The sequence below is a fragment of the Crinia signifera genome, chromosome 4 (genome assembly GCF_055691185.1).
Source record: "Crinia signifera chromosome 4, ASM5569118v1, whole genome shotgun sequence".
Classification (NCBI taxonomy): domain Eukaryota; kingdom Metazoa; phylum Chordata; class Amphibia; order Anura; family Myobatrachidae; genus Crinia; species Crinia signifera.
Window position 1 is genome coordinate 207,206,167 of NC_139220.1, and position 66,895 is coordinate 207,273,061.

General features: G+C 45.1%; 1 protein-coding gene across 2 annotated transcripts; it reads right to left on the minus strand.

Moving 5' to 3' along the window:
- Positions 1-27,608: 27,608 nt before the first annotated feature.
- SEMA7A (semaphorin 7A (JohnMiltonHagen blood group)) lies at positions 27,609-60,695 on the minus strand. 2 transcript variants are annotated; one of them, XR_014473475.1, is made up of 15 exons: positions 60,549-60,695; positions 53,590-53,726; positions 53,395-53,427; positions 50,737-50,832; positions 43,831-43,921; positions 41,876-41,998; positions 40,026-40,162; positions 38,884-39,056; positions 38,446-38,554; positions 36,910-37,102; positions 36,595-36,710; positions 34,669-34,823; positions 32,462-32,514; positions 29,252-32,039; positions 27,609-29,212 (listed from the first exon to the last, which is right to left on the minus strand). XR_014473475.1 is itself a non-coding variant. In XM_083183595.1 (14 exons), the coding sequence occupies exons 1-14, from the start codon at positions 60,691-60,693 to the stop codon at positions 31,696-31,698; spliced, it is 1,905 nt and encodes a 634-aa protein (XP_083039721.1). In that variant the 5' UTR covers positions 60,694-60,695; the 3' UTR covers positions 27,609-31,695. The 2 variants fall into 2 exon arrangements, 1 of the variants encoding a protein (XP_083039721.1); XM_083183595.1 differs by having other exon boundaries at positions 27,609-32,039.
- Positions 60,696-66,895: the final 6,200 nt, after the last annotated feature.

Sequence of the window (66,895 nt, forward strand, 5' to 3'; positions counted from 1 at the left end):
TAAAAATTAACTTTTATTGGGTATGAGCTAAAATAGTTACTAGACAGACAAACATTTAACACAAAACATTTAAACAAATTAGGGTAACACCCAACTATCTGTGCCCAAGGGGCACTTTGTCCTCCTGTAATACCTCCACTGAGGTCGACTTTTAACAGTGTCTCGTGTGGAATAAAGATCCCCTCTGACGTGGGTGGCGTATTGGAGTCTCTGTCACTTGTCAATATTGGCTAAATCTCTAATTGGGAGGTCCCCCGTTTCCAAGGGGCACTTGATAGTAATAACAAGGTCACAAGTTTGGTGGGTACATTTGAAAAATAAATCAACAACAATCACTTAGCATGCTATTTGTCTGGCAAAAGGAGGTCAAAACATGCCAGCATAAATCATGAATCACACCATTTGATCCCTGAAAGGAAATACAGTGCAGATATTTCTAAGTTAAATCACACTGTTACATTTGTCTCAAAAATCAATGTTACAAAAAGGATTGACCTTTATGCAGAAATTTGCTATAATGTATGCAGTTGTTTGCAATTCACTACGTGCACCAATACACCATTCTAAAACAGGGAGAATTGTTATTGACTCCATGCGCCATACAGTTACTTATAAAGGTCTCGTGTTACTCATACAAGAGGACAGAAATTCCTGGCCTGCTGTGGCCTGGTTACCAACATATCCTTGGAAAGGTGAATATTTGGTTATTTGGCCTCCCCAACAGACATACAATTTAGTCTCACTAAATCACGTGAGACCCGCACAGTAAAAAGATTCATGAAGTGAAACTACACTGAATTTACAAGTGATATCTGTGAAGAAAATAACGCTTTGAATTTCAACAGCAGTACATCTCTGTGGCATGAAAAAGGTAGCAGTATAAATTCACTTAGTAATTCTCCCGCCAGGGAATAGCAATGGGATTGAAGGGAGGGGGGGGGGGGGGGGAAAAGAAGGAGGGTGGGTGCAGGAAAAAGGGCAGATGGGGATGAAGGTGGGGTATGGGTTAGAAAAGGGTCCCGGTCAGCCCAATAGGTATGGGTGGTCCCACCGACTTTATATACCCATAACAGAAGGGAGAGTCTGGTTCGGGTAGGAAAGTCTCCTTTTCCCCTCTAGCAGGTGATCTGCTCCAACTGTCAGCTACCACTTGGTGAAAGTGGGCTTTTTAGGGTATTGTGGGGGATGTTGCCACCCTTGTAGGGTACCGGGACAGAAGTAAACAATGAAGACTGCTCTTAGGTGATCCTCTATCGTAAGCGGCTGCTGCCCGGCCTTGTATACCTATGGGCTCAGGGTGGAATACTGTTCTATGGGAGAGGTCCCCCTTCTCTCACAGGACCTTCATACGCTCTGGGCCGGTTACCGTCAGTTTATCGGCGGACCTCAAAGGTATGGCGGGTGAGCGGGCTTACTTAGGCGCAGTAGGAGGAGTGTAACAGCGGAGCGGTCAAGTGGGGAAACTGCTATCAGGGCAGACCCCAGGATTCCCCAGCCTGGATAGTTTCCAATGCAGGGTGAGTCGTGGGTACCGTACCCAGATGAGTATTCCCAGAACAGGGAGTAATGCCCTGATTAATATATAGTTAGTGCTGTGACAAGTGTGCTTTAATCCTCCAAAATGTGAAACGTCACTGTTGAGGGGGTTTTTGGCAACACCTATCAATAAGCCAGCTAATGAGAAGCAGTTTAAGTCAGATAGACAAGAGATTAAGTGGAAATGAAGCAGGGGACAGGGGGAGAGAAAAGAAAGGAAGAGGGGGAACACAAGGATGGATGAAGCAGACTGGGGATGGGTAGCGGGGGAGAGTGATACCTGCCTGTGTACAGCGTACACACTTGTGGCAATAGGGACGTCCTCTGTACGGGCTGGAGGCTGCACGAGGTAGCGTCCTATGTTTAAACCTGTTCCATAGAGTAGCTGTGCGGGCTGCGTTGTGGGAAGCAGGAGGATACTGAAGAATCCCTCTTCAGCGTGGTTTCAGGTAAATCGCTGCCCGATACTGCCGGGCTTTCAAGCAGACTTGGGTAGCTGCTGCGGGGGACACGCAGTGTCAGTGCTGCTCCCCCAAGGTTGCCAGGCGGTCAGATCCACGGGCGGTATAGTAATCAGCGTCAGCGCTGCTGCTGCGGGAAGCGCTGAATGCCGGCAACCATACCTGAGTCTCTCGCGTCAATGCGGCTGCTAAGGGAGGCGCTTGGTAGTAGCGTCACTCCCTCTTGCTACCAACGATCGTTTCACCTGTAGGCTTCATCAGGGTGTGTCAGCCGCATTGACGCGAGAGACTCAGGTATGGTTGCCGGCATTCAGCGCTTCCCGCAGCAGCAGCGCTGACGCTGATTACTATACCGCCCGTGGATCTGACCGCCTGGCAACCTTGGGGGAGCAGCACTGACACTGCGTGTCCCCCGCAGCAGCTACCCAAGTCTGCTTGAAAGCCCGGCAGTATCGGGCAGCGATTTACCTGAAACCACGCTGAAGAGGGATTCTTCAGTATCCTCCTGCTTCCCACAACGCAGCCCGCACAGCTACTCTATGGAACAGGTTTAAACATAGGACGCTACCTCGTGCAGCCTCCAGCCCGTACAGAGGACGTCCCTATTGCCACAAGTGTGTACGCTGTACACAGGCAGGTATCACTCTCCCCCGCTACCCATCCCCAGTCTGCTTCATCCATCCTTGTGTTCCCCCTCTTCCTTTCTTTTCTCTCCCCCTGTCCCCTGCTTCATTTCCACTTAATCTCTTGTCTATCTGACTTAAACTGCTTCTCATTAGCTGGCTTATTGATAGGTGTTGCCAAAAACCCCCTCAACAGTGACGTTTCACATTTTGGAGGATTAAAGCACACTTGTCACAGCACTAACTATATATTAATCAGGGCATTACTCCCTGTTCTGGGAATACTCATCTGGGTACGGTACCCACGACTCACCCTGCATTGGAAACTATCCAGGCTGGGGAATCCTGGGGTCTGCCCTGATAGCAGTTTCCCCACTTGACCGCTCCGCTGTTACACTCCTCCTACTGCGCCTAAGTAAGCCCGCTCACCCGCCATACCTTTGAGGTCCGCCGATAAACTGACGGTAACCGGCCCAGAGCGTATGAAGGTCCTGTGAGAGAAGGGGGACCTCTCCCATAGAACAGTATTCCACCCTGAGCCCATAGGTATACAAGGCCGGGCAGCAGCCGCTTACGATAGAGGATCACCTAAGAGCAGTCTTCATTGTTTACTTCTGTCCCGGTACCCTACAAGGGTGGCAACATCCCCCACAATACCCTAAAAAGCCCACTTTCACCAAGTGGTAGCTGACAGTTGGAGCAGATCACCTGCTAGAGGGGAAAAGGAGACTTTCCTACCCGAACCAGACTCTCCCTTCTGTTATGGGTATATAAAGTCGGTGGGACCACCCATACCTATTGGGCTGACCGGGACCCTTTTCTAACCCATACCCCACCTTCATCCCCATCTGCCCTTTTTCCTGCACCCACCCTCCTTCTTTCCCCCCCCCCCCCCCCCCTCCCTTCAATCCCATTGCTATTCCCTGGCGGGAGAATTACTAAGTGAATTTATACTGCTACCTTTTTCATGCCACAGAGATGTACTGCTGTTGAAATTCAAAGCGTTATTTTCTTCACAGATATCACTTGTAAATTCAGTGTAGTTTCACTTCATGAATCTTTTTACTGTGCGGGTCTCACGTGAATTTAGTGAGACTAAATTGTATGTCTGTTGGGGAGGCCAAATAACCAAATATTCACCTTTCCAAGGATATGTTGGTAACCAGGCCACAGCAGGCCAGGAATTTCTGTCCTCTTGTATGAGTAACACGAGACCTTTATAAGTAACTGTATGGCGCATGGAGTCAATAACAATTCTCCCTGTTTTAGAATGGTGTATTGGTGCACGTAGTGAATTGCAAACAACTGCATACATTATAGCAAATTTCTGCATAAAGGTCAATCCTTTCTGTAACATTGATTTTTGAGACAAATGTAACAGTGTGATTTAACTTAGAAATATCTGCACTGTATTTCCTTTCAGGGATCAAATGGTGTGATTCATGATTTATGCTGGCATGTTTTGACCTCCTTTTGCCAGACAAATAGCATGCTAAGTGATTGTTGTTGATTTATTTTTCAAATGTACCCACCAAACTTGTGACCTTGTTATTACTATCAAGTGCCCCTTGGAAACGGGGGACCTCCCAATTAGAGATTTAGCCAATATTGACAAGTGACAGAGACTCCAATACGCCACCCACGTCAGAGGGGATCTTTATTCCACACGAGACACTGTTAAAAGTCGACCTCAGTGGAGGTATTACAGGAGGACAAAGTGCCCCTTGGGCACAGATAGTTGGGTGTTACCCTAATTTGTTTAAATGTTTTGTGTTAAATGTTTGTCTGTCTAGTAACTATTTTAGCTCATACCCAATAAAAGTTAATTTTTAAAAACAAGCTCAGAACTCACCTTGGGGTGGAACAGTCCACCCACAAACACATTGTGCGGCTAGCATTTATCCACTGTATTCCCCATCCTTGAGCTAGTACCCTCAATCCCCTCTATATATCCATTTCATATAGTCTAGTAACTATAATTGTATAGGCTACTAGTCATAATCATTTATTAAGAGTGCCCCAACAAAAAAGAGAGTCGTTCCTTCTCCTCCTTTTGCATTTATCTTACTCTCTAGGGTGCACCTCCACACGCGCGATTCTCTAGGGAACCTTCTGTTCTCTGAATTTACTTTTATTGTGGATAGCTGTATTATTTGCTCACGCATCAACATATTATCTTCTAACCTGTGCACTGGTCCATCTCCCTCTCCCCTTTTCCCCTAAACGTCACATAATTCCAGGGGTGCCAACACATGTGCCATATAATTCCAGGTGTGCTACCATTATGTGCCGTATCAGTCCTGGGTGCCGCCATGTGTGCCGTATCAGTCCAGGGGTGCTGCCATGTGTGCCGTATAATTTCAGCGGTGCCGCCATCTGTGCCATATAATTCCAGCGTTCCACCAAGCATCTTGTATAATTCCAGGGGTGCCACCACATGTGCTGTATAATTCCAGAGGTACTGCCATGTGTGCTTTATAAGTCTACCATTTAAGTCCAGCGATGCTGCCCTGTACTGCCGTATAAGTATAAGTCATATAAATGCAGCAGTGTGGCCCTGTGCTGTCATATAAGTCGATCCAGGGGGACCACCTGTCTCTGATGGGTTTATTAAACTGATAAATGATGGGTTTCTGATAAATGATGGGTTTATTAAACTGGGCATGTCCTGATTAAACAACATAAGGGTGGTTGGGAGGGTCCAATAACAACTCCATCGTGCATCCAATGTTCTTTGGAGCATTATGTGCTTTTTGGAGCATTGCCAGCTTGTTTTGTGGTGGCCCAAACAAACCAACAACGCTACGACACTCTGACCTAATCTCATACCTGCTCATATCATACTCCAGTGTGTCTTCATCAGCTCAGCCTTCTATGAGCCTCCATTTTTCTTCCTGAGCTCCTCATCATCATCTTTGCCAGCTCCTACAAAGATGCAGTGACATTATCTCCTGCCTAGCGCCTACAATCTCCACCACCAACATCTTTTATTCAGAAGGACAATTCCATATAGCACCTCTTTTCTTTGCAATATGTGCTCTTTGGAGCATTGGTAGCTTGTTTTGTGGGGCCCAAACAAAACAATAATTTCAGCCACAGTCATGTGGCAGACCATGTCGCTGAAATTAATGGTTTGTTAAAGTGTGCATGTGGGCGGGAGGGCCCAAGGACAATTCCATCTTGCACCTCTTTTATTTGCATTATGTGCTCTTTCGGGCCTAGCTTTTAAAACTGCCATTCTGTCTGCCACTGCAGTGCCACTCCTAGATGTGGCACAGGTTTGTGTTGCTTAGCTTAGTTATCTAGCTACCTCAATGCAACCTTTTGGCCTAAAAACAATATTGTGAGCTGTTCAGAATAGACTGCAAATGGGTGGACATAAATGTTATTGAAAAGAGTGGGATATCGACACAATGGCGCAAAATAAATACTTGAAGACGTTCTTTTAAACTTCTATTTTCATGTGGTTAGCTTGGTCTCAAGAAGGTTAGCTTGATAAAGGTCAGCTAGACCGAAACGCGTAGATCCTGTCAGAAGGAAGTGAGCAGCCACACTCCTGGATGTATGTATGTTTTTTTAGCTATGTTTTAAAGTTTTTGGATCGTATTGGACAATTTTGGGTTTTGTTTTATTTTTGTCTCGTTTATATGTCCGCATGATTTGTTTATGGGACATACTCTTTTATATGGATTAAAACGTTGTGAAAGATTTTTATCAAAATTGAATCTCTGGCTCTATTCCTGTTAAACTCCAACGAGTGCCTACCAATAGGAAAATAAACTGCTATGGGCTTTTGCCCCCCTCTATAAGGGGTAAGTAAGGTACGCCATTACTGGTTGGCAAAATAGATCTATTACACAACACAAAGTTTTGACACCCAATCACCCCTAAAAAAACTTTTATGTTTTATGTACCCCGTAATATTGGAGCTACCGGGCTAACAGATACACATCCGGCTTTATTAACACCCCACCTATCAACACAAAGAAACCTTTATAGGATTGAAAACTACTAAACACACCGTGAGTAGGGGTACGCCTTCACGTAATTCAATATAAAGAAACCTTTATGTGTGTATAACATTTGATTAAAATGTAAGTGAGGTACGCTGTCAAGACATTATTTTTGTACAGCTCCCACTTACCTAACCCAAAACAAGTCACTTTGTTTCTGAGACACTACTTTCTCTTTTTTTGAGCACTTGGGAAAACAGTCATAAATGAGAATATACCCATTGATGCTGAAAGGCTGAGCTCCCCGAGACTGTGACTAAAGAAACCTTTATAAGAAGGATAACATCTAGAACCAACGTGAGTCTTAGTACGCCTTGCGGAACTCAGCTTGTCTCAGCATTTGTGATACCACTCACTAGAGTGTTTATAATAAGACACACACATGGATTTTTAATCAATGTTCATTTTATTTTCCTTGTTTTTTCACGAATCAACACTGCTTGACCACCTTCTTGAGACCAAGCTAACCACATGAAAATAGAAGTTTAAAAGAACGTCTTCAAGTATTTATTTTGCGCCATTGTGTCGATATCCCACTCTTTTTTTACATTTGTATTTTGAAGTAAAGGTGTACCTTCAGGGATTGTGATTCAAGGCAGCACTGCGCCACGTACCTACTGTCACCTGCTTTTGTATTGTATAAATGTTATTGAGGTTAATAATACTGTAGGAAAAAAAATATTGTCATTTTAGCAGTTTTAAGGATTTTTTTCCTAAAAAAAATACATATTCAAAACCAAAACCCAGAAGTGTGGTTTTGTCAAATCACGAACTGAGATCCAGATAAAAAAAACGAAAAGTGTGCTGTGCACATTTATAATACATACCTCCCAATACAACCCTCACCAGGAAGGACAGAATGCTCTGTTCCTGGATTTCGCTCTTAATATATTATTGCTATAACCTGTGGTGAAACACCGTTCTTATCAATTAACCCATTCAACACAGGTGATGGCAATCCTACATGGGATGTCCAGGAGCAGAGTAATGTGTCCCTCCTGAAATGGGTCATGTTGGGAGGTATGACATACCTTCCCAACATGATCCTCTCCAGGAGGGACCGAATGCTCTATTCCTGGACTCCCCTCTTAATTAATGATTACCATCACCTGTGGTGAAAGACCTTTCTTATCAATTAACCTGTTCAAAACAGGTAATGGTAATCATAAATTAAGCGATAAGTCCAGGAGCAGAGCATTGTGCCCCTCCTGGAAATGGGTCATGTTAGTAGGTATGCCAATGGTATATTGCATACCTCCAAACATGAGGACATCCTTCTTTATATGTGATTGCCCACACCTGTTTTAAACAGCTTAATTGCTCAGAATGGTGTTTCAACACAGGTTACGGTAAACCTAAATTAAGAGGAAAGTCCAGAAACAGGGCATTGTGTCCTTCCTGGAGATGGTCACGTTGGGAGGTATGTACTTGCCTGCCTGACCCCCTCAATGAGGGAGAAATGCTTGGTTCCTGGACTTCCCTGGTAATGTATGATCACCATCACCTGTGGTGAAACACCTTTCTATACGATTAACTGGATTCAGTATGAAATCCCGGCGGTCGAGATCCCGGCGTTCAAAATCCCGACTGCCGAAATCCCGACAAGGGGGGGACGTGGATCGCCCCCCCTTGCGGGCTCGCTGCGCTCGCCACGCAGCGGGCACACTAATTTATTCTCCCTCCAGGGGTGTCGTGGACACCCACGGAGGGAGAAAGTGTCGGGATTTCGGCGGTCGGGATTCCAGTGTCGGGATTCTGAACGCCGGGATCCGACTGCCGGGATTTTAACTGCATCCCGATTAACTAGCTCACCACAAGTGATGGCAATCATACATTACCAGGAAGTAGTCCAGGAACAGAGCATTTTCTCCCTCATGGAGAGTCAGGTAGGCAAGTATGGTATATTGTTTTTAAAGATCTTAATCTACCAATCTGCATACATGACAACATTGTGGTTTTCCCCTTCAGGAGGGGGCAGCATGAGCAGCATAATGGGGGGAATGGTGCAGCATGATAGGGCATAGCGGGGGCCTAGTAGGGGACATGAGGCTGATTAGGGGCAATACCAGGGGTGTGACACATCATCGAGGCTCTGTCCCCGCTACACTATGCCAAGATTACAGGCATTGTGAGACAGCAGGGATGGGTCCATGATGACGCAATTTGCGTTGTCACGACTCACGCCTCCATTCTGCCTTACGCCTCTCAGGCTTGTACTTTTTGACAAGCATGCCAAGCAGACATTAAAAAAGTTTGGAGTAGATGTTTTATTAATTGCAATACATAAATTATCACATTTTATTATGGCAATTCTAAAGGGCTTTTCACCCAAATGTGTGCAGTGAATTAAAACTCAGTCATCTGTCTAAATGCTAACTGACCTATTAAAATGTAACTAAACCTTAATTGTTCCGATCATATTTTTATACTGTAAAAGCCATTAGTCTATCTTTCGGAAGCAGTACATTTCTTCTGTTAGATCAACAATAGCTGCATAGAAAAGGAAAATTAAAGACATGCTGTGAAAACACAAAGTCCAAGTTCCACAATGAATATTAGAAAAATGCAGACTGCTTTCTTCATATTATCAATATCATGTGCTCTGAACACAGGGGTGTATTAATACCCCTTCCTCTGAGGTATATCCCTTCATCCCCTCTACATCTTACTTTGTGCCAACATCTGGGCCCCTCCTTTTCCATACCACCATCACCCTACTGATATTGGAGAATATGGTGCATATAAGGTAAGAGATAAAGGAGGGGGCCATAGATATTTTAGTTATTTTGTTTCTGTGCAGGGTATTATTATTATTCTTTATTTATATGGCGCCACAAGGGTTCCACATCATCCAATTACAGAGTACACATAATCAAAACAGGATAACAGTGATTTACAGTTGAAGACAATACAGGACAAGTACAGGGTAAATGATTATAGGAACATCAGCCGATTGCGGCAACATAAGTATCCAGGTGGCAGCAAACAGCATGCTTTGGTGCAGTCGAATACTGCTGAAGTAAGAAAGGATAAGCACATGAGTCTCATGTGCTTATCCTTTCTTACTTCACTAGTCTTCGTCATGAGGTAAGAGGCATAGGCGCCGAAACCGTGGGTGCTTCGGGTCCCGAGCACCCACGGAAAGTGAGGAGCACCCACGGGCAACGGTAGCGGGGCCCCAGCAGCGGATATGCTATCAGCAGCGGGGGTCCCTGCGGAAGATGGGAACTAGTAGTGGTATTAATACTGCTGCTAGTTCACATATTCCGCAGGGACCCTGCTGACGGCATATCTGCAGCTGGGACCCCGCTGCGGTGCTGCTGCTGCCAGGATCCACGACAACGAGCAGCCGGTGAGTCCTGGGGGGGCTGGAGGGTAGTCGGGGGGGGGGGGGGGGTGGAGTCTGTGGGAGCACCCACCGCAGAAAAAGTAAATCGGCGCCCCTGGTAAGAGATCCCTGCTCGTGAGAGCTTACATTCTAGAGAGGAGGGGGTGACAGACAGGTGTGACACAGGAGGGGTAGGCCAGGGCGAGGAACAGAAGGTTAGGAGGACAGTTTGCTGGGTTTGGTGAAGAAGTGAGTCTTAAGAGCCCGTTTGAAGTTCTGGAGAGAAGTGAAGAGTCTGAGGGGGAGAGGTAGAGAATTCCAGAGTAAGGGAGCAGCACGTGAAAAATCTTGGAGGTAGGAGTGGGAGAAGGTAATGGGGCAGGGACTGATGTGAATGTTCAAATATTGTCTTTAAAGCGCTGCAGAATATGTGTGCACTATAAGGGGATTTTTGTAAGAACTTACCGTTCGAATCCCTTTCTCTGATATGGTCCTGGTGACACAGCTCAACATTGGGATGTAGGAGGGTCCGTAGGAGCCAGGCACCTATCCTAAAGCTTTTAGAGGGTAGGCTCCTCCCTTCTGCATCCCAGACTCCTCAGTTCAATCTTTCAAAGCCACTGGAATACATTAACTCAGTACAAACACCTGCACATATTATATGCTCAATTTCAAAAATAACTTTTAACCATATATAACATGAAACATCATGAACACTGGCATACTTACTGAGCGTAAGGGAGGGATCGCTGTGTCACCAGGACCATATCAGAGAAAGGGATTCGAACGGTAAGTTCTTACAAAAATCCCCTTTTCTCTTTCAATGGTCCTGGTGACACAGCTCAACATTGGGACGTTCCAGAGCCGGTCCTTTGGGTGGGTACGCTCAGGTCTGCAGCTCTCATCACTGCTCGCCCGAATGATGCGTCCTCCGACGCAAACTCATGGAACCTATAGAATTTGGCAAAAGTGTGAACAGATGACCAAGTGGCGGCCCTGCAAACCTGCTCAGCCGTGGCCCCATGTCGAACCGCCCAAGAGGTGGCGACCGACCTGGTGGTATGCGCATTAATCGTGGCTGGCACAGGCCTACCAACCTTAGTATATGCAAAGGCAATGACAGAACGCAACCACCTAGCAATGGTGTGCTTAGAGGCAGGCCAGCCAATCTTGTGCACATCATACAAGACTAGCAAAGTGTCAGTCTTCCTGACCCCCTTCACCCTGTCCACATAAATGCACAACATCCAAATTCCTCAATTTGTCCCTTTTTCTTGAACCCTCTGGGGGTTGAAACACAGGCAGAACTATCTCCTGATTCAGATGAAAAGCAGAGACTACTTTTGGCAAAAATTGGGGTACTGTTCGAAGAACAGCCCTGTCATCATGAAAAATAAGAAAAGGAGACTTGCATGACAACGCTCCCAACTCTTATACTCTCTTAGCTGACGCAACAGCCAACAAAAATACAAGCTTCCATGTAAGTAACTTAAGGTCAGCCGACCTCAGCGGCTCAAAGGGCGCCTTTTGAAGACACTCCAGTACCAGCGATAAATCCCATGGAGCCACTGGTTGCTTGTAGGGAGGTTTCAATCGTGAAACCCCTTGCAGGAAAGTTTGCACCTCCGGAAGCAAAGCTATCCTTTTGTGGAAATAAATCGACAAGGCCGATATCTGTACCTTGAGTGATCGAAGGCTTAACCCAGACGAAAAACCATCCTGCAAAAACTCCAACAATTTTGAAAGTCGAAACCGCGATGTATGCGACTTCTGCCTTTCACACCACCTAATATAGGTCTTCCAGACCCTATAATAGTTTGCTGAAGACACTGACTTCCTAGCTTTTACCATGGTGTTAACCACAGCCTCCGAGAAACCCTTGTTCTTCAAGATGGCGGTTTTAATAGCCAAGCCGTCAAATTTAGCCGAGCTGAATCCATGTGTAAGAACGGCCCTTGGTTTAACAGATCTGACCTCAGAGGTAGACGCCACGAGTCCACAGACAATCTCTGAAGCCTCGAGTACCAGGACCTCCTTGGCCAATCCGGGGCTACTAGAATCACCGGAATTCCTTGGGACTGGATTCTTTTCAATACTCTCGCCAGCATTGGAAACGGCGGAAAGGCATAAAGCAGATTCCCCTCCCAGGGAATAGTCATTGCATCCACTGCTTCGGCCTGTGGATCTCTTGTCCTGGCATAGAACCTGGGCACCTGATGATTTAACCTCGATGCCATCAGGTCCACCTCCGGAGTTCCCCACTTCAGTGTAATCTGATGAAACACCTGTGGGTTCAGGCTCCATTCCCCTTCTAGCAGCTCCTCCCTGCTCAGGAAATCGGCCTCGATATTCTCCACCCCCGGGATGAATATCGCTGACAACGCTGGAACATTCTGTTCCGCCCACAAGAAGATCTGGGAAACCTCCCACATGGCCAGCTTGCTGCGTGTGCCTCCCTGATGATTCAGGTACGCCACAGCCGTGGCGTTGTCGGTCTTAATCCTTAAAGGAAGAGCAACGGAGGAAAATGTCAGTCGCACAAGACCAAATCATACAGTAGGACCCCCAGATATATTACAATATTTGATGTAACCATTCCATGTACGGAGGTGTGCTACCCCAGGACAATAGGCAATATCGAGAAAACGAGAAGAAAAGAATGTCCTTTCATGTGGGTGCACCTAGTGCTAATAAAAAGTAACTTTCAATAAGCAATTGTAAAAATAAAACTGCGAAATATATTAAAAATATAGCAAAGACAAACAACAATGATAGTAGGAAATCACACGTAGTTAAAATAAAGGTAATCTGAGTCAATGGGTGTGTTTATACGTTGGTTGGGCAAATGATTATTGTATATAGAACCTTGGATAGGTTTATCACTGGTGGTGATGCCCCTTATCAGGTACACATAATTCGCTACAGACGATACTACTTAGTGGCTGACTAATTCCCGTTATCCAAATGTTTATGGGATGTATATAGGGGTCAGTGCTAAGTATCGTCTCAGCGTGGCTGGTATTGAATCCACTGCGGGCCCACAAATGGACAGTCACCTTAGCCTACACACCGGCTCACCGTCACTCACCGTTGGTGTAAGTGTTACACCAGCGGTATAATGCCAGTTGGAACCCGGGTATGGTGTAATACACGGCAGAGGTACTGTCAGTACCAGGATCCTCAGACAACTGTGGTTTTTCAGTGCCTGTAGATCGTGTTCTGGCTGCCGAACAATACTCTTAAGCCGGCTACTCCTGGCAGAGTTACCTTGGACGGCCGCCAGTCCTTCTCATGTGCTGTCAAATCAGGCTCAGTGGCTAAGCACAGTAGTGGACGGCGGTGCCGGTATCGGTACCTGATGCTGACCACTACCCTCAAAAGGGCTGTGGCACAACGTAGGAAACACAATCAAAATACATCCTAATATGAAAAATAATAAAGTAGGAGAGAGCTAAATCTGCTTGCGCACCGCTAGCCGGCACGCGCTTCGCAGGTCAGCTTCTTCAGGGCCAACCAGACACCAGCTATGACAGGAGTTTTATACCCCTCTGTGGTAATTTCGCAGTTTTATTTTTACAATTGCTTATTAAAAGTTACTTTTTATTAGCACTAGGTGCACCCACCTAGTGCTAAAGGACATTCTTTTCTTCTCTTTTTCTCCTTAAAGGAAGATCCTGCAATCTTTCTCCCGCCAGAGATATCACTTTCCACACAGCCCGCAGTTCCAGGATATTGATCGGCAAGGCAGACTCCTCCGAGGTCCATAAGCCCTGGAGGCGCAGGTCCAAAACCACTGCCCCCCAGCCCCTGAGACTGGCGTCGGTAGTGACTACCAGCCAGTCCCAGGACTGCAGAGACCGACCCCACTGAAGGGAATCCACCTCCATCCACCAATGCAGGGAAGACCGTGTCTCTGGAGACAACACTATGTGCTCTGACTTCATGGTCTGAGTATTCCCTGACCAAGATGTCAGGATGTTCCACTGGAACACTCGAGAGTGGAACCTGGCGAACTGTAGCGTCTCGAAAGTCGCCACCATTTTCCCCAACAGTTTGAGACACCTCCAAACCGATGGGCTCTGAGATGCCAGGATCTCCCGCACCAAGGAGGCCAGGTCCCTGGCCTTTGTCTCTGGTAGGAATACCCGATGTAGATGGGTATCCAGGACAACCACCAGGAACTGGAGTCTCTGTGACGGCACCAACTGAGACTTTTGTAAATTTAAAAGCCAACCGTGAGCCTGCAAAAACCTGATGGCTTCTGCCAAGTGACTCTGCAACTTTTCCGCCGACTCTGCTTTGAACAGCAGGTCGTCCAAATACGGAATGACAGTGATTCCCCTCAGTCGGAGGGCCGCCGCCATTACTGACATTATTTTGGTGAATACCCTTGGTGCTGTGGCCAGACCAAAGGGCAACGCCTGGAATTGCAAATGCAGGTCTCCTATCACAAACCTCAAGAGAGCCTGATGTTCCGGATGGATTGGCACATGAAGATATGCGTCCTGGACATCCATGGACGCCCAAAATTCTCCCTGGTCCAGGCTTAGCAGCACAGACCGTAGAGATTCCATCTTGAAATGGTCTACCCACAGATGGAAATTCAAGGACTTTAGATTTAAGATTGGTCTGAAAGACCCGTCTGGCTTGGGCACCAAAAACAGAGTGGAATAAAAGCCTTTCTTCCACTCCGCTCGAGGGACCACCCCTTTCTCTAAGAGAGATTGAGCCGCCGCCAAAAGAGCAACACGGAGCCGCGACTCCTTTGGCAGTGGTGTAGGACTGAATCTTCTCGGAGGAAGACCTTTGAAGGGAATTCTGTAACCCTGGGATACAATGTCTAGCACCCAGGAATCCCGGCTCAACAATGCCCACGTAGCCCTGAACCATCTTAGACGCCCCCCCACCTTGACCACCGCTGGGGTATTTCCCAGGTAGTCATGTGGAGGGCTTGTCCTCTCCTTTGGTGCTTGGTTTCTTATGAAAGGAACCGACCTTTGACTTTGGGGCCTTGCCCCTGGAGGACTGAAACTTTCCCCTAAAAGACTGTATTCGACGCACCCCCTCTAGGGGAGGGCCGAAAGGACAGCCTAAAAGCAGAAAACCTTGAGGCCTGCTTAGCTGCAGGAGCCGGCAGGAAGGTACTTTTGCCTCCCGTGGCCTGCTTAATAATTTCTTCCGGCTCTGAACCAAACAACAGCTTTCCTTTAAAAGCTAATGCCTCTAAGGCCTTTTTTGATTCATTATCCGCCTCCCAGGCTTTAAGCCAAAGCACTCTCCTGGCATTGACGGACACTGTGGAAACTCTGGAATCCATTTTGAGAGCTTCCTCCTTAGCCTCAAGCACATACTCCGCAGCTGCCTTAAGCTTCTCAGCAAGCAGCAACACACATGGATCAGCATGTAAAATTGTACACAGGTTATTGGCCCACACAATCATGGCCTTAGAGACCCAGGCTGATGCTATAAGAGGGCGTAAAGTGTAGCCTACCCCCTCAAATATTGCCTTGAGGTTACCTTCCAGCTTCTAATCTACGGGGTCCTTAAAGGCTGCCCCCCCCTGGACAGGTAGCACCGTGGCTTTAGAAAGCCGTGCCACAGAAGCATCTACCACCGGAACTTTTTCCCAGAGGTCTGCATGAGCCTCAGGCATGAGGTATAGACTTAAAAAAATCTCTTAGGCATCTGCAGCCTTTTATCTGGCGTTTTCCAAGCCCCTTCCAATAAATCCTGTAAACCTTCATCCGCAGGAAAGGTAACAGTTTCCTTACGCTGCCTTTTAAAAACACCTTTTGCAGGAGTTTTATCCTCCACAGACAAGTTCAAAGCCTGTTTAACAGCAGTAATCAAATCCTCCACCCCTGAGGCCGAGGAATCCTCAGAGTCATCACCCTGATTCCAGGGGATGTCTGTGTACTCTCCCTCTTCTTCAGCAACAAGCAATGGCACTGAATAAGACCTTTTAGGGGTCCCCACAGTATCACCATCAAATTTGTCTAACAAATCATTAAACCTGCTGATCCCCTTAGCAGTATCCTGCATGACCTCTAAGAAGCCATGATCTGCCTGGGTCAGAGGCAAGGAGCCAGAGGACTGCTGAGATGATGACATAGGTCTCGGGGAAGCTACCAACACATCACTCTGCCTGTCCAGCAATTGCACTAAGGCATTAACAGACCTGCCCAAAACACTGGCCCACGCAGGTTCCGATTGCTCTACCCTCTGGGGTTCACTCCCATGGGTCTCACAGCAGCGCAAGTAATACACAAGCCCCCCTTGGCCATCTGCTCAGGGACAAAATTCAGTGTACAAACACTGCAGGCGCTCAATGCATTAAGGGCTCCCTCCCCCAAAGCCACAGACTGTTGCTCAGACATGATGTAAAATTAACACAGTCACAGCGCAAAATGTACAGGCGTTTTATACAGAGCCAATCTACTCAGTCACTTATCTGTCTGAAGCGTTTACAGTGGGGAAAACGATGCCGAGGAAATCCAATCACTCTGCCAGGATCTGTCAGCCAGCTCAGCTCCGCTGCAAGCATTCCGAATGGCGCCAAAACAGAGTGAGGGAAGAGACCAAGTCCCTGCTGCTGCGGGGTCCGTGGCTTTTGGCGCCAACCACCCCCAGACAGCCGCTCCCACTGCAGGATCTCCAAGTTCCAGTGTCTCCCCCTCTGCTGGGGACCACTTGGAACATGGCTGTAACACACTGCTGTACTCTCATATAGGAGCTCAGTGTGTAAGCTCTGCAGAAAATGGCCGCCGCCATCACAAAGCGCCTGTCCCCCATGATCCCCACCTAGCGTGAAGCCGGTTTCAGAGCGCTCCGGAGCCCAGGCAGCTTCTTAATAGAAGCTGTAAGCGCTGCACAGGGAGACCAGACAGTGTCTCCCCCGTGCACAGTGAGCTGACAGGACGCACTTCTGTCAGCTCCTGCTGCGCTGTCAGTGTGAGGATTCAGTAAGAATCCTCACACTGTGCCTACCTAGCTAGTGTAAAAGTTAATAAAATAAAAAACTCCTAACTACCTCTAATCCTTCGGCTGCTCCAGCAGCCCTTTAGAATAGCACCCACTCTAGTTGGCACCTAACACGAACTGAGGAGTCTGGGATGCAGAAGGGAGGAGCCTACCCTCCAAAAGCTTTAGGATAGGTGCCTGGCTCCTACGGACCCTCCTACATCCCAATGTTGAGCTGTGTCACCAGGACCATTGAAAGAGAAATAAGAAACTGTTAATAATACTAATAAACTGTCAGGAGAGCCGACGGGCGTTAGTAGAGGGAAGAGTTAGCAGAGTGAAGAGTGGGAGTGTAAAGGGATATAAGGTCAGGGATGTAAATGGTATATATTTCTCTAACTCTCTCTGCACGTTACTTCTGCCCCACCTGCAGTGCAGGGTGGTTTTGTCCATTTGAGAAAAAAGGTGCTTTGCAATCAGGTCTGAATCAGGACCAAAGTACCAGCCAATCAGCTCCTAACTGCCATAATACAGGTCGTCTTTGAAAATGGTATTTAGGAGCTGGATGGTTGGGAGCTTATCAATCTCCCATTTTATCACTTTTCCAGACTTAATATATCTGGCCCCCAATGAGAGCTGCTCTTTGTGGTGTGATGACTTTTGCTGGGGGTGTATCAGATTGGATCCCTCTCAGGAGGTAAGAGATAAAAGACGTCTATAGGGTAACACCAAATAAAGAGGTTTTTTATTGTATCCAAGCTCCTAAATGGCATATGTGATTAGTAGCCAAACCTCCAAACATTGCTCTTTTTTTTTTTTTTGAGGATTGGTCACATATTTAGCATTGCTGCATCCCACCCTTTGACTGAACAGGCTCAGCTGTCTGATACCTTGCATTGGCATTTAAGTAATTTAAACACTACCCACAGTACATACATGAGTAAAGAGTTGATGTTTCCTGTGTATGTTTTCCTTTATACAACCCGTTAACCACAGCCAACTCCCAGGAAGCAGAGTAATGCTCTTCTGACTAAACCGTATGTACAGCAGCAGCTATTTTATATTATCATACGCATACCTCCCAAAATGACCCTCTCCAGGACTTCCCTCTTCATTTATGACTGCCATCACCTGTGCTGAGACAGCTTTCTAATCAATTAACCTGTTCAAAACAGGTGATGGCAATTATAAATTAAGAGGGAAGTCCAGGAACAGAGCATTTTGTCCCTCCTGAAGAGGGTCATGTTGGGAGGTAAGCATACGTCCCAACATGACCCTCTCCATGGTCATGATAATGCTCCATTCCTGGGCTTCCTTCTTAAGTTATGACTGCCATCACCTGTGTTGAAACACCTTTCTTATCACATTGGGCGGGATGTACTAAGGTGAAAAAGTACAGTTTTGGGGGTTTCACAGCATTTTCTAATGTACTAAGATCCTTCCGCCCCGACTTCGCAAGGCAGGGTATAGAAGCCTATGGGCATTTCTCAGCCGGGAATGTCCTTCCGGCTGCAGGGGGAGGAGGAGACGCCGGGGACTGCTGCAGAGCCCAGGAATTGACTGAGACCCCACGCACACCACATCACAGGTATAGTGGGGGGCCTCCGTCACTGCACCGTTATGCTAGCTGCATATGTTAGTACAGGGGTAGCCAACTCCAGTCCTCGAGAGCTACCACAAGTTCACATTTTCTAGATCACCTCACAGGTGCACTCATTACTGACTGACACATTATAAAAGATCCACAGGTGGAGCTAATTACTTCACTTGTGATTCTGTGAGGAGACCTGGAAAACGTTAACTGTTGGTAGCTCTCGAGGACTGGAGTTGGCTACCACTGTGTTAGTACATATGTGCTAGCATCATAGCGGGGGCGTGGTGAGGGGCGGTGATGTATGTTAATACATCCCGCCCTTAACCTGTTCAAAGCAGGTTATGTCAATCATACATTAAAAGGGAAGTCTAGAATCAGAGCATTGTGTCCCTCCTGGAGAGGGTCATGTTGGGAGGTATGTTCATGGTATTTTAAATGTATTTACTAGAAACACTACTTGATAAGGGCGGGTCTGATTATCGTTGTTCAACAGCTGTGTACAGCATCTTGATAGAGAGCAATACTCGTTCATAAGGGTGCGGCTGCTGGGAAGGGATTTGAGGTACATAGCGGCAACTTTTCTCAGTACAGACCATAGCAGATAGGCAACAGCTTAAATGCCCTCTTCTCTGCAATATTCACTGCAATGAGATACATATTAAAATCTTAGTGTGGAAGCGTTCCATTTAAAAAAAAAAACAATACATTTTGCATAAAATATTAATTATATTTTTATGAATTATAATAATTTTTATTAAGCACTAACATATTAAAACTAAACATGCCACCACATACACACTTTCACAGAATTTATACTATCCCACAGATTCTGTGGCTGGCTGACTTTAAGCCTGTATTTCACCTGATTTGAATCAGCCATAGAACCTGTGTAATCCATAAGTGTCCCGGTTTAAAGGGATAGTATGGTAAGTACACTTGCCTACGAAAAAGTGGAGAGTGATAAACAGCCAGCCAATCAGCTCCTACCTGTCATTTTTTTTCAAACCCAGCCTGTAACATGACAGGTAGGAGCTGATTGGCTGGCTATTTATCACTCTACATTTTATCCCTTTTTGAAGCTTGATACATCTGGCCCATAGATGGTTAAAAGCATGTACACTCTCCCAAAGGGCAATGGAAGTTCAAAAGAGTCATCTCTGCTGGTTGTAAAATTAAGATGGTCAGTACCTCGGTCCCAGACACCATGCCTGCCTCCCATAGAAGCCTACTGTATTACCTGAGGTCAGCAGCGAGTCACAGTCAGAGCCATCGCTTAACACATTTCTGATCTCTCTGCTTTTAAGAATCAGAGAAATCAGGCCATGCCCCCTATAGTACCCAGGCCCAGTGCCACTCTCTAGGGCCCTGCACATGAATTGGGTGTGTGGACACGTGTGTGTTCTAGTGAAACAGAGAGATCTCATTCATGACCATCACATGTGCAAAGATGTTGGTAGGTACAGTAATAAAGCGAACAGGTCTGAATTGGCCCCATAGTGCCATTTGGAGATTCCAAATGGCACTATGGGCAGATTCAGATCTGTTCGCGCAGGACCAAATTCGGCCTCATCCCCAATGGTGTGGCTCTGTGCATGTGCATAAGGTGCATGTGCAAACCCACGCTGGGGTGCTCGCTGCTCCGATTGCCAGGCATGGGGTGTTCCCGGATGGCTTCCTTTTAGCTGCGAACAGAGGAAAACTCATTCGTGTGTAACCATCAAATGATGTTTCTCTCTGTGCGGACGCAAGCGAGCGGATGTGTAAGTGTACACATCCGTTTGAAGCGTAACAAGGGGTGTTGGGGGTGCATTCGGTGAGGTGTCATTAACCAGCGAACATATGCAGCCTAGCTAGTAGGTCCGAATCGGGCCCTCTGTATTAATGGACAAGTGACAAAAAAACCTGACCCTGTCTTTGATAGTAAGGGGTGCCTCTTGGCGTCATTAACAGAAGATGAAGTCGCCAGTGGAAAGTCTGTTTTCGTCATGGTCTGATTTTTTTGATATTTTAGGCAAACCGGAATAATAAGGATTATTAATAATTGGTTGTTACATTTACTCAATAGACTGCAAGCTTTAATGTGTCAGGGACTGAGCTGATTTTTTTTTTTCCTCTGTAAAACGCTGTGTATTACGATTGAACAAGATTAAACAATAATATTCTTTTAGTCTGGTTTTTAACCAATTTTATCTTATTGATTATATGTAGTATATACGTACTAAAAAATGGTTGATCAATGCACAGAGCCATTGTGTCACAGCCTGGCCGAGACTCCGGAGCTTACCTTTCTGGGTCGTGCGGCAGGGCCTTGGCTCTGTCAGTGCGGCAGTCCAGCGGGTGCATGCAGATGGGATCTTCTGGTCGCAGCGTGTGTCCTTCTCCGGCTGGGTGGCTCCGGTGTGCACCATTTTCATGAAGCCCACCAATGAGAGAGCTGTAATTCGGACATCTAACAATCAGCACAGCGCAAAAGACATAAAGTAGGTTCCCAGACTCCAAGCAGAGCCCAGTTCTTTGCTAGTCATTCCCCAAGAAGGATCAGCGTCCTGAGCTCCTATATAGTCAGTTGTATACTTCTCCAGTGTCCTGGTGAATTCTTCCTGCTCCAAGTTGTATTCTTCAAATAATCTTTATTCAAGTCCGGTCCAGTGTTCTGGTGAATCCTTCCAGTACCAAGTTATATTCTTCTAGTCGTCTTTATTCAATTCCGGTGCAGTTTCCTGGAGAATTCTTCTGGTTCTAAGTTATATTCTTCAAGTCATCTTTATTCAAGGCTGGTTCAGTCTCTTAGTATATTCTTTCAGAACCTGGATTTCTCTCCTCAAGTTTTGTTATTCAAGTTCACTCCTGGGTCCTGGAGTATTCCTTTATATCAGATATAAATCTTGCTGATTCATTTATGCGAAAGACTTATATTCGTCCTGCAACCTTTAAGTCTCTAGTGCACCTCAGCCAGTCGGATGCACAAAAAAACCCTGAATGCGTCACATTGTCCTTACCTTATGGTGCAAATTGCTGTCACCAGATTGGTTGCCTGACTAATAATTACAGTTAAGATGTGCCCTTGCTGTGCGCCACTGTTACCAGCTGTAGTTGCAGACATACCCTTTATGCTGCCTAGGTATTTAAGCTTAGAACAGTATAATTAGTAAATGCATACAGTGCAGTACTTTTACTGTCCATGAAGTTTTGAACATAAAAAGTGAAAAAGGTTGGTACTTGTGTAGTTTCACGGCAGCACCAATGGCAAGCTAGCGTAGTCAGCGTAGTGTCCCTGCGGCAGCCCTGCATAGTGAGCGTAGTGCCCCCATCAGGCAGCGTAGTCACCGTGCTGTCTCCGCAAGCTGCAGCTCTTCCCCGGCATCCCTGGCAAGCCTAGTGAGCGCCTCCCACACAGCGCCAGTAACCACCAGTTCCCTGGATGCCAGTGGAGAGGCAATCATGTGGGCGCCGGCTGAGAGGCGCTCCATCTGCCTGAGACGCACAAGCGTCTCATACGCTTGTGCATCTCAGTAATTCTTGTGGCAGGGTACGGCAACCCTGCCCATGTCCGCTTCAGGGAGACGGACAGGGTTAGGGGTTCGGTTGCGTGTGCATCTCGTGCACAAAGGGGGGTGGGTGCGGTGCGCAAGTGCGTCTCATGCACAATAAAGGACGCATTTGCCAGTGCTCCATGTTACATACTGGCAAATGCTTCCATTTCAAACCACCACTATCCATGCCAGCCCGAAGCGTGGCGAGTGTACGTGGTATGCATCCTCCCGAGCTGTTCATTCCTCCACTATCCACATCGCCGTGGAGTTGTTTATCTAAAGTGTGGTGAGCGCAGCGAGCCCAATGTGTGGCCAGCGCAATTACTTGACGCGGAATACACGTCAAGTAATACACGTCTCCTCGCCACGCTTCCGGCTCGTTTTACGCATCCGCTTGCCACACTTTGGGCTCGCTGCGCTCACCACACTTTATAAAATCATCTCCATTCCGACGTGAATAGTGGGGGTATGAACAGGTCAGGCTGGCGTGGATAATGGGGGTGTTTCAGGAACACATTTACACCTGTCATGTCAGGCAGGTTAAATATGGTCAATGGTTCCCACACAATGTAATAAGCACTGATACAACGCTGACTGACTACGCTAACTGCGTAAGCTCTGGTTAGCCGCAAACGTACACATTCGCAGGGACGCTGACTACGCTGGCTGCGGGAACATGACGCTGATGCTGACAGGGACGCTGACTATGCTAACTACGCTGGCTGCGATGCTGACAGGGACACTACGCTGACTACGTACAGTATGTCGTAAGTGCCGCCGTTAAACTAACACAACGCTGATAGGGACGCTGACTACAATGCTGACAGGGACACTACGCTGACTGCGTATATGGTGCCGCTGTGAAACTACACAAGTACCAAAAGGTTTTTTAGTAAGTCACTCTATGCTGGGAATGGAACTGCTGAGTAATAGTAGCAGAGTGTGATGTGGTCTTATGACTCCAGTGTTACCCCTTCTGCTGACATTCCAAAACACAAATAGATTGCTGTTCTGTTCCTCTTCTCTCTTTCCTGTCATACTAGTCAGCCTTTATATCTGCTGGAAAGGGTCACTAGGTCGACCTGCATTGGGTGGTCCTCTAAAGGTCATCACAAGCATTAGGTCGACAATAGGAAGATCGACAGTCAAAAGATCGACATGAATTTTTTGACCCAAAGACCCATACCCATATCTGCCTACAGTACTGTACTTTCCAATGGCACTGTGCAGGAGGAAGGACACTGAAGGCTTATATGATGCACAAGGTCAATAACCTGCAGTTGAATCCACATGCAGAAACAAGATATGCAGAAAATGCTGAATACAGATGTTTATTCTGAGTCTGTGACATCAAAATAATGTGACCTTGATGCTGAGGATGTAAATAAGAATTCCTAATAAACAAATGACAAAAAGCCAACAAAAGTAAAAAAATAAAAAAAACACGTGCTAGTCGATACAGCACAAAATATAACTAAAGCAATTTATATAATTATAATTAACTGTTGAGGTGTTATTGACATTAATAGATGCCATACACATGAAAGCATTATCCGATGTTTAAGTATATATAATAGTGGGATGCGTTTACCTCAGGAATCCCGACATCAATGAGGATGCTGACACCGGAATCCCAACTGCCATAGTGCCGAGCGGAAGTATGCGTAGCGGGTTAGGCAAGGGAGGGGGGAGAGGTAGGTTTAGGCATGAAGGCACCTTAAAGATACCTTTTATGTGTAGAATTAATTCCACTTTGGTGTGAGAACAGTACTCCACATTATACAAAGTGGCTTACCATGTCTTTAAAGACTTCTCCACTTATAGTAATACAGTTTTTGTCAAGACATACTACACTATTGTGGATTTTCTTCCCTTTTATATGGATTCTCAACAACTTCGTGGAAGATAAAAGGACAAAAATAGAGGACTCTATCTTTAAGGCACATGAAGTTTATGGACTGATTTTTGTGTTTTTAACAGTAAAAAAAAAACCAACCTTTTTGTACTGGTTGTTTTAGAAGGTTAGGGTGACCTTTTCCTTTGCTGTATGCAATTAGCTGCTCGTATGTGCGCAATCTTGTAACTAGCTATTATCCTTGGTACCTCTTCACTTTCAGTTTGAATTGTCCTTTCACAAGAAATCAGACTAAATTATAGTAGGTCACAAAAAGGTAAATACAATTACGCCAAGAAGCTCTTAGACAGCCGGTTTTCCCGGCTGTCTTCTATTCAGAAATGCACTGCAGGCAGGGACAGACGGGGCAAAGTGAGCGGATGGAGGCAGAACCGTTCCATTCCATTTTGGAGGCGGACGGAACGCAATTCCGGTCCGTTCCAGCGGTGTATACATCTCAATAACCATAACACCTACACTTGGGCCCTTATTCTGATCGGTGCGGCCCGATCAGAAATATGCGGTGATGTCCGTCTTGGCGAATCCCCGCCTTCCATACGGATCGCCACCTCCGTCCGTATGCGGATATGTGGCGGTCCGCATGAATGTGGACGGGGATACGCCTCCTCCATGGTGGGAGCAGCCCCTGCATTCGATGGTCGCTGAACATCGAATGCAGGGCCGCACGCTCCACCAGGTCCCGCAACACAAGACCACACGGACACTTGTCCGTGTGAAATCTTGTATGGGGGCGGGCAGCTGACATCCGGCGATGTCAGATGCCCGCCCCGTACCCACGCGTCACGGCCTCATTACCATGCATACGCCCCGCGTTTGCATGGGAACGCCCATGAAACGCGGGGCGTATGCATAGGGTAATGAGGCTAAGTAGCCCCTCACGCCCCTCTACGCCCCCTGTGCGGCGTATAAAGAATCCATGCGGCGAAATCGCCTGCACATGCGCAGAGTGACCTCTGCACATGCGCAGACGATAAACATCGGCGGCCTGTACGCAAGCGGGAATATCCGCACCGATCAGAATAAGGGCCTTGATACCTTAACCATACCTCCCAACATGACCCTCTCCAGGAGGGACACAATGCTCTGTTTCTGGACTTTCCTCTTAATTCAGGGGTTCCCAATCTTTTTTGATTCAGGGCACCCTAGAGAATCAGAATTTTTTTCACGGCACCCCTAGGTCCAAAAAAAAATAATGGTACTTGTTTCCTATCTGGGCGCCCATCGCGGGCATCGCGGGTACATCGCATGTCATTATAATGACATGCGATGCGACCGACGCGATTACCGCGATTTTACATAGGGACCAATGTTAAATGTCCCAATTGACCCGCGAAGACCGCGATTTACCATAGGAAACAATGTTAAATGGATCAATTTCCCCAAATTATCATAGGGAACAATGGAAAATGGGGCAAAAACACCCCTGAACATAAAAATGTCCCCCCAAAAGTAGTTGACGCCACCCCGCAATCAACGTGAACCCGAAGCGTGGCGAGCGCAGCGAGGCCGCGAGGGGCGGCGGTACGCGTCCTCCGACCTTTTCATGCCCTACTATCCACTAGGGCGTGGAGTGAGAATAGAATAGTGTGGCGAGCGAGCCACCGAGCCCGAAGCGTGGCGAGCCCTGCGAGGGGACGCGGATACCTTCACAGTTATACGCATCCCCTCGCGGGCTTCCCAGGTGTCCATGGCGACGCGGACACCTGGGAAGCCCGCGAAGGGACGCGTTTACCTGTGAAAGTATCCGCGTGCGCTCGCCACGCTTCGGGCTCGGTGGCTCGCTGCGCTCGCCACACTATTCTATTCTCACTCCACACCCTAGTGGATAGTAGGGCATGAAAAGGTCGGAGGACGCGTACCGCTGCCCCTCGTGGGCTCGCTGCGCTCGCCACGCTTCGGGTTCACGTTGATGGCGGGGTGGCGTCAACTACTTTTGGGGGGACATTTTTATGTTCAGGGGTGTTTTTGCCCCATTTCCCATTGTTCCCTATGATAATTGGGGGAAATTGATCCATTTAACATTGTTTCCTATGGTAAATCACGGTCATCGCGGGTAAATTGAGGCATTTAACATTGTTCTCTATGGGAAAATCGCGGGCATCGCGTCTGGCACATCGCACCCGATTTTTTATCGGCCGCGATGCCCGAGATGGCCCCGATTTTACCCCCGATGCCCGCGATTAAAATCGTGGGCGCCCAGATAGGAAACAAGTACCAAAAATATTTAGATTGGGTTTATATGCGATTCTTAGCGGCAGTTATGTAGTAAAGGGCAGGATTTGTTTCTGTTTGTACACATTCTATCATTGGCAGCCACCAGCACTGGTTTTGCTCATAAATAATTAACCATTAATAATTTGAGTTGGTCCTGCACCACCAAGCCGCGGCACCCCTGCATGTGTCCTGAGGCACCCCAGGGAGCCACGGCACACAGTTTGGGAACCACTGTCTTAATTAATGACTGCCATCACCTGTTTTAACAGCTGGGCGTTCTCATGGTAATGATGCAGTTACGCGGGTGCTGGGGCCGGGTAGCTGACATCACCGGATGTCAGCTGCCCGCCCATATCCGCGCCAGCGTGCCTGCATATGTAAGTGACTTAAAAGTCACTAGCTTTTGAAGCATTTGCTTCAAATGGGCTTACTAGTGGTATATAATGAACCAACATCTGCTGTAGTTACTAGGTTATCTTCTTTTCAATCAATATCTATCATTTTAATATCATATCCTTCAAATAGGGTTTACTTTGAAGAAGTCCACCAAATGGTACAAAACCAGAGTAATACTAGGGCCCTTATTCTGGTTGGTGCGGTCAGAGCCGCACACGGGGCTCTGACCGCACAAACCAATCCCCGCCCACCCTACGGATCGCCACGGCCGTCCGTACACGGACGGCTGGCGATCCGCATAAAAATGGTGGAGGCGTACGCCTCCACCATGCTGGGAGCTGCCCCCTGCATTCGATGGTCGTCGACCATCGAAGGCAGGTCCGCACGCCGCGGCAGCTCCCGCAAGCTGAGACCACACGGACGATTGTCCGTGTGGTAGCTTGTATGGGGGCTGAAAGCTGACATCCGGCGACGTCAGCTTTCCGCCCCCATGAGTGGCGTCATGCCCTCATTACCATGCATACGCCCCGCGTTTGCATGGGAACGCCCATGAAACGCGGGGCGTACACATAGGGAAATGAGGGCATGATGCCTCTCACGCCCCTATACTCCCCCTTTGCGGCGGACGAAAGACGTCTGCGGCGAAGGGGGCTGCACATGCGCAGAATGACCTCTGCGCATGTGCAGAACAAAAACATCGGCGGTACGGCCGCACGCGGGCCGTACCGATCCGATCCGAATAAGGGCCCTAGGAGAGGAGGCCTGAGTGCAGTCTCTGCCGGGAACCCTCCTCTCTTTCTAGCTGGCAGCATAATCTGAGTGGCAGTGCTTGTAGACTTTAGTGCTGTGCTTGTATCTACTTCACTTGCACAGGACTCTGGGAAAATGTAGTGGCAGCCATTTTCCTGGCCATTTCCCTACTGCACATGAGCAAAATGCAGTGATTTTTCTGGGATGCCATTCTGGACATGAAACTGAACAGGAAAGTACACACAAACAATGCAATGACAGAAAACATCACACTGGAAACATTAGTAAAAATAAATTACTTATTTATTTAACAAATTAACATAAATGACATTTACCTAATAAGAGGGTTGGAATGGTTTATAATAGTTCCAGAAGCAACACAACCTTGTGTGTGTCGACCTCTGGGGGACAACCTAGACACTGGCCACCCAATTAACCAAAACCACACAAATCTAGGCACAATAAATCAATCTATATTTGAGCAACACTGAACAGCACTATATAATTATATATATTATATAATTATATATAATGTGAATATAAATTAAAAATATGAACAATATAAACAACAAAGAATATGTAACAAGCACAAGAAAAGCTTTTAGAAAGTACAGATGAATAAGACAGAATGAAGCCCCATACACACTAAGGGCCAGATGCACTAAGCTTCAAAAAGTGATAAAATGGAGAGTGATAAACAACCAACCAATCAGCTCCTGTCTGACATTTTTTAAACACAGTCTGTGATATGGCAGGTAGGAGCTGATTGGCTGGCTGCTTATCACTCACCATTTCATCACTTTTTGAAGCTAAAGGTCCATACACACTGGGTGACTATGCCCAGCGTGTATGGACAGCAATGATAGCGTTCATTGCTGCGGGGAAAGCCGGCCAGTGCATACACACTGAGCGGCTTTCCCCCTGCCCGGCGCTGACAAGGGGGGGGGGGGGGGGGGGTGTTGCATAGCTGAGCGCTATGCAACGCCTACCTGAACGCTGCTCATCTGCTGGTATAACCAGCAGATGAACCGCTTTCCCAGTGATGTTGCGGGAGCGCGCAGCAGCGCTTGCCGCTCATCGCCGGGCCATACACACTGGGCGGCTTTGAGCTGAAAGCCGCTCAAACCTGCTGTTTTGAGCGACTTTCAGCTCAAAGTCACCCAGTGTGTATGAGCCTTTAGTGCATCTGGCCCTAGATGAGATAGTAAAAGATATCGCTCAGAAGGGCCATTCTAACATATCTCCCAACATTTGAGTGCTGCATGGACGGGCAGTGAGCGTGCCGATTGTGTGTGCCGATAATTTTAGGGTGTGGCCTGTATTCATGGTGCTGCAGTGAGACTAGGCCCATTCCCATTTTCCCCCATTGTGGGGGCATACCCAGCATCTCATGGAGCTTTGCCCCCAGCTCCTGTGGCTGCAGGAATAGATACTTTGCATGTTTTCCCAGATGACAGGGGGGACTTCCCCGGACGGGACGTGGGAATGTCCCAAAAAAAACTGAAAAGCGGGACAGTTGAGAGGTGTGGTTCTGAGTGATATCTTTTACTGTCTTGTCTAGTGTGCACATGCATTTTAGTGAACGATGCGCACTCCCGCATGTACAAACGAGGGAGGGCATTGTTAACAAGGGCCATGCTGCAGCCCGGTCCCCGTTCCCTCCATTGCACCCTCTGCCTTCGGTCCCCTCTCTGATGCCGGAAAATAGCTAGGCTGAAAAACGGTCAGTACATACACACTGAGCATTTCTCCCCTTGCCCAGTCATTTTCCCTGAGGGTGGACAGCTTTCCATAGCAGGACGCTACGGAATACCAGCAGATGAGCATCGGCTGGCAACGATGATGCGGGAGAACGCAGCAGCGCTCACTGCTGCCCTGTACACATGGGGCTGAAAGCCGCTCTGATGAGAAAGCCGAGCGGCTTTCACATGAAAGTCGCCCAGTGTGTACGGGCTTTAAGATTTCTTATTTACAATTTAATATACAAATCTTTAACATTGTGTTATTTTTTTCCCCAACATTTTGAAATGTAAATGCAGACAAAAGCATTTTTAGAAAGTACTGGCACTATAGTCCAATCCCTGAATAACCAACGTCCGGCTAAGTAATGATCTATTTATAACTGTGCATGTGCTTTCATAAGTGAAAATGATGCATATTGGAGGTGGTTAAATTAGTATATAAAAAGGTACCCATACCAGGGCTGGGCAATTGCGGCCCTCCAGATGTTGAGGAACTACACATCCCAGGATTCTTTGCATTAGTTTTGCTATGTGGCCATGCTGAAACTGATGCAAGGCATGCTGGGATGTGTAGTTCCTCAACATCTGGAGGGCCGCAATTGCCCAGCCCTGCCATACACTATGGCGATTCACCGCGATTTGGGCTCTTTTCAAAATCATGTGTTTGACTTCAGGTCCTATGTGATGTATGGTCCTGTGAGCATCAGAATTGGAGCCTGAAGAAGATATGTCGCATCGCCAAGCCTCCGGCAGGCTTGGCTGGGATTGCATATGAAACATCGTATGCAAAAGGACTGCATAAAGGACCTTATTCAGATCCGTTTGGTCCTCCGTGGGACATATGGGAATGGCCAGCGTGTCATTGGCGTTCCCATTAGAACGCTGGGTGTTCTCAGACTAATGAGGCCATAATGGACATGCGGGGGGCAAGCAGCTGACATCACCGGATGTCAGCTGCCCGCCCTGTCCTCGCACAGGACGTCCGCAGATCAAAGTCACTACATAGGTGTCTCTGAACTGTGAGCGCTGGAGAAATCATTCGATGGTCGGTGACCATCGAATGATTTCTCCCCACCTGCAAATGGATGATTATGTAAATCATCCATTCGTAGCCATGCGGGGGGGTTGTGCAAGTGAGGGGGGCGGGCAGCACTGCGTGCAGCGTCTGATAGACGCGCAATGCAGCGAATTTCACAGCCTTGTGAGTCAATCAGAATAAGGTCCAAAGTGTATCATATGCAGTCCTGCCACACAGGAAGCTGCCAGGCAGTTCAAGGGAAATTGCTCTAGTTAATGGGCACCTTAAAGGTGTGCACACATGGTGCAATATGGTTGCTGAGCGGTTTTTTGCTTATTATTGCTCAGCGACCATATCACACCTCTTTCCTCAGCAACTTTTCAACAAGTCAACACTAAAAAGTCAAAATCACCAGAGACCATTAAGGACTGGCTACGGGAGCACACTCCTGGTGATTTATCGCACACTACACATGCTTATCATATGCACTCATTTAACTTAGCGCATGCGCAGACACCATGTTACTACCCCCCAACACACTCATTCACTTGCTAGTAACGATGCCTATGGCATACATATAATAAATGCAGGAATATGCGGTGCACACAGGTACATCAGGCAAAAGGTCCCCATGCAGCATCCTCTGCAACCAGAACAGACTTCTATAGTGGAAAGTATCACTTGACAGATGAAGAATATATAGCAGCTATGGGTGGGATCCCACTACACAGAGGCATCCCAAGGAATGTTGCCTATGTGAGATTGAATGGGCTCTGAATCATTTGTATCTGCATACTGTGTATCTGACAATGCAAAATGTGCAGTGATAAAAAAAGATCCACCTGTAAACCCGCATCAACCCCATTACGAAAGTGCAAGAATAAGGGAGACATTTACTAACTTGCTCTTTTAGCAAACATAAGGTTTTAAAGCTCTAACTTATGCAGTGAGTACGATTAAGTTTATTAAAGGACAAAGCTCAGATACAAGTGTATCAACCAATGCTGCCCATTCTGAAACGCTTTTATTCAAATTATATTCATTTATATAATGTACCGCTTTTAGGTGTGAAATAAAAATAATGTTGTTCAGCCAGGCATGTTGGCTGCAACTACCTGCTGTCTGAGCTATAGTACTTAGGGGTTATTCTAGTTCACTCGCAAAGGCAAATTCCTTCTCAAGTGCACAAAACCATGAACACTGCGGGGGGGGGGCAGGTGTAACATATGCAGAGAGAGTTAGATTTGGGTGTTATTTTGTTTCTGTGCAGGGAAAATACTGGCTGCTTTATTTTTAGACTGCAATATAGATCTCACTTTGATGTAAAACCCCACCCAAATCTAACTCTCTCTGCACAAGTGACATCTACCCCACCTGCAGTGCACATGGTTTTGTCCATTTGAGAAGGAATTTGCCTTTGTGAGTGAACCAGAATGAGGACCCTAGTCTGTATGAATAACAAAAATTATCAAATAAATTACCCTCCATTGTACTTTTTACAAAAACAGTGTTACTATGTATCTGGTCCAAGCCTTTGAGAAGTGAGAGGAAAGTGATCGGGTGACCCTCTGTAGAAGATCTATCCTTGATCCATATCCAAGGAATGATGGTGTCACATGAATACTAGTAGTAATATAGTCAATCCCAAAAACCAGTTATTTATATATTGCATCCTCATAGAATTATTTGGTACTTCCATACTATACTCTAATATCACATGCTGTGTTGCAACTTCCTGTGCTAGGCATTGGTATTTCCCAGGGTACTTGACCTGCTCAAAAAGCATGTAGCAGTTGCCATTATGACGGATACAGGGTCCCATTTCCTCGTCACCATTTTTCCAGCTGTAAGTGGCATGATTTGACACTGCTGGACAGGACATAACATACATGCGTGGTGCTAACACATTGGCTGGTTGTGCAAGTGCATTTCTTTTTACAGGCAGAGGACGCGACTCTAGGGAGAGGGAAAAGATTTAGATTTTAGGGGCAAATTAAGTAACAGATCCAATATCACCCAGTATTTTAAACTTGCATGCATACTAATGAATATATCAATGTGTTATAATTACAAATACTGTAAAGTACTCTTGTAACCAAGGTTGAATTAAAGTCTGTGGGGAACTCAGTGCAACTGTGTAACTTGTGGGGATCGGTACCAGTAAATTTGTCCATATGGCATGCTGGTAATGTTATTAAATCATAGTATACAAATAGAAGAGCACCACACTTGTGTTAAAAAAAACAGTGTATTACCCCCGTTTCACTTTATACCACACAGAAAACCCAATCGTATAAGTCACAGTGCCCCTCTTCCCACCTTTACATTGATATATTTCCCTGCTTCTGCTGTATTTTGATGAATAAATATATACTCACCCTCGCCATTATTACACGTGGCCCCCTGTGTCAAGTTCTGCAACATTAAGGATCTGTTAAGAGTAAAGGACATATACTAAGGAAATGAATTACTGGCATGGAATTAATAGATTTAAGAGCAGTATAAGCATTATTATAAAGCATCACTACAGATGAAGCAGCTCTCATCCTGGCAGGGGATGGCGCTGGCGTCGCCAGCCGCCATCCCCCGCCAGCGCCACGGCGCTTCCATCCGTTCCCCCGGGTCCCCGCCGGCTTGCCGGCGGTAACCCGGGGTCCCCGCCGCCTGCCCGCACCCCCCCCTAACCCCCACTAACCCTGTCCGTCTCCCTGAGGCGGAGACGGACAGGGTTTCCGTCGCGCTGGCGACGGAGACTGAGACGCGCATGCGCGTGAGACGCACGCGCGTCTCAGTATATTAGCTGGCGAGGCTGCGGGCGGGTCGCCAGAGGGGACGTCCTGGCGACCCGCCAGCAAGGATGAGACCTACTCCATCTGTACATGTGTCATTTGTATTACATGAGATTGAGTAATACAAAACAAGTCTATAATAATTCAGAGAGAAAACACTACAACATAGTATTAAGATAAAACAAATAGTATAAATAGAATTTAATGTAAAGCAGTATGTGAAAATGTTCCTCCTGGTGTCAGTTCTTTCATCTCAGCAGCTACACCGCAGGAGAAAGCTGGGTAGTGTGAAAGCTGCTAAAGCCATAAACTGTGCCAAATATATTTGTATACTGTTGGATTTTTCTATCTTCCTTTTCAAAATAATATTCAGTCTCTCCTAAGCTATGGCAATTCCCTGTGAGGACAGGTTGGAGCAAGATAGGAGCAAGTCTGTCAGTGCCTGATTAACCAATAGGCTGGGTAGGCTGCAGTCTAGGGTGCCATGGCTGACAAATAAAATGAAGGCCTAATTTATTCCATGCTTGTTAGATATCACCGGTCCCGATATACTGTGGGAGGTAAAGTTCTTAAGATGCCTGCAAATGGCCGTGCCAATGCAACCTACTGATGGAACCATTACTTTATGAACATTGGACTACATTGGACTACAGCACCAACTGGGCAGCCTAAAGCCAAGGTCTCCTTACCATGCCACAAGCACAGAGGCGGAACAGAGGTGCAGCAGGTGCATTGCATCGGGTTGCCACCCACTACTATATGTCATATTGTGAACTTGGAGTGGAGGAAGCCTGTCCAAAATATATTTTTGCACATGGCCCAACCACTCACAAGTTCCAACACTGCACAAGCAATAGATCCTACATGTCAGCTGTATAACCTTCATTACATGTACATGGGCAGTAGGACTGGTGAGTCCCTGTGCATCAATACACGTGGGGGGAGATTCTGTAAAGCAGAAACCCAGTTTTCGGGGGTTTTACCGCAGTTCCATATGCTATATGGCACCTCCACAGTGCCTATGGGCTTCTTACCGCAGCGCTGTTTGAGGATCCGTCACGGATCCCTCCCAGCATGCCCTGCGGCCGGCGCCGGGGTCTGAGCATGCGCAGATGGACTCTTGGGTCACAGACCCGGAAGTCCAGTGCCGGCACCGTATCGCAAGGGACAGCTCTTATCGCAAGAGCTGTCCCTTGCGTTAATAACGGCATATGTTACAGCATATGCCGTTATTAAGAATGCGGTAGCCGGCGATAATGGGCGCGGATGTTACAACATCCCGCCCGTTTCCTTAGCAGCATTATAAAGGGAACTACATATGAATTAGTCTAGGGCAGGGCCGGATTTTTTTTTTTTTATCTAAAGGTTTTGCATGGCAATGGGGAAGTGCTGCAGCTTTAACCTCACCTTTAATCCTGCACTGAATCCACATGATATTTTAACAGTAAGCAATTTATCAGAAAGTCTAGCCGATGTTTTAAAGTGTAATTAATTTAACAGACAAAACCGTGTAGGTTTTTCCAAGTCTCAGAACATAGTGTAGTAATAGTGAGAGCTAATCTTACTTGTGTCACTCTAAAGCATTGTCTCCTACACACTATATTTTCAATGCAATGACTGGAATAATCAACTCATATCAGCACTTTTCCAATGTCACTGCTATTTTAAAATGCTAAATGGTTATTTCTGACACTAAAAACAGAATTATTGTCAATGATTTATCTACATAAATGGCTCAAACAAAAGGTCAGTGATGTGCTAAATACGTAAGTGATGAGTTTAGGGATATGACCCACCTCTTATTCATTAGAATAGACTGACATTCACTGTTAATCCAACCACAGTAAGGATCCCGCGATTGAATGCAGTCTGTGCAGCTGGTATTGTAGGCAGTACAGTCATCCAGTGGGAGCCTGGAAACTTGCTGCCCAGTTCCCACATATAACGCATGCTGTAAAACAACACATTTTACTCACTGTACATTATTCACCACTATGTCATCATCACATCTGACCATTGCCAGACTCCTACATCACTTCCTGTCTCCTCTATTCTTCCATGTAAAGTACAGCCCTCTTCTATTGAAAGATTTGTGAAAAGAGGATATGTAGAAAGAGGTTACAGACCTGTGTAACAATGTGAGGCAGGGGAAGTCTGATTATGAAAGTATACACTGTATATAACTGCTTGTAGGAAGGCTAATTCCTACAGCAATGAGGAATATAGAGTACATACATATCTGGAGATGTGAGGCTAAACACATAAAGGCTACTGCACTAAAGTTCTATGGTTACAAATATGCTTTTCCTTTTATATTCACAAACTAAATGAAACTGTTAATCTCTGTCCTTTGTTTTTGTTGCATATTTAACTTGAGATTTTTCCACCACAGTAACTGTGGGATAATAAAAATAACTATTTCACAACGACATCACTTTACATCTCCTACTTTGTCTCATCTTTCCTTTTACACCAGTGTCTCAATGGTATCCATAATTTTCTGTGACCTCAGTGTCTCTATGATATCCAAAATGTCCTGTTACCTCAGTGTCTCTATGATATCCATCATTTCCTGTTACCTCAGTGTCTCTATGATATCCATCATTTCCTGTTACCTCAGTGTCTCTACGGTGTCAATCATTTCCTGTGACCTTAGTGTCTTTATGGCAGGGTGGCCAAACCTGTTCTCAAGAACTACCAACAGTTCATATATTTCAGGCAACCTGTGGATCTATAGTAGTAATGAATGCAGCATGTTTGAAAATGTGACAGTAATGACTACAGCTGTGACATAGCTAGGTGATTTGAAAACATGGACTTTTGGTAGATCTGGAGGACCAGTTTGGCCACTCCTGCTCTATGGTGTCTCTCATTTCCAGTGACCCCAATGTCTCTATGGTGTCTCTCATAGGCCGTAATCCCCAGTGTCTCTATAGTGTCCATCATTTCCTGTGACCCCAGTGTTTCTATGGTGTCCATCATTTCCTGTGACCCCAGTGTCTCTATGGTGTCTCTCATATGCCGTGATCCCCAGTGTCTCTATAGTTTCCATCATTTCCTGTGACCCCAGTGTTTCTATGGTGTCCATCATTTACTGTGACCCCAGTGTCTCTATGGGGTTTGCCATTTCATGTGACTCCGATGTCTCTATATTGTCCAACATTTCTTGTAACCGAAGTGTTTCTATGGTGCATAGTTGCCTACCCTCCTGCATTCTGCAGGAGACTCTCTGAAATAGCACCAATCTCCCTCTCTCCCTCATTAGTCTAGTAATCTCCATCATTTCAACTAGCCCACATTGCACTGTTATATTTTGGGGAAAAAAGGACTGAGAGGGCAGATATATTTACATTGAATCATCAGCGCCATTTCCCAGCACTTTAGCAAGTATACTGTAGTATATCTTACTAACTGCTTTGGGGCTCATCTACATTTGGATACAAGTCATTTTAAAAGATTCCTCTCAGATGTAGCAGTACACACCCATGCTTCTAGGTGCCACTTTCACAATCTCTTTTCACAGTCTCTCCATATATGGAACTAGACACGCCCTTTGGGTGGAGCATGACACACCCCCTCAGTGGGGCACTGTGCAAAATTCTATTTCCACCTATAATCTCCCTGAAACTAATTTTTAAAAGTAGGCAAGTATGCTATGGTGTCTGTATTTCCTGTGACCCCCAGTGATTCTATATTGTTTGTCATCTTCTATGCTTTTTCACCTGTCTAGGTTCCAGCTCCAGGTACAGGATCTGGCTTTCCTGGCTGAAGGGATGGAATTCCAGAACATTCAAAGCTCCATCACTGTGCTCTACAACTTTGTGCACAGTCCCACTGTCTGGGGGATAAAGAGCAGGATAGCAATATTACAAAACATTGAAATAAAGACTATTTTTTAGTCAACAGGTCATACACATACATGTTCTTGGCTAAGAATGTGCCCCAAAGATATAGTATGAAAATAAATATATCATTTAGACATAATGTTTTGAAAAGGAATCATAACAATGCTATTAGTCTGCCTTTTTTAACATTACCTGTAGCTAATAAGATGACTCTGTAGTGCTCCTGGTTATCTGCTGTTATCTCGTCCACCACTATTTTTATGTAATGGGTAAGAGTCTGAAAAACTTCCTTCATTCCTGATGGCTTTACAGACTCTTTCAATTCTGGGAAGTTGGATGCTTCGTCAGATGTATCCTCTGGGGTAAACTCACGTGACGGGAGGCACTAAGGAAGGAGAGTAAGAGAATTTGAGGCTAGAACACAGACACTGGATAGATGATTGAAGAGACTGACATTTTTTTTTAATTGATGCTGTAAACTTTATTGTGTTTGATTTTTTTGTGTGGACAACAATAAAAATAATATACAATGTATCAATATCTACAGATACACCACTTTGTTCTCTCTCTGTTCCAAACCACTCCTATTATGCATCTAACTCCTATGGAATGTAATTGTGTTCATCACACCACAGATTGAGGTTCCATTTCTCATTTCTACCACACTATGTTGTAACTGGACTCTCCTCTCCTACTTCCCCTCAAACAAGCTTGGGAAACATACAGTATCTTGCTAAGGCCAGTGTTCCAACACTTGAAAATCTTACCAACTGGCATGTTATTGGAAACGGACCAATCCTCCCTATAAAACAACAAGTAGTAAACTGGATCTGGTTCATCTCTCAAATAAAATCTATATTATGGGGCTCACACATCACTTAAAAGTATCATGTAGCCTGGACTCTTTGGTTTTCACACCAATTGCCATTCCAATTCCCGACAGCTATTAATTCTCTGCACTATCCCACCATGTACTGCCCCCCCCCCCCCCCTCGCCCCTGCACGTCATCCTTCCCTACTACCCCCCTCTGCAAACACCACATACACTTTCCATTCCCACATCCTTCATCTTCTATGGTCTTCTGTACCCCTACTGTCTACCATTTCGTTTATCTACATCCTAATACATACATTGATTTATTATGCTCCCCCCTATGCCTTGATGAATATTCACCCTCCAGTTACCATCTTCTGATTTCAAATCTGTTAAAACTTGTTTTTTTTTTACAACTGTTGGGCACTTGTCACTACTACTGTTAACCCCTTCAGTGGCACTCCCGAGAATTTCCCGGGTTTTTCTCCAGTGCGCAGACTGGTAAACCCGGAAAATTCTTGGGAGTGCCACTGCCAGCGCTCCCTCTTACCGGGCAGCGCCTCGGAGCTGCAGCAGCTGCCCGGCCCTGCCTCCATCCCCCAGCTGTGTGCGACGTGACCTTGTAACCTCACGCCGCACACAGCCGGGTTGCCGGGGGCAGGGCCAGGCAGCAGCTGATGGTCAGTTCAGCGGCACTACCCGGACCCAGGGGTTGTAGTGGTGGGGTTTTTTTTAGGAAGCGCTCCCCAGAAAAAAAACTCACCCAGTGGGGAGCACTCCCTAAAAAAATAACCCACCGCTGAAGGGGTTAAACATGTCATGTCTCATTCTGCAGCTGTTTTTAATTGTCATACGTTGTTCTGAAAATCAAGAGATTTCAAATATAAAACGCAATATTGTGAATAGCATATTACCGTCCCAGGGCGAATCTTTAGATCATTTTTTGAAGACCCGAACAAGCTGGAAGTATTGAAAACCAACTCAATGTCTTCAATGTTATAGGAGCAGACAGCACTGTGATTCCTAAAGAGGAGAGATGTGTCACAGAAGATGAATAAGAGATAGAGAAACATAGCAGGTTGTTGTGGTACACATACTGAAGTTTTGGTTGTCAGTCACCTGTTCCTGTGTCTGCTCAGTACTGCCCTTCTTATCTAAATCTATGTGATGGACTATTAGTATAATGTTCAGAAGGTCAGATATTATGGAAGGCAGTCTGCATGATGAGAGTCTGTGGACTACTATGTCTATCTTGTACATGTGTATGATATGATATGCATGCATGTATGCATGCATAGAAGTGTTTAGGCCATTACATTAAAATGCTGAAAAACTCTGTTTTGCTGTATTACCATGCATTTGTGAATAGTCCATATATTACATCGCCGGTTTTTCCTTGCAGAAAGAAGACATCCTTGAGATTGGGAAAGTACTGCCCGGTTAATTCATTCCCACACATCAAGCGTGATTTCAGTGCTGAGCTAAATACATTACGAATTCTAGGATTTGCAGATCCTCTCTCCCACTGAGGAAGCAAAGGTATCAGAATAAATAAATTAATCTTATTCAGATTAAAGAAAACAATTAAATGTAATAGAAAGGGATAAACAGAAGACGAAAAGAGATAGAAATCTATAATGTAATACAGACAAATCCCCAAAGAAGGAGAATGAGAAGAAAGGCCAGATGAATAACCATTATACCTTCCAATTTTCCACATCAAAAGCATATGTAAGAAACAGAAGCTAATTTATTTCATTTAATGCAACATGGTTCTAAAGTGGAACAAACCACTATAGATAACGTCATTAAAGCTTATTACATGTGCAGTTTAGACACTTTGGTCACTTAATAAAAAGGTTGGCGGACCATTGTATTATGTCATAACGTAACAAAACCGGATCCAGACAGTATAGTAAAAGTATGTATGTATTTTTTATGATAGTTTGATATGCTGGATTCCCACTGTCAGGTGTATCATTTGACCTGTGTATGGATGGTGATGAGTTCACTACAATGTGCATACAGTTCTGCATATCGGACAAATATTCCCATTTATGTACCTGCACACACACACACACACACACACACACACACACACAGCTTGCTGAAATATACTATACAGCAGTGGTTCCCAAACTGTGTGCCTAGGCACCCTGGGGTGCCTCGAGACACTTGCAGGGGTGCCTTGGATTGGTGGTCTAGGACAAATTCAATAGGCAAAACCAGAGTTTGTGGCTGCCAATCATGAAATATGTGGCAAGCAAAAGTGAATATTGTTCCTCACTACATAATTGATCCTAAGGTTGATATATAAACACAATTTACTTAATTTCATATTTTTTTCTAAATTTATCAAAAATAAACTTTTGACCTAGGGGTGCCTTGAAAAATATCCGATAGTCTAGGGTGCCGTGGTTCAAAAAAGTTTGGGAACCTCTTCTATACAGACTTTACTTGACCCCTCAGTCATATGGCACCATGAGTCTCTCACCTTACACATCTGTGCTACCATGGAAACCCTTTTTTCAGTTGTTCTGGTTACACTATTATCATCGGTGTAGAAGAGCAGAATCTTATCTTGTACTCTGTTTTCTTTTTCCACTACTAGAGACTTCACAAAATGTGGATCTAATGTTATTATATTATGCATATTATAATGCAAACACAGGAGAGAAAGAGAAAAACACATCAAAATTAGGATTTCATACAAGATTTTAATGCATACAGTCAAGCCTAAAACACACAATATTTTTTTGTCAATCTGTATGCATATTTTTCACTAATTTTTATTACCAGCACACTCTGTTTTCCCTGCTTCTCATTCTGTATAATTCAGCTTTTGAATTTAAAGATACAAAAATATATGTTCTTACAGGAAAAAATACAGGAATTCTCATATATAAAGTTGTTTTGAATTAAAAATATATTGATTTGTAGAGCCATCTTTGTATTTAACTTGGCTAAAAACCAGCCGCGGCTCCTATCTGCTTTAATGAAGGGGGCTTCCGGAGAGGAGGGTAGAAAACAGCACTGGATTGGGCAGGTCCATGCACCTACACAATGGATCTGGCAGGTGAATAGAGCAGTGAGTGCGCTCACGCGGTAATGGGCCCACGCATGTGCAAAACACTGGCTTCTAGGGATGTTGGTTAGATGATGGGTAGAGCTGATGATAGAGCAGGGAGTGGTTTCTCGCTGGAAGCATGCTCTTTGTTTGTAGCAGCCTGCACTTGCTGTTCCAGAGCAATAAAACACCTCCCTCTAGGGCTTCCTGTTGTTTATATGATTGTCAGGAAGGGTATGGATCATTGGGTACACAGCATGATGGTCGACAAGCATTAGGTCGACACGCAGGAAGGTCGACATGGCTGTAGGTTGACAGGGTAATTTGGTCGACACACGCATTAGGTCAACATGGGGGTTTTTCACATTTTTCCGTCCCAAATTTCGAAACAGTCAACATGGAGACTGAAATGTACCACCGCGTCCCCTCGCATGGCTCGCTGCGCTCATTATGCTTCAGGCACGGTGCCTCATTACGCTCGTCACACTATTTACCGCCTGTCAGCACACGTTGGCTCCAAAATAATGTGAAAAACCCCATGTCGACCTTTTGACTGTGGACCTTCCTAATGTCGACCTAATGCTTTTGTCGACCTAATGACCCTGTTGACCTAACCTACTTCGACCTGCAGTCAAGTCGACCTTCCTGCATGTCGACCATCTGCTTGTAGACCTAGTGACCGTATCCCATCAGGAAAGACTTTGAATAATTTGCCAGTCACAAGGAAGCCAGTGCAATCCCAGAATGCACCTGGCTCAATAAGGCGGCAGATTTTACTCGGGAGGGGGGGGGGGGGGGGGGGGGGGGGGGCTTGAGCTCCCAAGTCATTGATGGGAACAGGCAGCCCTATGGCTTCTTTATGCATTGTTATAATTTATTAATGCTGTACATATTTGAATTGCTTGCAGATATGGTATTACAGATAAGTGACTCTTTCTTTCATTAAATGTTTTGATAATGGGTGGAACTATTTAAATGCCAGATTGCCATTCACTGTTCTATCGATTTCAAAGGTTATAGGTGTAAGTTTTCTAAATCAATAATTTTCAAACAAAAATTCAATCAATAATTTTGATCCAATGGGATTTAAAGGCAAAATCAGTTGTGTTGGGTTGGAAAAAATTTGCTGTTTTAAAAAATTGCTCCCAAATAAATAAACAATAATATCTAACAGGGATATCTCCCATCCCTTTTCAGTTCCAGTCCTTACTAATTTGACTATTCTTCCCCTTTCCAGTCTTCACCTAATAGTGTTGTAGCCATTTCCCAGCACTTACTCATCATGAGGTTATCCCCTGTGAATAGAAATGGATTTGTGCCATTAATCTTGCGGAATATTGATTTTACCAAGCTGGCTGCATTGTTGGATTTTCGTGGAAGCGAAGAGTATATCTGTGGTCCTGAGGAGATGTAGAAATGGTACTAATGAGAAACTATGATTATATAGAAGAGAAGTATAACTATAATAGAACATGAAAGTGAGTACTGGGAGAATAAGTAATGGGTTAGGAAGAAAAGCAGGAGAGACAAAGATCTATACATATAGAGCAGGGCTGGGCAACACTGGCCCTCCAGATGTTAATGAACTACACATCCCAGGATGCTTTGCATTAGTTTTGCTATGTGGCCATGCTGAAACTGATGCAAGGCATGCTGGGATGTGTAGTTCATCAATATCTGGAGGGCCGGTGTTGCCCAGCCCTGATATAGAGGGTACAAACGAGCTATGGGAGTGATTCTGCATCATTCGCCCTGTTCGGTGACCGATGTTGACGGCCTGCGCATGCACATAATCGCTTATGCGGGTCTTCAATGCGGGCATCCGTTTATGCGCATGTGCAGGTCTTCACAGCAGGGGGGTGCAGGGAGGCTTGCAGTGGGCATTTCAGGGCAAGGAGCACTGGGTGCGCCCAGGAAAACACTGGCCATCCACTGATGAATGGGGGCGGCCACCTGCCTTCTGGGGGGGGGGGGGGGGGCGGGCGGCTGATGTCACAGTCCATTTGCAGTGCTGTGGGGAAATTTGCTGCGTAGTGGGGGGTGTTCGTACAGGTGGTGTTACATGGCTCGCAAAGCAGCAAAATCATGCTGCTTTGTGAGTCAAGCAGAATCATAGCCTACAGTATATCCCATGGTGACCTGTTGCTTTATATTCTTGATAAGTCTAATATGTATACTCCAAGTTGAATTAAGCTACGAAAATGGAAAATGTGATAGCCAACTTTAGCACACATTTGTGCTCTATTAAGTCCAGGCTTGCCTACCCTCCCCCCCCCCCCCCCCCCGGGATGGTGGGCAAGTCTTGCGCAATTTCCTCGGAGCCCTGGCATCCCCCTTCCCCGCAACTACAAATTCTGGAATTCGCGCTGTATGGGGGAGGGGCGGGGCTAAAATGACGTAAACCACAGCATTTTACGCCATTTAAGCCCCCCCTCTTCGTGGACCCGCGAATCACAGCGTTTCCTGGAATGGGGGCCGGGCTACATGACATCAGTCTCCCCCCTACATCCCCCACCATGTGCTTCTCCCGAAAAGGAAAAAGTAAAAGGCAGGCAACTATGATTTCATCACTATACAGCAATCCACTACATTCATTCATAGGCATATGGTCGTATTATCGACCATAGTTAGGTCGACAGTCATTAGGTCGTCAGGGTTCTAGGTCGACATGAGACAAGGTCGACATATGCGTTAGGTCGACGTGGGTTAGGTCGGCAGGTCGTTAGATCGACATGGGTTTTTTTGAGCCAACATGTGCTGACAGGCGGTATTTCATGCCCTACCATCCACTAGGGCATGGTGGGACAATAAAATAGTGTGTCGAGTGCAGCGTGGCACCCTGCCTGAAGCATAGCAAGTGAAGCGAGCGATGCGAGGGGCTGCGGTTGACTTCAAACTGTGTCCATGTCCACTGTGTCGACATTCGGGTAAAAAAACTGTGAAAAAATCCATGTCGACATAACGACCTGTCGACCTAACCCATGTCGACCTAACGCATATGTCAACCTAAACCCATGTCGAACTAGACACCTGTCGACCTTGACCCATGTCGACCTAGAACCCAGTCGACCTTCCCACCTGTCGCCCTAACTATGGTCGATAAAACGATCCACACCGCATTTTTAAATAAAGCAATAGGAAAGTTGCAAGAATACCGTATTCTGTATATAGAAGTATTTTAGGAAAGTGCAAACTGTACATCAATAAAAAATAATCAACACTATCTATTCACCTGAAATTAAAATATTATAATTGGTCCCTGGGGTGCGAGGGGCTAATTGTTCAGTCCAAGTCATGTCAATTTTTTGGAATGTTTCACCATCCTGAAATACAGACTAATGTGTTAAAGCTTTCACAGCTAATCAGTGTAACGTTTATAATGGAAGAAAGCTATACATTAACTGGCGGATTGTAGAGTAGCACATTTGTGTATGAACAGATACAAGTCCTTGCTGTAAATTATGTGATCAGAAAATGAACAAATGTGTGTAAGTAGGCAACTGTCACACCTTGCAATATAAGACGCAACTGAAAGTACATTCTTAAGGGCCCTACATACGCAGAGATGTGTGCCAGAGATACATAACGGGAGATTCAGCACAAGAGATTTCACTCTTTCAGACAATGAGCCACATACAGAGAGATTTGTGTCAGAGATTCATAATGGGAGATTCAGCACGGGAGATTTCAAATCTGTCACAGCCACACATGCCATCAAACTGCACTGATATATATATATATATATATATATATATATATATATATATATATACACTGTATGCTGTATGGATGAGGCGGTACTCTCTGCTTTTGGTGCAAAAAAACTGTGATTTATTTGTCACAACCCGACATGTTTCGGACACTCACGTCCGTCCTTAGGGATCGCTGAGGACGGACGTGAGTGTCCGAAACATGTCGGGTTGTGACAAATAAATCACTGTTTTTTTGCACCAAAAGCCGAGAGTGCCGCCTCATCCATATAGCATTCAAAAGAAATGCAAGGTTCATCAAGGAGGGCACCGGGTCAGTTAACCCTTATCCACCTGGGAGTGCCGGTTATACTGGACACTATATACACAGTAACAGAGGTTAATTAAAAATCAACCCAAATATATAGATACAGAAGTACCAACACACTCGCCATTCCTAGGAATGGGGTGCAAACAGCACCCACATATCTATATATTTGGGTTGATTTTTAATTAACCTCTGTTACTGTGATCATAGCTTTCTCATGCACCCTTGATAAGCTCATTTACCTGAAACCTGTGACAGCTGCCCCTTTAATACTAATTCAGGTGCTGTGTTTGGGATTGTCTCACCTTATAAAAGCCATGTTACTTGGCAGTTGAGCATTAACCCAGAGAAAAAACACATGTTCATTTTAGCTATGATGTGTAAGCAGGTGCCAGGTTCCCAAGAAAACCAGTTAGTGTAGGACTTGCAGTGAAATGGGGTCCCTTGGCGATGGGCTGCAAGCTTAAATGCATTGATCAATTCATGAACTAAAACCCCATTATTTATTTATTGATTATTTGAATGTTAAGGTGAGTTAGTTTGTTGTAGTGAGTGCTGGGCCCCCTGGGTTTGTATTTACTAGAGTGTGTGGTCACAGGCCACCGCACCCCACCCTGGGATGTGGGTGCTGTTTGCACCCCATTCCTAGGAATGGCGAGTGTGTTGGTACTTCTGTATCTATATATTTGGGTTGATTTTTAATTAACCTCTGTTACTGTGATCATAGCTTTCTCATGCACCCTTGATAAGCTCATTTACCTGAAACCTGTGACAGCTGCCCCTTTAATACTAATTCAGGTGCTGTGTTTGGGATTGTCTCACCTTATAAAAGCCATGTTACTTGGCAGTTGAGCATTAACCCAGAGAAAAAACACATGTTCATTTTAGCTATGATGTGTAAGCAGGTGCCAGGTTCCCAAGAAAACCAGTTAGTGTAGGACTTGCAGTGAAATGGGGTCCCTTGGCGATGGGCTGCAAGCTTAAATGCATTGATCAATTCATGAACTAAAACCCCATTATTTATTTATTGATTATTTGAATGTTAAGGTGAGTTAGTTTGTTGTAGTGAGTGCTGGGCCCCCTGTGTTTACATATATATATATATATATATGCACACACACACACACACACACACACACACACACATATATACATATATATGTATGTATATATATATATATATACATATATATGTGTGTATATATACACACACACATATACATATATATGGATCCTCAGCATTACCATGACAGTCCAAGTCAGTTGACCAGTGACAAGCCAATCACAGACCACCCTGAGCCAGCTTGGACCACCTGAAGCTTTCCTACCTAGCACAACCAAGAATATGGTACATAACAGAGGGCTGGTCACAGGTGGGAGTCCCACTCCCTCACCTGCCAGCGGGCGGACAACGGCGGGCGCACAGCGGTGAGCAGGCGGGTAGGTGGACATCGGCGGGCGTGCTTATGGGAAGTCAGGTGGGATTCCCATGTCCTCACCTGACAGCGGCCGGACAGCGGCGTGCAGGCGGGTAGGTGGACATTGGCGGGCGTGCTTATGGGAAGTCAGGTGGGATTCCCATGTCCTCACCTGACAGCGGGCGGACAGCGGCGGGTAGGTGGACATCGTCGGACGGGCGTGCATATGGGGAGGCATTTTCTTCTCACCTGACAGCGGGCGGACGGCAGACTGGCAGGCGGAGAGACAGACAGGATTCAGAGCACTCGCTCAGAAAGCCCACTCACTGCCTGCTATGCTGGCGATTTTCTGAGCGAGTGCTCTGAATTGACCAGCCTGCCTGTTATTAATTGTGGCCCGATTCGATGCGGCGGGGACGCGCTTTGAATTGCTGTGTGTGCCACACACACAGCAATACTCTGCCATTTTCTGAGCGATGCATAGAAATTATGTAAAATCGCTCAGAAAACGGCCTAATATCGCCCTGTGTGTGGGGCCCATTACAGTGCCTGCAGGAGCAAACTGACCTACTCTAGTTCAAAGCTGTTTAACAATAGTGATAACATTCTATTAAGCCAAGGGACTGCTAATAACATAGTTACCTCCCCTCCTGCATTCTGCAGGAGACTCCCTGAAATAGCAGCAATCTCCCTCTCTCCTGCATTAGTCTAACAATCTCCCTCATTTTACCTAGCCTACATTACACTGTTACATTTTTTTGGGGAAAAAAGGATTGAGAGATAGATACATTTACTCATCAGCACCATATCCCAGCATTTTACCAAGTACAGTAGCTCTTACTAACTGCTTTGGGGCTCATCTACTTTTGGATATAAGTCATTTTAAAAGATTCCTCTCAGATGTAGCAGTACACCCCCACGCTTCTAGGTGCCACGTTCACAATCTCTTTTCACAATCTCTCCATATATGGAAATAGACACACCCTTTGGGTGGAGCATGACACGCCCCCTCAATGGGGCACTGTGCAAAAGTATACTACCAACAATAATCTCCCTGAAACTAGTTTTCAAAAGTAGGCAAGTATGGCTAATAACCAGAGGGAAAGGACTCAAGCTTGTTTATAAAGTTCCGGCCAACTCTACAAGGGAAAGATTGCCCTGGTCCTAGTTGCATATGTTTATTTATTTTTTTAGGTGGATGGGGCCACAATCCCATTACCCAGGCCCAACAATGCTCTCTACAGCCCCACATGGTTTTTGCCCATTAGATTTTTCTTTTGTGACCCTTACTGAATCAAGCCTTAAAAGTGTATATACACTAGTGGAATTTGGGATTGCATAGGATATATCCTACCATATGCAAAAAGACCGGATACAACGTAAAGTATGCGATCCTGATGTCCAGGAAGCTGCGGGGGGGGGGGGGGTTTCAAGGGAAATCGTTTTGCGACTTAAAGCTCAGATAAGTCGCGCAAGTGTATGGGGGCCTTTAGTTCACTGGTACAAGTTATATAAATTACACTAAAACCTATAGACAAAACGGAGAACAAGCTTTAGATTACGATCAATGGGAAGCTGTTTGCATCTTTCAGGCATAGTTCATACAGAAAAGAGCATTTCTACCAATGTAATATAAATCAATATATATATACAATAGGGACCCGAAGAACAGTCCCGACATCCCCTTAGTATCATTATTTAATATAAGAATAAACATTAACTATGTAGTATATCATGATAATAAACAGTGAATATACTGAAAGAATGAATAGAAGAAATGATCTCAGTTGTTACTGTTCCCACCATGCACATACAGTATGACATGCAGAGGTTCGAGTGTTATAACTGGGGCAGACTAAAACTGAATGTGGAAGTGGACTTTGTTATGCACAAGTGAGTACAGCTAGACTTATTTGTGAATATAGAAGTGCACAGCATTCATATCCTGCTGACTGGAAATTAACTATAGTAGTGGTCCCCAAATTGGGTGTTGCGTTGCGGAGGTCCAGGCCCAAATCAAATTATTTATGGTCCATGTGATAGGAAAAAACAGTGCTGGCCGCTGCCAATCATAAACTACTGTACAGTATGTGGACAAATAGAAGTTCACAACCTCATAACTGAACCTTAGGGTGACATTTACAGTTTATTTAATCATTTTTGCTGAATTTCTCATTAACAATATTTTAGTTTTGGGGTGGCAAGAAAAATGCTGATGTTCTAGGGTGCCGTGATTCAAAAAAGTTTGGGAAACAATTATTTATTGTACTCCCTTAATAATTCAAAAGAAAGAGTAGAACTAGTATACTCAATTTCCCACAAGCGAGCCGCACACTGTTGAATAACACTAGAATGTACATGCCATGTCAACAGCTGAATAAACAAAACAAGAAATAGGATATACAGCATAAAACAATGCAAAAGTAAGATATGTTCTATAAACATTGCTGCATCAGCAGTCATAATAGTCAATAAGCCTTAGCATGGCGGAACCCGAGGGCTAGGTATCGTTCTCTTCAGCTGGGTACACACTAGAATACATACAGAGATATACAGTGTGTGTATATATATATATATATATATATATATATATATATATATATATATATATATATATCTGGTACTTGTTTCCTATCTGGGCGCCCACTAAGTTAATTGCGCACCATGCTATTCTCCGTAGAGAAATCGGATCGCATCGCATCGTACACATACACGATATTGAACGATGCGATGCGATGCGATGCGATCCGATTCGATTTCCCATAGGAAACAATGTTAAATGGCTCAATTTAGCCAAATTATCATTGGAACAATAGTAAATGGGCCAAAAACACCCCTGAACATTGAAATGTCCCCCCAAAAGTAGTTGACGCCACCTCGCCATGAACGTGAACCCGAAGCGTGGCGAGCGCAGCGAGCCCGCGAGGGGCGGCGGTACGCGTCCTCTGACCTTTTCATGCCCTACTATCCACTAGGGCGTGGAGTGAGAATAGAATAGTGTGGCGAGCGCAGCGAGCCACCGAGCCCGAAGCGTGGCGAGCGCAGCGAGCCCCGCGAGGGGACGCGGATACCTTCACAGGTAAACGCGTCCCTTCGCGGGCTTCCCAGGTGTCCGCGTCGCCATGGACACCTGGGAAGCCCGCGAGGGGACGCGTATAACTGTGAAGGTATCCGCGTCCCCTCGCGGGGCTCGCTGCGCTCGCCACGCTTCGGGCTCGGTGGCTCGCTGCGCTCGCCACACTATTCTATTCTCACTCCACGCCCTAGTGGATAGTAGGGCATGAAAAGGTCGGAGGACGCGTACCGCCGCCCCTCGCGGGCTCGCTGCGCTCGCCACGCTTCGGGTTCACGTTGATGGCGGGGTGGCATCAACTACTTTTGGGGAGACATTTCAATGTTCAGGGGTGTTTTTGGCCCATTTACTATTGTTCCTATGAGAATTTGGCTAAATTGAGCCATTTCACATTGTTTCCTATGGGAAATCGAATCGGATCGCATCGCATCGCATCGCATCGTTTAATATCGTGTATGTGTACGATGCGATGCGATCCGATTTCATTACGGTGCCGTACGTAGAAAACCTGGGCGCCCAGATAGGAAACAAGTACCATATATCTATATATATATATATATATATAGATATATATATATATATATATATATATGAAGATATCTCTCTCGCTGGATCTGGAAGCGTGTTCTCTATAAACACTGGCCGATCTGTCCTGCCTAACGTCACAACTGGGTGGCTACCCATTTCAGCTGTCAATCACTGCCAGCAACTGTACGGGGGATCGTCACGTACACACAGCGCGATGAACCAACACGATGGGTTAAATTTAATAGAATGAGTGATTCAGGAAATTAGAGATTTGGTAAGAAATCTCCAGTTTTTTTAAAGCGGCAATTATTTACACTTCAAAATTGATCTGGTTAAGCAGTGCAAATGATTGCCGCTTTAAAAAAACCTGGAGATTTCTTACCAAATCTCTCACTGTCTGAATCTCTCATCCTATTAAATTTCCCCCAATATGTATCTGCACAACGCCATTTAAGGTGCGTACCCACGGTAAGATATAGTGCAAAATCTAGCACACGATCTAGCTAGTTTCGAATAGCATGCTAGATAGTGCACTATATCTTACCGTGTGTACGCACTATCCGACGTACGATGCGCGCTCCCGCTGGTCGTCTGGCAGGGAGCTGCTCGGGTGAGCATGCAACTCAATCTGGTTAGAAAACATAAGATAGTATAGTGTAGTACAGCTGTGATGTCATATCGTATATGACATCTTATGCACATTGTAAGTTATTTTAAGCACAAATCTTATGCTTTTGACCACTGGGACTTTCCTGGGAAATCGTATACAATATCATACGGAACATAAATCGTACCGTGGGTACGCACCTTTACAGTCATATATAGGCCAGCGTGTATGCTTTTTAAGATACACAAAGTAATCAGGATTGGCTATATTGTTTTTCCTATTGATACCAATTATCTCCCATTGGAAGTTAATGCCTGAATGTGGAATTAAAATAATATATTCTCCTATCTTAACTGTGTTTATTCCTTACTTTACAGCTGTGGTTCCCCAGTCATCAAAGACCTCAACACTTCACATTTCCCAGGTCTCTCAGCGGGTGCACAGGTGCACTCATTACTAACTGACACATGTAAGGAAGTAATAAAATATATCTACCATTCTCCAGCAGCAAGGATCATATGCATTGGTGCCACAGATCGTGAGATCTCCTAACAGCTGACCCACAAATGTCACATAGTTCTTACAGTAAGGCTGCAAAGAGGAGAGAATGGTCAAAGCATGTAAACAGAGAAATGCTGCATAAGCATGTACAACATGTAGCAAGAGTAAACCACATAGAATAGGGGGGAGAATCTGGTTGGTTTGCAAAAGCAAACTCATTTGGATGAGTTATTTTGTTTTTGTGCAGAGTAAATACTGGCTGCTTTATTTTTACAATGCATTTTAGATTTCAGTTCGAACACACCCCACCCAAAAGTAACTGTCTCTGCACATGCTAAATCTGCCCCATCTGCAATGCACATTGTTTTGTCCATTAAAGAAGGAGTTTTTGCAAACCAACCAGAAGCAGGCCCTATGACAGAGGTTCCCAAACCAGGGGCAGATCCATGGTGGGACACTCGGCAGCCTAGCTGGATTTGTCACAGTCCAGCACACAGGAGCATGCTGGGCTGTTGCCACAGTCTGAACAGGGCACTTGCAAAGGTGCCACAATTGGTGGTCTACGACCAAATGAAACTACAGCATTTATGGTCAATATGACAGGGAAAACTAGTGCTAATGGTTGCTAATTGTAAAAAAACCTAACAGGAACAAGATGAGAGAATAGCACAATTTGCTCAATTTAATATTTTTTTGCTGACTATTTAAAAAAGAAACACTTGGAATAGTGAAACAAATGCTCATCCTCTAGACAACAGGATTCGAGAAAGTTTAGGAACTACTGTATTAGGATACTGAAAATTGCATTTTTTGAGAGGATTACCAGTAGTCTCAAGAAAGAGTGAGGCAGATGTATTAAGCCTTAACAAGAGATAAATGCAAGGGTGATAAAGAGAGATAAACGTCCAGCCAATCAGCTCCTTACTGACTTTTTGCAAACACAGCCTGTTACATGGCAGTAAGGAGGTGATTGGCTGGATGTTTATCTCTCTTTATCACAGTTGCATTTATCTCTTGTTAAGGCTTAACACATATGGATACCCTCCAACTGTACCAAATTTGCCGGTACAGTACCGTCTGTACCGGCAAATTAAAACTGTACCGAATGTACAGATTTTTTCTGGATCTCTCCACACTCCATTTGTCCTCTTCAGGGCTCCAGGCTGTGTCATTGCGCTCCCCGTGCCAAGCACTGGTTCCCAAGGGTGCATTGTGGGTCCCTGGCCAGTGTGCGACGCATCATGACGTCACACGCCGGCACCAAGACTATGTCTGTTCTAGCCCTCTATGCTCTTGTAAGCGCAGTGACAATTTCTGGATGCCACAGCGAACAACGCAGCAGAGAGGAGGCAATGACTGTGTCTGTCAGTTTCTACGGCCTGGGAATATTTGTATTTGTCTGTGCCAAGGTGCGGCTCCACAGAGACCTGGGGGACCCTCAGGAGATGGTGGAGGACTCGGGATGTTGGAGCTTCACATAGACTATGTGAGTGGGGAAATAGTGGGAAATGTGTCCAGGGACAGTCTGGGGCGGGAGCTGGTCTTTACGTGAGCAGCACTATTTGCATTTTTTAGATTACTGGAGGACAGATTGTGTCTCTTCAGCCGGTATGGTACTACAAGATTTCAACACTTTTGTAGGATTCAGTACTAAATCCCGGCGGTCGGGATCCCGGCGTTCAGAATCCCGACGCCGGAATCCCGACAGCTGAAATGCCGACAAGGGGGGGACGTGGATCCCCCCCCCCCTTGCGGGCTCGCTGCGCTCGCCACGCAGCGGGTCCGGTGCCTCGCTACGCTCGGCACACTAATTTATTCTCCCTCCAGGGGTGTCGTGGACACCCCCGGAGGGAGAAAGTGTCGGGATTTTGGCGGTCGGGATTCTGAACGCCGGGATCCCGACCGCCGGGATTTTAACTGCATCCCCTTTTGTAGGCCCTTCAAGGCTGCCTTTGCCAACAGCTGTGTGTTTTATAGAGTGCACTACAGGCAAGCATAAAAAGGGAAAGAAATTACCAGTACATATTTGGAAAGAGGGTGTGGTCACACCCCTTCCCATGTGACCACGCCCCCTTTCTGAATGTGGACTGATTTCTGCCCTTCAGATGTTGGAGGGCATGTCCCAATGTGTGCTACATATCCCCTATAAAACAATACTTCATTTGAAATAAATTGACAGTTGCTCTATTGGATGATTATTTGCAGAACAGTAAAAGTGAAAGTTGTGGTAAAATGTGCTCTTTGGGTGTTGTAAAGTAAGGAGTATAAGCGTTGAGGTGCAAATAAAAGAATATGCCCCATGCAGAGTATAACATTCTACACACAGAAAGAAAATAAATGTAGGCCTAGGTTCTGGTCCGGCAGGCCTGTAATTATTGAGGCCAGCGTTAGCACTGCAGTCCTATCTGATGGCTTACCGTTCTCCAGGAAGCAGATAAAGCCAATGCTAAAGTTGCAGTGTTTAAGTCTAAACATTTTTGCACTATACTGTTCCCACCATCGATTAAAACTGCTCTCCAGTGTTGCACATTTTGCACTGTATGTTGCTTTCAATTACATGTAATGCAGCTCCCCTACAGTGTGTGGGTGACAAGTTTCCTTTAAAGGAAAGTGTAGGAGAACGATTTGTTGAGAGGTATAAAAGAATCATACCTTATCTTTACACAGGTACATATCAGCGGCAATCTGTAAAAATAACAACGTTTAATGAGCTTCGCATAGTGATTATTGGCAATGTACATTTTACTTATGTACTGTACTATTATTTGAGAAGACAGGAATACACCGTTTCTGGTGAACCATAGACTGGAATTTTTACATTATCAAGTTAAAATAGACGTTACGCACCGTGTAGTTAGCCTCTTGTGTAAAATGATTACGGTTTAAACGATACACAGATTCCTCTCCTCCGACATACAGCGACGATGGTGACAGATAAAATACAGCATTTTTTTCCTCTTTTGGCAAAGTAGCAGACCATACACCTATTGGGTAAAATGTATAAAAAAGGAAAGAATCCCTCGTGAAAAAATATATGTGATATAAATGTAAGCAAATGTTTTACAAAAAAAAAAATGCAGCCCTGTAGTGGATATATATTTGATAAGTTTGGCACTTATTGCTTCATAGCACTTGTTTTATTGAACGGTCATGAAGTTGCACATTGATAGCAAACTGGCATCTTCTGATCACAGATTTTAGGAGGATCAGGATCCCAGGTTCAGGAGTCTACCCTGGTTAGCTGGGCATCAAAAAGCCTTCATAAAAGGGATGCTTTTAAGTTTTTAATTATTAGTCCTCACGTGGTGGCGGTTCTATACTTTGAATGGCATGGCTTTTTTACCATACAGGTACATTTGATATGGAAAAGTACACTTACATTCACTTGCTCAAAAATCACCATGTTATGAAAACTTTCAAAGTAACAGGAGTAAAACCAGACAACAAAGCATGGCTGAGAAATATCATGTTATATTCTTTACCCCAAAATTATTTATTCTGGAAGTTCTGTCTTCAAACGAAGCATGTCAGATTATCCTATGTGCAGTGGTGTATCAATAATGGGTGCAGGTTGTGCAGTGTACGGGCCCTTTATACTGCACAGCACACTGTACACCCTGCACCCATGTTCTTCAACACTTACCTCTCTGCATCAGCCCCCCCCCCCCCCCCCACACACACACACACAAATCCCCGTGTTAACATGCTAGGGGATGTGTAATGAAGGCACATCCCATGGCATGTCTCCGCTGCAGTAAAAATCATTCAATGGTCGCCGACCATCAAATAATTTCTCCTAGCTTCGCAAATAAAAATCAGTGGGAATTGACTTTTATTTGCAAGAGCTGGAACAAAGACGGGGAGGGTGGCTGGCATCATGTGGCGTCAGCCGCCCGCCCCAGCAGACATCTTTCCATCCGTGTACTCATGTGAATGCCAAGAGCTTTCATGGGGATGTCCATAAAATGCTGGGCGTTCCTTCCCATGGGCGATCATCGCCCCCCCGCCGATGTCCACCCCCAGCCCGCCTCGATGTATGCGAATGGCTCGGTGACTATGCAAGTCACCAAAGCCATTCACAAAGGAGGCCTGTGCGTGCGCCTAATAGACCATGCGCAGTCCCTCAAACATCGGAGCACCCACGTTCCGAGGGAATCAGAATGACCCCCCAGTGTTCCAATTTCCACAATAGTAAAAATTTAATGGCCAACAAACAAATAACCCTTCAAATGTAAAGACCTCTTTTTGCTCCACATACCACAATTATTATTATTATCCTTTATTTATATGGCGCCACAAGGGTTCCGCAGCGCCCAGTTACAGAGTACACATAATCAAACAGGAAAAAAAACAGTGACTTACAGTTGAAGAGAATACAGGACAAGTACAGGTTAAATGATTATAGGAACATCAGCAGATTACAGCAACATAAGTATCCAGGTGGCAGCAAACAGCATGCTTTGGTGCAGTCGAAGACTGCTGAAGTAAGAAAGCATAAGCACATGAGGTAAGAGGTCCCTGCTCATGAGAGCTTACATTCTAAAGATAGCTTGGATTTGAATGGCCGGCATATAGAAAGCACGGCCCATATACGTGACACTCTGTGCTCCGATTGCCGCGTGGTGGAAACCGGATATCCATCATTTGGAACACATCACTCGTATATGGAATGCATATTTCTATAAGGCAAATGACTTATAGGAATCGACCGCCATATTGCTAAGGGAATGATTCCACATTTTTACAAACTCAAAGTACATGGCGCCCATTTCTATCACTGGCAGAGCTCCCCTGGTCCAGTGGGCTTTGAATGAACAAAAGGCAGGTTGGACTAAATGGTCACAATGCCATCCTCACCACCTTCGCCCATTAAGCCCAATTAGACCCAGAATTGCTCACCTCCAGATAGTTCTGAAGAAATAATTAAAATCCTTAAAATGGTAACATTTACAATTCCATTAATATATAAAGAAAATGACATAAATTACCTTAAAATACATAAAAATTGCATTTATCTGTAAAAACAAGTTAATGTGCAGATTTTTTTTTAATAAATGAGGATTACTTAAATGTAATAGTCTTATCAAAGGAAAATGGATTTAGAGAAAGGTAGCTATCTTATAATTGTCATTAAGCCCATTTGGAATGAGTGTGTTGATAGTAAGTTCTCGCGATCACCTCTTCTCGGACACAGTGACATGATCAATTGCTGCAACCTTCAGCGGGATACCGTCACTAGGTCGACAAGGGGAAGATCCACATTCATTAGGTCAACCACAGAAGATCAGCATGCATGAAGGTTGACATGTCTGAAGGTCTACATGGGGTTAGGTCAACAGAGACATTAGTCAAAAGGCCGACATGGGGTTTTCCCTTTTTTTTTGAGCCAACAGAAGAATGTCATACCCTACCATCCACTAGGGCAGGGGTGTCAAACTCAAATTCATCGGGGGCCGCATCAGCAGTTTGGTCACCCTCAAAGGGCCGCTGTATAATAATAATGCAATGACAGCACAGGCTGCTCCCGCTGTATAATATAACAATAGTAATGCCATGACACAAATTATTATACAGGGGGAGCAGCCTGTGGTGTCATTGCATTATTATTATTATACAGAGGGAGCAGCCTGTGGTGTCATGGCATTACTTTTATATTATACAGGGGGAACAGCCTGTGGTGTCATGGCATTATTATTATACAGGGGGAGCAGCCTGTGGTGTCATGGCATAATGCCATGACACCACAGGCTGCTCCCCCTGTACAATAATAATGGAACCACAGGCTGCTCCCCCTGTATAATATAAAAGTAATGCCATGACACCACCACGAGATATATTGTTTTTTTTATGTAACTTACTGTATTTTATCCCTCGGGCTCCTTTACTGCTGCTGCGGCTCCAGTAATTTCAATTCCACTCTCTGCGCCGCGGCCTGTCCTGCTGCGGCCCCCCGACTCGGCCTGCCTTCCTTCCTCTCTGCAGATGCGTAGGTGGGAGGCGTCATCGTCATGATGTCCCCACCCAGCGTCTGCCACTGCCTCGATAAGAGGGAACACGTAGCCGTGGAGGCCGGCGGCCATGTTCCTGTGGCCGCAGACATCTTAAAAGACCACAGGAACATGGCCGCCGGCAGTGCAAAAAAAACCTCTCAAAAAAAATCTCAAAAAAGAGAATAAAAGGTGAAGGCTGGCGGCGGCGGCTGCGCGGGCCACATGACGAGGTCTGTCGAGCCGGATTTGGCCCGCGGGCCTTGTGTTTGACACCCGTGCACTAGGGCATGGTGGGAAAATAAAATAGTGTGCCGAGCATAGCGAGGTACCGTGCCCAAAGCATGGTGAGCCAAGCGAGTGGACATGGTGCACTTTTTTAGTGTCCATTACCCCTTGCACACTGCAGCTCTAAAACGGTATATTGCAGATTTTTTAGCCTTTTGAAACGGTTAGAGATGCAGTGTGAAAGCACCAGTTTTAAATTACTGGTTCAAGAAAACCGGTAATTCAAAACGGGTAAAAAGAAGGATCCTACACGGTTCAGACCCGTTATTTGTGCAGTGTGAACAGGTCTGAACGGGTATATTGGATCCCCCACAGGTGCCCGCCTCCTTGACAGCGCTCCCCCCTTGTACTTGGCATAATGCAGGAAACCGGCAGCGGGGTCCATGCTGGGGAGGCAGTGTAGTCCGTAAATGGGCAGTGTGAGACGGGGTGCATTAGGTGAATGGGAAGTCAGTGGCGGGGTCCCTGCGACGGATGGGAACTAGTAAAGGACCCCGCTGCCGGATCTCTGCACGATGCCAAGTACCAGGGGAGGGGGAGAGCTGCTTAGTACCAGGGGAGGGGGCAGGGCAGCAGGGGAAGTGCTGCTTAGTACCAGGGGGGGCAGCGTGGGAAGCGCTTTTTAGTACCAGTGGAGGGGGGGGCAGCGGGGGAAGAGCTGCTTAGTACCAGGGGAGGGGGGGGGGGGGCAGTGGGGGAAGCGCTGCTTAGTACCGGAGTGGGGGGGGCGCAGGCCAGGTACCAGGGAATGGGTGGTATATTATTGGTGAATTACCGTTTTTGTACCTTTCAAAGCGGGTTCAATGTAAAAGGTACAAATACGGTAATTAACCAGTAATGAACAGTTTACAACATGCAGTGTGAAAGGGGTAAAACTTGCTCTGACCCGGTTAAAGAAACATTTAGAAAACCAGGTCAACCTAGTGACCCATACCCGGAGTTATATTAGCAATGAATGCAGCAGGTTTGAACACATGACAGTTAGTAATGTCCAGAGCTGTGCACCAGCCAGGTGATTTAGAAAACATGGACCGTTGGTAGATTCCGAGGACCGGTTTGGCCAGCCCTGCTCTAGTGTATTAATTTACCAATGTAACTGCTTAAGGAGCATTATAGTTAATATTGTAGGTTGCAGATATATTGTTGAAAACGGTTTTATGTGTTTTGCTTTTAATGGCTTATTATTAATATTTCTTATTAAGAAAGTGAATTAGACAAACGCTAAGACAGGTGTCATAATGCCACATACAGACTATAAAGCCCTTAACAGGTCTTATTTAAATAAAATGCTCATAAAGGTTGGGAAACACCATATTTAGACTTGTGGTCCTTTCATTTATTCAAATGTGTAGTGTGGTTTCATTATGAATGATAGCAGTTGTGAATTTGTTTCTCATCTATAGCTAGGTTTCTGATAATGATTCACATTTAGGATCTCAGGTTTACCAGAGTGATATTACTGGAGTTAATTACATATTAGAAAAAAAGGTACTTATTTCCTAGCACGGCGCCCGCGATTTTGATTGTATTGATCGGGTCGGAAAATTGCGCCCATCGCGCGGAATCAATGTAAAATGGTCCCTGAGACCCGATTTTACATTGATTTCAATGTAAAAAGCCCCAAAACCCCCAATTTTTAAAGAAAACCCCACTCATGTTTTAAATGCCCCCCCAATGTTAACGCCACCCCACTATTGACGCCAACCCGAAGCGTGGCGAGCGCAGCGAGCCCGCGAGGGGCAGCGGTACGCGTCCTCCGACCTTTTCATACCCCCACTATCCACGTCGGCGTGGAGTAGATTTTATAAAGTGTGGCGAGCGCAGCGAGCCTCCGAGCACGAAGCGTGGCGAGCCCCGCGAGGGGCCGCGCATAACTTCATGGGTATACACGTCCGCCAGCCACGCTTCAGGCTCGGTGCGCTCGCCACGCTTTATAAAATCAACTCCACACCAACGTGGATAGTGGGGGTATGAAAAGGTCGGAGGATGCGTACCGCCGCCCCTCGCGGAGTCGCTGCGCTCGCCACGCTTCGGGTTGACATCAATAGTGGGGTGGCGTTAACAATGGGGGGGGGGGCATTGACCATACTTTATAACCATACTCAATGAGTAATTGGCCATTTTGTCCCATTTCCCATTGTCCCCTATGTAAAATCGCGTTGATGTGACCGACGCGATCAACCCAATTTTGATTTGAAAAATAATTTAACATTCTCTATGGGAAAATCGCGTTGATCGCGTTGGTCGCATCGCGGCCCATTATAATGGGCCGCGATGGACGCGATCAACGCGATTTTCTCTTTCACCGGCAAATTAGCAGGTGATTGACAGAAAATCGGGTCCATCGCGTTGATTGTATGCCTTAAGTACCTTACACTTAAGGTATACAATCAATGAGACGGGCGCTGTGCTAGGAAATAAGTACCGAAAAAAATCATTAAAAATTACCAGAATTTGCTGTTTATGCTGCTCCTTTCTAGCATGTATATAATGCATACACATAATAATGTGTTTTAAATGGCCTTATGTATCTTGTGAAAGTTATGCCGCATAGAACAAGCATTTCTAATATGCCGTTCTCATTGCCAAGCAAATTCAAGCATGTTGACCCGGTAATTTGCCTTTCAACACAGGTTTTTTTTCAGTGTGTACCGGGTCAAAATTACTGGGGCTCCAGCCCTGCTTTTTAACCAGGTTGGAGACCCGGGTAGGCCAACCCGGGTTGAATCATTCACACTGTGCAGTGCTACCGTGTAGCATTGCTTCACCAGGGAATGTGCCTAGCAGTGAGAACGGAGGTCTGGCGCTGCAGTCCCTGGTATTTAAATGCAGGGTAAAAGCTGTGTAGTTCACACTGGCAGTGTGAACACGGTAGTATACAAAAGTACAGCTAACAATGTAGTACCATGTTTTTAAAAATTTGTAAAACAAGTCATTTTACAGAATTTCCAACAATGAGCAGCTGTATATGTTGGAAAACATTGTTACATAAACGTAAGTGAATCATGTACAACATCTATAGTGTCATACAAAACCTACAGAAACACCTTATATCTTACACAAGGACAGGTTTATGTCACCAGCAAATGAGGGAACCAGAGACACCAGAGTCAATACAAAGTTTTAAAAATACCTACAGAAATAACCCTGTAGAGGGAGAAAAAGAGAACATGGGGTTTGGTAAAACAGAGAGAGGAGTAAATAATTAAACAACTGAGTTTAAAAGGTTTAACCATATATTGTATTTCAGAATGACACAAAGATAAACCTAAGCAGGAGACTGAGATCCATCACTACTGCAGTAACCAAGGTACAGTAGCGTTTTGCTAAGCTGTACACCTATTTATAGCAGGAAAGCAATAATCCGATCACAGAATACAATACAGATACTACCATCTGCACATTATCTCTGTCTCACACGCACTGGTAAAGCATAGGAATATTATCAGTGAGACACTGTCACTAGCCCATCCCTAGAAAAAAGGACAGGTGGTAACACCAGCCATGTGTTTTTGGGAAGATGTCACTCACTTGAATTACGGTGAACTATTCTTGGTGTCATCCTCATATACTCGTTGCCAAGGCAGAGAGAAGCACAAAGACTCAGAAGGATAGGTATGCGTGTCTCCATGTCGTGGTGCTGTATCTTTATGAGCAGCAATGCAGAAAGAAGCATACTGTACCAGAGACGTTAGATTAGGATATTAGGCAAGAGAGCCCCCTAGTGTTTATGGTTTGTGTTTCTGTATAAGACAGGCAGAGTTGGATTTATTATGCTGGCCACACATCAGACCAAGGGCCTTATTCTGATCTGAGCTCAGTACAAATTTGTTCTTAAAATGGGCAAAACCATGTGCACTACAGGTGGGGCAGATGTAACATGTATAGAGAGAGTTAGGTATGTGTGAGTTATTTTGTTTCTGTGCAGGGTAAATACTGGCTGCATTATTTTTACACTGCAATTTAGATTTCAGTTTCAGCACACCCCACCCAAATTTAATTGTCTTTGCACAGGTTACATCTGCTCCTCCTGCAGTGCACATGGTTTTGCCCATTTTAAGAACAAATTTGTACTGAGCTCAGATCAGAATAAGGCCCCAAGTTTTCTTCAGAAGTTCTAACAGAGATTTTACAGGAGTTTGGATAGGGAAACATAGAAACATAGAATTTGACGGCAGATAAGAACCACTTGGCTTATCTAGTCTGCCCCTTTTTTAAACATGTTACCTCAAACCATATTTGATCCTTATTTTTTTGTAAGGATATCAATATGCCTATCCCAAGCATGTTTAAATTGTACTACTGTATTTGCCTCTACCACCTCTGATGGGAGGCTACCCCACTTATCTACTACTCTTTCTGTGAAGTAATTCTTCCTCGCATTTCCCCTGAATCTTCCTCCCTCTAGTTTCAGTGCATGTCCTCGTGTTCTGCTGCTCCTCTTCCTGTGAAGAATGTCTCCCACCTGTACCTTGTTAAAACCCTTGATATATTTGAAAGATTCTATCATGTCCCCCCTTTCCCTTCTCTGCTCTAAAGTATACATATTAAGATCGTTTAGTCTTTCCTGGTACGTTTTGTGATGTAGGCCATGCAGGGGAAGTGTAGGGTATCTACAAAGTGCTTAATTTGTAGGTATGTGAAGGCATTCAATTCTGGAAAATAATATTTTTCTTGCAGATCACCTAGACTCATACATATTCCCCCTTGTAGGACATCTGCGGCAAATATTATTCCTTTAGCAATCCACTTTGCTGCTATATATAATTCTAGGATTTTTCCCCTTCCAGACAAATTTTAGAAACCATTTATGAAGCTGGGAAAGAATCTGATTTGGAACTTCTACGGGCAGCGTTTGAAATAAATAGAGAAGTCCTGGTATAATATTCATTTCGAGAGCGACTATTCCATACCTCCCAACATTCACGATTTCAGCGGGACAGTCTCGATTACCGGGTCCTGTCCCGCTGTCCCACCCGCGGCCGGAGGTGTCCCGCTGCGGGGGGGCAGTTGGGAGCCCCCCCCCCCCCAATTTAACAGAATAGACGCTGTGCGCATGCGCACAGCGTCTATTCCCGGCCGAAAACGGGGATGCGTCTCATTTGCATAAGCCACGCCCCTCATTTGCATAAGCCCCCCCTTTTTGGACGCTCGCGCGTATTTCTGCAGCTACAAAGTTGGGAGGTATGCTATTCTACCAAACCAGGATATATATATATATATATATATATAGTTGCCATTTGTGTAAATCCATTTTTATAGAAGAGAGAATTTTTGGAAAATTGGCACTATATAGTGAATAATTACTAGTAATGTATACACCAAGGTATTTTATTTTATCTGACTTCCATGCAAAATTATATTTTGCTTTAAGGGGTAGTAAATGATCATGAGTCAAATAAAAAGGTAGACCTTCAGTTTTTGTATGATTCATCTTATAACCAGATAAATTACCGTATGTTTTAAGAATATTAAATAGATTAGGGAGTGATGTTTGGGGCGAAGATAAGGTAAGTAATACGTCATCCGCAAACAATGAGATTTTATAGTGACCACTTTCTTATCTCTGTTAGAATGACTATGTTTGGATGAGCCCCTCATGAAAAGAATAACATCTGCTTTATATAATTTAATAATACATTCGTCAGAAGCCCCTGCTCCCAATTTTGAACGTCAATGGGAAATAGATTTAGGGGATCCCCCAGATGAAAATTCTTGGTCCCTTATTCGTGAGAGATTATCTAAAAATTAAATCTCTACTCTGATTAAAGAGAATGCATACAAAATGTGTTATCGATGGTATTTAGTTCCAGTTAGATTACATAGAATGTATAGCTCTGCTTCACCCATGTGCTGGAGAGGCTGTGGAGAGTTGGGCTCTTTTTTACATGTATGATGGACTTGTCCTAAAATTACAGCTTATTGGGAAGAAGTGGCAAATTTACTGGGCAGAGTGTTACTTCTTAAAGTAAATAGGGGCCCGTGGTCCTTTCTTCTAGGACATCCCAGAACTTCCCTGGACACACTTTTAGAAAAATTGGCATCCAAGATACTCAGTGCTGCTAGGTGTCTAGTTGCCTCGCACTGGAAAAAACAGGAACCCCCTTCTCCTCAATCATTGATTAATAATATGGTTTGTAGCTTCAATGGGAAAGATAACAGCATTTCTACAGAAAAAATCCTTAAAATGTATTCAAATATGGAATCCATGGTTTGACTTTACCCAAACTCTTTGTGGTAGAAAAAACTCTGAGCATCTGCAGAATTGCTTATTCTAAAATTTTAATTGAGACCACATCTACGTTAATTTTTAAAAATTCAACTGAATTTCTTTTCCCCCCTTTAAATTCCCCCGGGCAAATAAATATATATATATATATATATATATATATATATATATATATATATATATATATACATATACATACATATACATATATACATAGGCATGTAATTAGAGGCAGGCACACCATTTGCAATGAAAAAGATAGTCTTTTATAAATCCAAAAAGAGGGATGAACAGTGAGGCATCAGACAAGTCATATGACTGCCTTACAGTGATGTATCCACTCTACCCCTGAGATGTTAAGTATGGATTACTGCCTTGTCTGATCCCTCTTTTTGGATTTATAAAAGACTATCTTTTTCATTGCAAATGGTGTGCCTGCCTCTTATTACCTGCCTAAACCTTTTTTATGGTTCAAGCACCCGCTCCTAGCTCCCTAAAGTGTGCAAACTGCCTCTACATGCTATATATATATATATATATATATATATATATATATATATATATATATATATGTAAAAAAGATACAGTTGTGAGCAGCGCTGGTAATGAGTCCAATGTCAGTCAATCCAAACCCAACTTTAAACATATATGAAGTGAGCACTAAGTCCACTGTAATGAACTGCTGCAACCTCTCATGCAGGAGGCATCCGGGGTCAGGATGAAACAGATATCTACAATATACAGAAAAGAGAGGTGCGCTTCATAGTGCAGGTAAAATAGTTTTTAATGAGATGAATAGTGATCCAAGCATACAAAGACAATTGCTCGTACCATATAAAAGATCTCTGTGGACTGATTACCACATGATATGAAACAATACCCATGGCAAAGTAGATCCTCTCATGCCAGAGACGTCTTCAGGACAGGGAGTAGGTGCAGACGCTGGGTTGCGCCGCAGGTACCACCGCACCAGCCGACGGAAGGGTAGCAAGCAGGAGAGATGCCGGGAGGAGCCGGTGTTTTTCAACTTTTTCTTTTTCAAGTGTGTCATCCCTATTCAACACTCTAATACATTCTCACCCTCTCATGTTCATTACAAAGGTACTTTTTAAACCAGAAGAATTTGACCACTTCCACCATCTCCTTTACATCACGCACTTCAGATTTTTTCTCTTGTTTTAAAAAAATGCCGCTTTAGAGTCAGCCTATGCACATACAAATGAAAAACCATACACAAAGCAAATGTATTCACCTTGGCGGTTGGTGTGAAAGACAGCCCTTTATGTAACAGTTCTATCTGATTGTTTAAGATATAAATGATGACCAAAGGGTTCATGAGAACTGACAACTGTACTGGAAACCAGGAGAGTGACAGTGTATTATCCAGTATCTTTGCTGTTCAACTGCGGTGATTTGAACAGCTTCCTTTGGTACGTGAGCTGATCTATTTTATGTGTTTGTCCAAATAAATGTGATTTCACAGATACTTGCACTATGGAGCATTATTTTTCTAGCAATTTGTCAACCTGGGGGATCCAAGAGCACCTGTGTGGTGGAGAGAGGAGCTGCCGGTTACCAATTAAAATTGAGTGCATACATCTTCAGCATGGGTGAAGATTCCTGTTCATTACTCTAACACAGTGGTTCTCAAACTCGGTCCTCAGGACCCCACACAGTTCACATTTTCCAGGTCACCCGACTGGTGCACACATTATGGACTGACACATTTAAAAGATCCACAGGTGGACCTAATTATTTCACTTGATTCTGTGAGGAGAACTGCAAAACATGCACCATGTGGGATCCTGAGGACCGACTTTGAGAACCTGTGCTCTAACACGTTTGCTGGGACCTGTGAGAGCCATATTAACGCACAACCTGTATTTGTGTATAGATAGATATGCACACACAGGACATACACATACCAGACATACACAGGACATACACATACCAGACATGCACACAGAGCATACATGCACACACCATACATACACACAGGGCATACATACCATACACACACACACAAGGCATACATGCACACATACAAACAGGGCATACATGCCATACATACACACAGGGCAAACATGCACACAGGACTTACATGCAAACACATACTATACATACATACATACCTTCCAACATGACCCTCTCCAGAAGGGACACAATGATCTGCTCCTGGACTTTCCTTTTAATGTATGATTACCCTCATCTGTGTTGAACAGGTTAATTAATAAGAAAGGGACTTCACCACAGGTGATGGCAGTCACACATTAAGGGGGTCGATCCTATTAACCCTGAACAGTGCGGATGTTTCGCAAGTTGCGAATCATCACAACACTGGGGTGCAAGCAATTTTCAGCAAATTCGGCCCTGCAAAGGGTGCAAGTTAGGGTTAATTCGGGTGCCATATCAGCATTAAAACAGCACAGGGTTGCCTCTTCAGGGAGAAAATGCTCTGTTCCTGGACCTCCCTGGTAATGTATGATTGCCATCACCTGTGCGGAGCTAGGTAATTGATAAGAAAGGTGTTTCACCACAGGTGATGGCAATCATACATTACCAGGGAAGTCCAGGAACAGAGCATGTTCTCCCTGAAGGAGAAGGTCAGGTAGGCAACCCTGAAAGAGCACCGAAGGGCAACTCGCATCTTTCGGGGTTAATAGGATCGACCCCCATGAGGGAAGTGCAGAAGCAGAGCAATGTGTCCCTGCTGGAGAGGGTCATGTTGGGAGGTATGTATAAACACAGCATATTTATAAACACACACACACACACACACACACACTTTGGCCCTTATTCGGATCTGATCGCAGTACAAATTTGTTCTCAAAATGTGCAAAACCATGTGCAATGCAGGTGGGGCAGACATAACGTGCAGAGAGAGTTAAATTTGGGTGGGGTGTGTTGAAACTGAAATCTAAATTGCAGTGTAAAAATAATGCAGCCAGTATTTACCCTGCACAGAAACACAGAGCCGGCCCTAGGCATAGGCAAACTAGGCAAATGCCTAGGGCGTTTGGAATGCCTAGGGGCACCAGCAGCTTCTGCTGATTAAAATGATATGCAGCATACCTATATTCTGTGTGTGAGTGAGGCTGTATCTGCATATGAAATAGTGTATTCATGGAAATCACTGTAACATAGCATTCCGTATGCAGGTACAGCCACAGTCACAAACAGAATATAGGCATGCCACATATCATTTAAATCAGCAGAAGCTCCTTCTGAGTCCTGGTCACATAACAATGCAAATAAGACGAATTTTCAGCAAAAAAGGCACCCAACGTTAGCAGAACTGGCCAGGAGCTGCATGGCCTATTGAGGCAAGATGTATGAGGAAACATCTGTATCTAAGCAGAGGTCACAGTGTTAGCGGCTGTGCGAGCGCTGTCTGTGGGTGGGTTGGTTGTGCAATAGTGTTCGTCATATGTGTAAGGGGCTTTATGTGTGTCATGTATAAATGCATTAATAATGTGCGACATGTGTAATAGGCATTATGTGTGTCATGTGCATAAGGGTATTAATAATGTGCAACATATGTGTAAGGGGCATTATGTGTGTCATGTGTATAAGAGAATTAATAATGTGCAACATATGTGTAAGGGGCATTATGTGTGTCATTATGTGTATGAAGGGCATTAATAAAGGT

Bases quoted from the DNA above. Each gene is read 5' to 3' on its own strand.
- SEMA7A (XM_083183595.1), bottom strand. From the start codon at position 60,693: ATGCTTCTTTCTGCATTGCTGCTCATAAAGATACAGCACCACGACATG. The intron at 39,057-40,025 runs GTGAGAGACTCA...TTGCTTCCTCAG, and splicing joins TGGTAGCACAGATGTGTAAG to TGGGAGAGAGGATCTGCAAA. The intron at 34,824-36,594 runs GTGAAAAAGCAT...GTTGTTTTACAG, and splicing joins TGGAGCTGGAACCTAGACAG to CATGCGTTATATGTGGGAAC.